This window comes from Beta vulgaris, chromosome 3 (genome assembly GCF_026745355.1).
Source record: "Beta vulgaris subsp. vulgaris cultivar EL10 chromosome 3, EL10.2, whole genome shotgun sequence".
Classification (NCBI taxonomy): Eukaryota; Viridiplantae; Streptophyta; class Magnoliopsida; order Caryophyllales; family Amaranthaceae; genus Beta; species Beta vulgaris.
The window spans coordinates 12584741-12656829 of NC_079204.1; the positions used below are offsets into that span (position 1 = coordinate 12584741).

The following is a 72089-nucleotide window of genomic DNA, read 5'->3' on the forward strand; positions in this document are numbered from 1 at the left end:
ACAGTAGATTAGTTTCATCTATAAATAAGATAATCTCACCCTTAATCTTTATAGAATAAGAGTATCTTAAATCAGGAGAGTGATATAAAAAGAAGATGGTGAGAGAGGCTCTTCGCAAGTGCTCTAATTGTGGTAATACTGGTCACAATTTAAGGACTTGTTTAGGTAACAACAACAATGAAGAGGGTTTTAAGTTGTTTGGGGTTCAAATTTTATTGAAGAAAGAACAAGAAAAGGTGATTAAGAAAAGTATTAGGGGTACAATAGATCTCAATGATACAACTAATAAACATGATCATAATTCCTGTGATGATTATCTGTCTAATGGCCTTCCTAATAGAAAAAAAGGTATGAGTTTATTTCCTACTTCTACATTGTTATTCTTTCTTACTCCCTGATAATTATAAAGAAATGCTCAATTAGCAACATGTAAATATGTAAGGGGCACTTGGAGCAGCAAGTGATAGCCTAATGATTCTAGGCATTTGGGATTGAATTTCATCTCTGGCTTAGAGGGATTTCAAATTCTCCTGACTTGTAAGGGACTTCAATTATCCCGAATTAAAAATAAATAAAATATAAGGTGGCGCCTGCATAGTAACGGACTAGCCTGAAAAGAGGCTGTCAATTCACACTTTAGTTTTAGAAATGAATTCTTTTAAAAAAACTACCTTTTACAACGAACTTTTTTTAAAAAATTACCTTTAAAAAAAATCATAAAACTACCTTTTATAGTAAATTCTTTTCAAAACACTACCACTTAGCGATTTTCGTTATGCTTCACTAGTAGAATAATTGCTTATTGCTGCGTGATATTGCCGCAGTATTACCAATACGCAACAATATATCACGTAAAAAGAAAAGAAAAAATATAAAATAACCATATATATTTGTTGAGCTTTTGGCCGAAAACCGCAGCAATATGGTTTCAACAAAAAATTTTGAAGTTTTTTTGACTATTGGACCCAACATATTGGTGCGGTTTCTGGCAAGAACCGCAACAATATATTAAAAGAATATTAAAAAATATATTATTTTAATCTATTATTGCGATTCCTTCTAGAAACAGCAGTAATAGGGTCATTAGGGTTTTATACTACTAAGGGCGCCGTTTCTTCACTATTTCCCCTCACTTTCACTTCATAGTATCTCCTTCCTCCTCTATCTCTCCTCACCCTCTCTAGATCTCCTTCCTCTCTCCTCACTTTCATATTATCTCCTTCCTTCTATATCTCTCCTCACCTTCTCTAGATCTCCTTCCTCTCTCACACTTCGCCATTTCTCCAGATCTCCTTGTCGTTCTTCGAGATTTCGTTGCTCGATTTCACGCCGACCAACACCACCACCATACCGGCCACAACAAACCCACCGGCGCTTCCTATTACGTCAACGCCATCGATTTTGTGCCATTAGCCTTTCATGCCATCAGCATTCCTCCACCGTCGAAATCTGGTGACCATCGGCGAGTTTATCTCTCTTTCTTTGAACGAAGAGTACCTCTTCGCAATATTGGCGCTCGTAGCTCTGATCCTCCGTCATTGCTTGCTTTCGCTGGTCGCCTCGAGTTTTTCGAGTTCTTGGCGATTCTTCGAGTTTGTTGTTGATTTTCAGTTTCTTATTTTTTGTTTTAAGATCTCTTTTTTTATTTTCATTTTCTTATTTTTTTAAATATATTTCTTGTTTTTTTTTAATTAGTCATTTAGTTGTAACTGTTTTTATTTTTTTTTGCATTTTCATTTTACTTTTTGATCTTTTGTATTGTTTATGTAACTAGCTTTTTTTTTTTATCTTTATATATATTAATGAGTTCATATGTCTTTTCATCTTCAGTTCATCTGCGAATTTGGTGGATAGTGGATGGGTTAGTTGCCTGGTTTTAATCTTTCAAATTTGATTGCAAAATGCAAAAAAAAAAATTAATTTACCTGTACCAGGATCTATTGCTACGGTTTTGGACAAAAACCGCGGTTCCTAGCCAAAGCCGCAGCAATACGTTGTACTTTTTTAATAAAAAATAAATCTATTGCCGCGGTTTTGGCTAGGAACCGCAACAATATCTCGGCCTATTATTGCGGTCAAAAACCGCAGCAGTAGGTTAATTACCTATTGCTGTGCCCTTAATTGCTGCGCGGCCAAAACCGCCGCAATCGGCCACTTAATGACCGCGACAATAAGCATTTATTCTACTAGTGCTTGATAGTGAAAACGAGGTCTGACAATCACGTGATATGCACGTAAGTAGTTACCAAACTCAAATGGATTACAATTGGGCTACAACAAGATCGTGGGTTATTGGGGAGGGAGGGGAATTGTGCTCCGACGAGGTCATGAGTCATTCGAGAGGGAGAGAAAGTTCTGGTAATATGCTCACATGAGTAGTACATAATGATAATTTTATCATGCACCCGGATGTACCATGCTCATTCGTATACCCAATAGCCTTGGATACATGTATAATGCATATGGTACACCCGAGTGTATGATGAATGTAGGTCAAATCTTATTTTAGCAGTCTCCCTTAACTAAAAATTGTTAAGTGGTAGTGTTTGAAAGGATTTTACAATAAAAAGTAGTTTTGTAAAATTTATTCTTTAAAAGTCAGTTTTTTAGGAAAAAAGTTTGTTATAAAAGGTAGTTTTTTAAGAATTTTCCTTTATAAATAATTATTTTTTTTATTTTGTTTTGTGACCTTTACATTCATGATGGTAACTCTAATTCAAACTTTTAACTTATTGGCTTATTGTGTGTGCATATCATGCGCCGGTGTTTTAACTATATATCACACATTGCCCTACATTTGCATGGTCCAATGTGCTCCTGCTTTAAGCAAGACTTGCATAGTTACAATGTCTGACAATGCAGGAAATCCATGGACCAAGGAAGAGCACCAATCATTCTTGATGGGATTGCAAGCGCTAGGAAAAGGGAAGTGGAAAGGGATTGCAAAAAAGTACGTGATTTCTAGATCGCCATCTCAAGTGGCTAGTCATGCACAAAAATATTTCATCCGACTTGCAGCTTCAGAGAAAAAGAAAATAAGACCTAGTGTATTTGATGCCAACCTTCAAGAACCTGTAAGTCTAAATTCATTCTTGTGTTTCTCTTCTCTTCAAAGAAAAAATTAAAAAACCTTATGTTATGGTCTTATGGACGTTATATCATATTATAGTATGTTTCCTTAAAACGATCCCCTTCAGTATATAAGGTAAAGGTTAACCCTAATTTGTGGCTCATTATATATTTTGTTTATATCTTATAACTTCCACCTTCATGAGATATGGTATTGATTTAATATGAGTTTTACATGTGTGAAAAAAATACATATTTTAAATTTAAATACTTAATTATAAAGCTATAACATTGATTTTTATGTTATTGTGTAGATAAGGGCATCAAATGAGACACTTAGTATTAAATATTAACGTGTTTGAACTAAGTTGGTAAGAATTATTAAGCTCAAGTATGATCGAGCCTTTCAATCTCTAGTCCAAGCTCATGAAACGTTTGGCTAGCTCGAGCTTGCTCGATCATTATTTGTGCTTCGAGTTTGAATCAAGCTCATTATATCAACCTTCTTGCTAAATACTCCCTCCACTTCTTATAAAGCATGCTCAATTTTCGAGATTGAACTTCATTCAAAGTACTCTTAATAGAATAGTATTGAACACTTCAATGTCTTATGATAAAAAACATATAGGAATAGTAAATTAAAAGGCATCTCTAAAACATCATATTCAAAACTTGAACGAGTTTTTACGAACATAAACGTGTTGATAGATGAGTAATGAACAAGTCACAAACACGTCAAACATGAAAACAAACCAACTCACGCAGCTCATTATCTTTAAGAGTTATATCTATAAGCTTTAGCTTAACTAGTTTGCAAATATATTGGTTCATTTGGAGCCTTTTCACAATTTCACTTGCCTTAGGATCCTTTTATGCCTTGTTTTCTTGAACATATTTTTTTAGAAGACTGATTTTATTTTATTTTTGATGTTTTTGGTGAATTTTCAGCAGGTTGATGTGGATGGAAATGGGCAGAAAAAGTTTGTTGTAGGAAGCTGCACCCCAATTATGTTATATTCATATGGACCGGTGACAGTTAACTTCTCACATGAGACTTACATGTATCTGCCTCAAGGCTCAAACCCATGATTCATGATTGAACTAGAAAAGTTTCAAATGTAATGCTCCACAAAATCACAAATCATCGAAAAAGAATGAAAAATAAAGGAATCACTTCAGCTTAAAGAAAGAAGTTTTGATTATATATACTTGAGAGTGATCGTTATATTCTGAAATTATAATGAGTATAGTCTAATCAATTACTCCATATGAAAGATGACAAACATTTCTTCGAAACAACCAAAAATAATGTTTTATTTGGATTGCAGTGGGGAGCCTACAATGGGTAAGAACTTAAGAAGTATCCATTGACACCCTAAATAAATTTTCTAAAAAGAAGATTTATCTATCTCCATTGGAGAGTGCGTTTATCATACAACAAGTGTACCATGTGCATGGTACACCCAATACTATTTTTTGCTCATTTTGGGTTCTACTTATTATGTGATTATGTTCATTTGGAGGTTTCAAGTGAGCAATGAGCAAAAAATATCCTTAAGTGTGATAAAAATTATACTCCGTTGGACTCTAATAAAATATAAAACGTTTGTATTCATTGTTGAAATAGTAACTTCAACTTATCAAACCTGGATCCTGTATCTAAAACCCCGAATCTAAAATTATGGTACGACACTACGGCTATGTTCAGTTCACCTTATTTTTGCTTATTTCAGATCTAATCAGATCATATCAGAAAAAATAAGTTCAGATTAGATCAGATCAGAAAAAATAAGTTCAGATCATATATATCATGCTTATATTTAAAAACTCATTATTACTATTAAATATCTTTCATTACATATTAGTAAAAAATTATACTAATTGAATATTAATAAAATACTCATTGAGACGAATCAAACAAGACCCCACATGACTATATTTTTTCTTATATATTGAGAAAAATCTAAAAGATTCTCTCTAATTGTGAATAGTGTCAAGATTCTAAGTGAGAAAGATAAAAAAAATACAAAGGGAGTATTATTATTTACTAGTACATTTGTTCAAAAGGATTATTATTGTTGTTGTTGTACTTATTAATTACTAGTTGCATATGCACGCGATGCGTGCGTGGACAATCTTATATAGTTATAGATAAATAGACATGTTTTTTTTATCTAAAATTATTTAGATAGTGATGTAAATTATTGAGGTTCTTCCATAGATCATGTTTTTATCTTTTTAAATTAAAGGTGAATGATTTTAATTGTTCAATACAGTCACTGTAAAATTTGATCGATAATTTAATAATTTTCTTTTCAGTGACTTTAGCATAGTTCTTTAACAATTATAAATGTTAATAAACCATATTGTTTGAACTTTGTAAATATAAAATATTATGTTATCACGATATATTGCTAACTTTTTTTTGGTGGAAAATTCTAATTGATTTCGGAATTGATTGTGTCAATCTAGTTTTTCAAATTATTAATGGTATTGCATATTCCATTTTTGACCTACTCATATGGCAAGTTTCATTGATTCCCATTTTTCAACTTTTCATAAAAATAAAAATATTATTTTAAATTATTAGAGGGTATTTTAGTCACTTCAAAAGAGGACACCACACCTCATCCCTTGACTTATATAATAGAGATTAATATTGGTAATTATTATTAATCTTGTTGTTACCATTATAAATGTCATTGTTATCATTATATTAAGTTATTTTGTTGTTATTAAATAATAGAAAATTAAAAGTCACGTGTTAAGAACATAAGATTTACGCAAAAGTAAGAAATATATATAGTATGATAGCTCAAATCCATGACAACGAAACTACTAAGTTCGGATTACATTTCAAAATAGCTAAGTGTGAAATACAAATTATAAATTTAGATTCGGACACCTCTTCCTACTGAATTCCAAATCTCTCTAGCTATTTGAAGTTGCACGCTAGTTATTTCTTTTATGCGCAAGTCATAGTTGTTTGTATATCTTATTATATTTTATATGAAAAAAAAAGTTGAGTCTGCCGACTTCTCAAGTGTGAAACATTTTTTTTAAGGGAAAGTGTGAAACATTGTATAAGTGCTCTTATAAATTAATGACTTGAGTTATATAATTATTTTTAGTAATAATAATTATTATTATGATAATAATTATTATTGTTGTTCTTATAATAATATAATTATTATTATTATTAATAATAAAAGTTGTATAAAAGTTGTAATAGAAATAAAATGATAATAATAGTAATACTATAAAGAAGATCTTATAATGTATTGCATAATAATGAATTACAAAGTAATAATATAATAGTAATAACATATTTTATAAAAGATAAGATCTTGTAAATCAGATCAGACCAGATCAGATCAGATCAGATCAGACCAGATCAGACCAGATCAGATCAGAAAAAATAAGTTCAGTTCAAATCAGAAAAAATAAGTTCAGATCAAATCAGATCAGATCAGATAAGTTCAGATCAGAAAATTTCAAGTGAACTAAACATAGCCTATATTGTGGTTGCTCTTGCAAAGTGAAATAATTTCTGAATAATTCTAACCAAAATCCTCAAAATCTATGAGGCAAATTGAAAACCTAAAGTACCAATGCAAGTTACATTGGAACGTATTTTTGTTGCCCAATTATAATAATATTGTTATCTTCGAGAAAGGAAAAAGACGGTGAAGAAAGTTAGTTGCACCATTCACATGCATACACAATTTAGCAGGTGGACTCAAGTGCATGGTGCACCCTGTTATTTGATCTTGAACTTTTTTTTTATCATATAGATTCTATACATTACGACCTATATATTCTTTGAACATGACTTAATACAAAAAAGAACATGAAGTTGTTTAGCAAGAAAATAATAACTACAGTTCAAAATCGGTGTATTTGTTTAATATAAAAGGTATGCTCTTTTCATTTTATACATACAAAAAGAACACAACTCAATATGAAAACAAACACAAAACTATACAAAAATATGTATAAATAAATATTGTTAAACTCATTATAAATATATATTGTTAAAAATCGTTATGATTTTTAAGATGAACTTTCTTTAATTTAATACATACAAAATGGACATAACTTGATATGAAAACAACATGAATTTGAATAGCAAGAGAATTATTCAAATTTTATAGCTCCTTACTTCAAATTTAAATTTGGAAAGTATATTCTTTCAACTTAAATTAAATATTTTTTAATTATATATTTTCACTATGGCCTATGTTTTTTGTATGAATGATAAAATAGACACGTTCTACAATTCTAAATTGTGTATTCTTTTACAAAGAAAAGGTGTTTAGGTTCTTTTAAATTAATGATTATTTTTTGACAGTAGCATTGTACACCTTGGTCAATCTTGAGAGGTTCACCTTAAAATAAAATAAAAAGATATTGAGGTCATAATTATCTCTTTCAAAAATAAAAGCTCTTTGCACAACTATATATTTCCTCTGTTTGAAAGGTTTATTATTGGTGGGGGGGTATCAGGAAGATGAGAGAGAAAGGTAGAGAGAGAATCTCTGACCCAAAGCCTCAGCCAAAAAGTCCTCAAAGAAACCCTAGCAATTCGAAAATCGCCCAAAAAACCCTAGAAAATCGTTTTCATCACAACTATTCCTCTAAGTTCCAAGTATTCGAAGTTATCTTTGTCTTGTGGTTCATTACTTCTATTCTAATTCTCTTTTCCCATCAGAGAGAGTTATTACGTGTAGTTGGATTCCATTCTAGCCCTAAGTTAATTAGGAATAGGTCTGCGCCTAAATTGGATTTGCAATCATGTAAATCTTGTAGTTGGCGTGTTATTCAGGCGGTAATTGAAGTAATTTGGGATTGTTTGCTTAAATCCCTATTAATTTGCCTTCTTTTTTGGCTGAGGTGGCGGAAAGGTAGGGGTTTCAAGTACAAATTAGGGTGTAGGCTTAGGGTCTGTCAGGTAAGTGAAGTGTTGGCGCTGTTCTCTGCTGCTGTATTGAATGCGTTTATTAATGGGTTTGGAGCTGTTTTCATCATTATTTGTGGGGTGTGGGAAGTTTTAGGGGTTTTTTCAGTAAGGTTGCCTGATTGTATTGGATTTTTATCCATTACTCTAGAATTTGCATTTAATGCGATTGGAAAAGTCACTGTTCAGGTAAGGCTTCTTAAACTAGTTTTTTGGTTTTCTGATAATTTTTGCTTATATAAAAGGCAAGTGTTGTGGTGGTTTCTGTCACAATTCTCTCAGTTTCTTCATGTTTTCTTTCGATTAACTTTTTTTTTTTTTTCTCAGTAATTTCTAAAGTGATAAGTAAGGTAACTCTTGTTTGCTGGTTTGTTAGTGAATATGCAATCTTTCAAGGATATCTTGCTGCAAGAGGAGCAAGGTCAGCTTCCGGATGGTGATGGTGGTGCTCAGACTCTCCCTCTCTCTCCGTCTCTTAGCAATCTTGCTAAGTTTGTAAGTGATCCCCCAGGTCCACCTTCTTTGTCTGAGTCCATTGTTCTTGATGATTTGTCCCAAGTTAAACAAGATATTGATGACCTAACTAAATCTTGTTTGGTTGGGAAAATGTTGGGTGCCACTGTTGACCTAAGAACTATCATGTTTAGAACTAAAGCTGACTGGCAGTTTTGTAAGGGTGATGTAGAGTACCTGGATATGGGGAATAACTGGGTTATGATTAAATTTGTGAATCCTGGTGATTTATATCTTGTATGGGCTGATAGACCTTGGCATGTTCAAGGGGAGCTCTTTGTGATCTACCCTTGGAAACCTCATTTTGATCCATATGTTGAGGAGATCAAATATGTGGATTTGTGGGTTAGAATACCTAGATTTCCTGTTGAGTTATTGAATTTTGATTCTGTAGCTAATTTGTTAGCTGCTAACAATATTGGATCACTGATTAGGCTGGATTCTCGTTCAATTCTTAAGCATAAGGTAAGATTTGCTCGTGCTTGCATTAGAGTGGATATTACTGAGCCTTTGCTGGAATACGCTGAGGTTACTAGAGCTGGTGGGGTTAAGTGTGGTTATGTTATTTGGTATGAGGATTTTTCAATTGGTTGCTCATTTTGTGGGTGTGATGATCATGTTATTGATAACTGTCTCATTTTATCTCCCTCCTAAAGAAATTAAAGTGATGTTGTTGAAACATCCAAAGAAACAGTGGCTAGCTGAGTTCTTACAAGGTGCTACTAGGCAAGCTAAGCCTCTTACCACTGCTGAGCAAGCTTTAGTGGTAGAGGCTAGGCCTAGACACATTGTGCGACCTCAATCTGTTGCTAATTTATCTTCTAAGAAAACTGCTGCTAAGAAAAAGTTCCCTGGAAAGTCTTTCACAGGTAAGAAACAAGAGGTTCATGCTGGTGCTGGTATTTCTATCAGAGAACCTGTGACTAAGCCTCATCCTCCTGTTGCTGCTCTCTCTTTACCCGGTTCTGGTGGAAAAGGTAAAGGGGTGATGATTGCTCACCCTGTGATTGATGTGGAGTCCTCTGATGATGATTGTGATATTGAGATGAATTCTGTTATCCCTCCTCCTCTTGTTCTTGTTGAGCATGGTAAAGCTAAGCCCATGATTGTAATGATTATGTGTCTCCTAGCTCTAAGCCCTCCTCCTCCCTCTGTCAGTGAGGAGGTTATTCAATCCCCGGTCCCTTTGAGAGTTATTTATCCAGCTGAGCTTTTGGAATGTGGATTCATTACTGAGGCTGATGAGTTTTTGGAAGATGATAATGATGTGTATGGTGAGAATGCTGTCCAGTCAGGTCTTGTTGATGATACCTATATATTAGAAGAAAATGTTCATGATGAAGTTATGGGAGATTATCTTTCCCATCCAGAGGGTTCCTTCCATTTCATGCACTCTGAGACCTCAATCATTAAACAGATTGAGGGGATGGGAGTTGAAGGGGCTAGGGCTAAGGCAATGCTTCTGCTTCCAGCTCCTCCAAGAGAAGGAAGATGGATTCTGATGAAGAATCATCTACTTCCAACCTGAAGAGGGGTAGGTCTTAGTCTTTGTTACTTTTATTTCCTGCCATTTTATGAATATAAGCTTTTGGAATGTAAGAGGGGGTAATAGACCTCAGTTAAAGGAGGAAGTTAAGTTCTTTTGTAAAAAAAATAATGTGCATGTCATGATGTTGTGTGAAACCAAATCCTCGTCTCCCCCGGTGGAGTCCATGGTTAGGTTTTGTGGGTTTCACCATCATGACTTCCTCCCTTCTTTTGGTTTGGCAGGAGGTATGTGGTTGTTTTGGAAGGATGTTGCTAGCAATCCTTTTTTTTTTTCAATCTCAGCTAAATATGATCGTTTTATAGTTTGTGATGTTAATATTTTAGCCTTGCCATGTTCATTTAAGCTAATTTTTATTTACGCCCCTCCCAACAATAATCTTAAAATCCAGTTTTGGGATGAGCTAATTAGTGTTATTAACCTAATCTCTGGACCGTATGTTGTATTAGGAGATTTCAATGAGTTAAGTAGTAGTAATGATAAGCTTGGTGGTGCAAATTTCTCATTTGCACGTTTGAATTTCATGAATAGATTATTCTCGGAGTCAGATTGTATTGAGCTCCCTTTCCAGGGTCACGCCTTCACTTGGAGGAAAAAACGAAGTGGCCCCGGAAATATAATGGAAAGAATTGATAAAGGTGTAGCTAATGTTGAGTTTCTCAATTTATTCCCTAATAAAGTTAAATCACCATATTTCACAACATCTGATCACTGTCAGGTTTCGCTTAATTTAGATACATTTCAAGGTAGGAAAGCCCCCCCGTTCAGGTTTGATAAGATCTGGACATCAAGAAAAGATTTCGAAATAATTATAAAGAAAGCTTGGTCTACAAGGTTTCATGGATCTTATATGTTTTGTTTAAGTAAAAATGTAAACTCCTTAAAGAAAAATCTAAGAATTGGGTTGCGACTAGATTTGGTAACATTTTTCGTCAACTCAATGTCATTGAAAAAAACTAAAGGCTATCCAAGATAAGTTAGTAGAGGATCCTAACTGCCCGTACCTAGCTGCAAAACAGAATAAGTTCTTATGTAAACAGCTAATCTTTTAGAGTTTCAAGAAGTATATTGGAAGACCAAAGCAAAATCTAATCATTTGAAATTGAGTGACTCTAATACTAAATATTATCATGCATGTGCGTCTATAAGGCGAAATAGAAATTTTATTGCCTCGATTGAGGATGAAAATGGGGCTATTGTTGTCGATCCCAAGCAAGTCGAAAATTGTTTTACTAGTACCTTTATTCAAAGATTCACATCTAATTCAATGTGTAACTTTGATGAAAGTGTAGACTTTAATCTCTTAGAGCCGATTATTTCTTGTGAGGACAACACCTTGCTATGTTCGGATGTTAGTTTTGAGGAGGTCAAAGTAGCTGTCTTTGACCTAGCTCCTGATAAAGCCCCAGGGCCGGACGGGTTTCCGCCTTTTTTCTTCCAAAAATATTGGTCTTTAGTAGGTAATTCAGTTTTCAATGCGGTTAGAGCTTTCTTCCATTCTGGAGTTCTTTTAAAAGAAATTAACCATACTTTTGTCACTTTAATTCCGAAAGTCTCTAGCCCTACTTCTCCAAATCAGTTCCGTCCTATTTGTTTATGCTCAACGATTTACAAGATCATCGCAAAAATTATGGCTGCTAGACTAAAGACTGTTCTCGGGAAAATTATCCATCCCCTCCAGGGTGCTTTTGTCCCTGAGAGATTGATTCAGGAAAGTTTTACTTGCTCACGAGGTTTTCCACTCTTTTAGAAAGAAGTCGGGTAGGCAAGGGTGGTTAGCTATCAAGTTAGATATGGAAAAAGCTTACGACAGGTTAGAGTGGAACTTTATATTTGTTGTTTTCCGAAAGCTAGGCTTTTGTGACCGTTGGATTGGTTGGCTAAAGGAATGTATTACTTCCGTATCTTTTTCGGTCCTTGTTAATGGCATCCCTGGAGATGTATTCATCCCATCTAGGGGAATTCGCCAGGGAGATCCGCTATCTCCGTATATTTTTATATTATGTGCAGAAATCTTAGCTAGACAGTTATATGCTGCTAGTATCTCGGGTGCAAAATTAGTAGGTGTTTCTTTAGGCCATTCTCGTGTCAAGATTCCTTTTTTAACCTTTGCGGATGACACAATGATCTTTGCTAAAGCCACTCCAAGTAGTTGCTCTGTGATAAGGGAAATTTTAGATAATTATTGCAGGATGTCGGGAATTAGTTAATTATAACAAATCGGCGTATCAGTGCTCTCCTAATACTGACCCAGCTCTCTCTACCTCCTTTGCGAACCTTCTCCAAATGGGAGAAGCTCGGTCTCTTGGTTCATATCTGGGGTGCCCTATTATTGATAGTAAGGTTACTAATAAAACATTTGGGGAAATTCAGGAAAAGGTGTGATCCCAACTTTCCAAATGGAAAGCCAATTCTCTTTCATTAGCAGGTCGGCCGATTTTAATTCAATCTAATCTCGCTACGAAGGCCAATTACCAAATGCATCTTTCTTTGCCTCTCATATTCTGGAATCCCTGGATAAGAGTTATAGGAATTTCTTTTGGAACAAACCGCCAGGATCTAAATCTCTTAATCTTATAGGTTGGGACAAAATCTGTAAACCAAAGAAGTATGGGGGGTTAGGGTTCAGAAAAGCGAAATGTATGAATGTAGCGCTCCAGTTTAAGTTACTTTGGAAGATTTGGTTTGCCCGGATAATTTATGGGTTCAATTAGTGCTAAGAAGTACTTAAAGGAGTCAAGTTTGTTTGAGTATAAAGTTAAAGCTAATCTGTCATGGCAATGGAGAAAGTAATGTTGTTGAGGAATTCGTTTAAGAAAGGGCTTAGATGGGTGGTGGGAAGGGGTGATAACATCTCGTTCTGGTATGATAATTGGGTGTTTCAGTATCCGATTAGTTCGGTGTGCCCAGTTATCGCGGGCACTGAGTCCCTAGTGGTGGCGCAGGTCATCAATCTTGATTCGCAGTGGGATTGTCTGCGGCTATATGAGCTTGTCTCAATCGAGATTGTCCAAGCGATTTCGAGCATTTTTATTCCTAAATATGGTCTAGAAGACAAACTGATTTGGGGTTTATCAGTAGATGGGTCTTATTCGGTAAAATCGGGGGTGGTTCTGCTTCAGGGTGTGGGGGCTCAGGAAGCCTCGTCCTCCCCTGAAGCCCCTTTTCAGTGGATTTGGAAGTTGTCTGTTCCTCCCAAGATCAAGTTCTTTATTTGGAAAATTTGCAATAATGGCCTTCCGACTAAAAAACGTCTTGAAATGAGTCACGTTTTCGTTCCTCTGGAGTGTGGTTTTTGTAATCACCACTCGGAGGATCTTCTTCATCTTTTCAGCAACTGCCCATTTTGTGTTGATGTTTTTGAGTTATTAGGGTCTAGATTTGGCTGGCCCACTATCCCTCTAATTATAGCAGGTGTTCCATTTGGTTCCTTTCTTAATGAATTGGTTAATCTCCGGTCGAAGGACGAAATAGCAAAGATTTTTATCGCTTGGTGGTTCATTTGGTATGCTAGGAATGGCATTTCTTTCAGGAATGGCATTTCTTTCAGGAATGAATCTTTTTCCCCTAGAAAATTGAGCATTATGATTTTTAATTACCATTCGAGACTTAAAGATGCTTCGCTTGTGTTGGATTCAGTTGGCTCGCCTGGAGAAGGTTATTTCCAGCCTAAACTTCCGCGGAAGAATATTAGTTGGACCCCCCCTCCTGTGGGCTTTTGCAAGCTTAACTTTGATGGGTCTAAATTAAAAGATGGGTCGGCGTCTTTTGGTTTTATTATTCGAGAGAGTTGGGGTCATCAAGCTTTGTGGTGCCAATTCATTGCCCCTCTCATTCTATCTGGTAGCTGAAGCTTGGGCTTTACGAGAAGGGATTAAGGGGGCCCGCATGTTGGGTCTAGATAATTATTATAGAAGGGGATAATCTTTGTGTTATCCAAGCTATTAAGCGTATTTGGAAGATTCCTTGGGCTATTTACTCCCTTATTTTGGATGCAGGGGAAGATCTCAAGCAGTTCTCTCAAGTTCGTATCAATCATGGTGTTAGGGAAGGGAATGCTGCAGCAGACTGGCTGGCGCATCGTGGTCATTCGTGTTCAAATTTGACTTACTGGTTCGAGTTGCCTGATCTCAATTTCTCTGTAATCATCCGAAAGGATGCTTTAGGGTGGCCCATTTCTTGGGATCCCCCCTAGTGTGTTATTTTCTGTTTAAAATATATATATATATATATATATTTCCTCTGTTTCGTTCTAAATGCAACAAATGAATATCTTATATCTCACAAATAATACCCTTTCCTTCTTCCATGAGATTCGTACTGCGCTGTTGTCATAACTGTTAAAGTCACATAAAAATAAAATTCACAGCTTTGTGAATTGATGCGGAACATAACACAAGTCTTTTTCTTTTTCTAGGGTCACAAGTCCAATAACAACTGAAATGTCTCAAAGACAACATGAAACTGTACAGCATAAGTGCACAAGCACAACATTAGCAAGCTTAGGTTAAAGAGCAATAGTGTAGTAGTAGCATGTACAGAGTAACTGAGACTTCACCCACCTCATCCTTGCTATATAATTACTGATGGATGAGATTACGAATTTCACTCATCGGAGAAATCACATGGTTTCATTGATCTTGCAACTACCATCAACCTGAAAGAGAGGAGGAAAAATATGTAAAACACTTTCTTCTTAAGTTTATTCATGGGTTCCAGTTCAGTGAAACTATATCAAGACATGCAATGATTTGACTCATACGGTCCGTTTGGTAGTTGGTCATAAATGGTGGTAATGAGAATGAATTAGTGTGTAAATTTGTGAAAAATATCATTGTCCATTCCAATGATAATGCTAATTTATCCTAAAGTGTCCACTTTCCTTCTTGAATTTTCATTCCCATCCAATACCACCTTGTAGGGTGGTAATGAGTAGTAATGAAAATTGCTTCCCCTTGGGACAAAAAACAGTTTAGGGGTGAGATAGCTTGCTCATGAAGAAAAAATGTCTCTCCATGGAAATTTTAAGGGTGCTTCCCTAATAAAATTACACTTAAAATTCATTCCCATTACCGCAATTTATTAACAACTACCAAACGGGCCGATAAGGTCATCTATAGTATATCAGTTTTATTCATGGGTTTCCCACTTAGCATGTTGAGTATAAAATGAAATATGTATATCACTATAATGTGCCCTTTGGTTAAGCAAAACAAGCCTTGCGATCTGGACACATACAATTCTAACCCAAATACGACATCATCAGACAACCACATTATTGTTTTCGACCTCCTTGTTTCTAGCTCAATATGAAAAGATGATGCATTTTCTGATAAGATTTAAAATCTTACAATCTTCTCATTTATCTATACAACAGATTGAATTCCTAATTTTAGGGCCTCATCAGTATAGCTGGCAGGTCTCAATCGTTATTTTGGATTCTAAGGTTTTCACATATGATATTGTATAATAAACTTAAAATTAGTCATACTTAAACTAATCACGTCTATCTTAAAACTGACAACGTTATCGTTTCTGATTTCAGTTTATCTGAAAACTAGAAACAGAAATGTGTGGTTCCACACTTCCACAACAAGTAGTTTCCAGTCTTTCCACTATTGTGTCGTTATTTCTCAAAAAGCATGAATTTGAAGTTTATCATACAATTTTTATCATGACTTCAAAAATCTTAGAACCGCAATTTGGGAAGTGGCAGTGATACGAATGACCCCTACTTTTTGCTTTTTCCATATTTCGGTTTTTAGATTTTTTTTTCTTGAAAAACAAAATTGAAGACAAGAGGAAATAACAAAGAAGCCTTTAGTTACTTGGGAGGTTAAGAGATTCCATGGAAGAAAAAGAAAGATTACTCTGCTAGCTGAACTACATGTATCCACCTGTGATCAACTGGTGCTTCCCATGTCGAAATCCATGGTGTAATCATATTCAATAGTTGGAATTATTGATGCCATAAATTTCAAAAATAAGAAGAGGTACCTGCATAAACCAGCAAGAGGTCAAATAAAGCTATTGAGATACAAAATCACTTACGAGCAAAGCACTGTCACATCGATATCAAGAAAACCGCAAAGCTATGCCATCTCTCTGAAGGGAAAAAAATCAGGTGTTTTGGGGGGGGGGGGGGGGAAGCAGAATTCTAAAAGAGTCTCTCAAGCGCATGATACAGCAACAGCAGCTGATTAAGGCCTCTACCCATTATTTTATATTAGAGGGTTTCTAGTAAGTCCGCACATCAAGACTGTTCATGTTCTAGTCACTCAGCTGCTGATGATGGCTCCTAAATCCTAATTATCACATTGGTAGCAGAAGACCTCTAATGTAGCTAGCCAATTCTCAGCATAATTTTATAGGAAATTATTTCGCAAAAAATGAAAATTACTTGTCAACTTCTGGCTCAACCCCACGTGACATCAGAACATCAATAATTTTCTTCATCACCGCACCGTGTTTGCATGGATGCACAGAAGCATGCTTTCCAGGCAAATGAGGATGATCTTCTATAGTTACCTACAAAAGTTAGAATTTCAAACAGTAAGGCCAGAGCAGAAAACAATCAAATGATCGTATCAGAATATAGAGTCTAGGTACCTTAAGTCATTTGATGCATAGGTCAACAGAATAGTAAAACCTTCAAAAATATAAGAGATGATAAACAACAAACAACTTAATTTGAATACCTCAAACCAAAAAGAACGTAAAAACCCGAAAGTATCGACCTTTGTTTTCACATGTCAAAGCTAGCACAAAACCACTGAGAACTAAAACTCCTGCTCAATTCCACACAAAGCATTGACCTTTGTGTTTACTTCTTTGATTGAATCAGAATGTAGTCAGCAATTGCTCTTTATTGATATGGAAAAGAGAGGTCTATTTCCTGTTTAAATTTCACAGAAAGGAGCTCACCATGAATCAGACATACATAAGTCTCTTACACTCTAGTTAGTACAGCTGGTCCATTACATAGGCTACACTAAAAGTTAGTAAACCAAATCTACTCCTACACGGCGCTAGGGAACGCTTACAGAGATCTCACAAATGACTGAAACAGAAAAACATTGTATCACAATCCACGGAACTAAAAACAAAATATAGATATCATAGTAAGACTCCAAATTGAGGCCTGGGCCTCGATTAAGCACTAAAAATGAAGGCTATAAAAATAAAAGTTTCCCATCATTCAAAAGATTCAAACAAGAGCAAGATAACTCACCGTTTTGCGAGCATGGTCTTGACTAACATCTTCAAGCACTAGCTCTGGTTGCAAGAGCATCCTTGACTGTATCAAAATGTAAAACATGCATCTGAGTGAGTAAAGCATGCATTAGAGTGAGCTCCATAAACAATAATGCAATATTTGTCAAAACAGACCTTTTATATATCATATTTTGTGAGAAACAACCTTTTAAAAATTTTCTAGCAACTTAAGATTTCAAATGTACAGTTTTTTTGTGAGAAAAAACCTTGATCTATTTTCCGACGTTGACCAGCCGGATTCCGGCGTTGACTCACTTAATTGAAGCACGTGACTCGTCTTTTACTTAATTTAAGCCATTTCCCTCCTCCCCTACTCACCTGAACCACCCTAGCCCCACCCCTCCCCAACACCAAAACCACCCCCACCACCTGAAACCACCCCAACCACTTGAACCACCACACACACAATCTCTTTTTCTCTTCACCAAACCCCAAACCCACCAAAGTCAACCACATCACCACCACCGAAATTGAAACCCATCAACTACAATCTCTCTCTTCACCAATCCTCAAACTAATCATCTTCAACCATAGCACCTCCACCAACATCAAAACCCAAACTCACTATTTCTCTCTTCCCCCCTCCCACTTTACAATCCTTTCACTTTGTGTTGGTGTATTTTGGGTGGTTTTGGTTCGAATTTGATGGTCGTGATTCGAATTATGGATTTGAATTTGATGGTGGTTGTGGTGTCGGTAGTTTTCTAGATTTGGGGGTTTTCTAGGTGGAGCGGTGGTTGTCGGTGGGACATGGCAAGGACTAGCGGCTGGTTTCACTGCGAGGGTTGCAGAAGATGAAGGGTGGTGGTGATGGAGGTTATGTTATGTTATGAAGGTTATGTGTTCATGTTCTTGAAAGAAATGCAACTATCAAAGCAGGAATATTCAGCAGAGGCAAAACTTGAAGAGCACCAAAGATCTCAACCCCAATTTCTTACATTGTGATTAAGAAGTTCATTTCATAACATCGGTTACATATTTACCAATTACCAATATTTCTAAATGAAATTGTTACTACGCAATGAAAACTTGAAATACGAAGTATAACAAAAGTATCACAATATCTCTCACTAGGAAGACTTAAATAAGACTGTCATGCTTCAAAGACTTAAATTCAATTCAATCTCTGACAGAAGAATGTGTCTTGCTTGCTGTGGGGACCCTTAGAAGGGTAATCTAATCCTCCTCGCCCAGTTTTCCATATTCTTCAGTGCGTATACTCCACAATCATATGTATTTTCTTGTTTTGGATTATCAAGTACACGAAAAACTTTCCAAGAGATCTCATCAGTGAACCGGAATTTCAAATGTTGTAACTGCAACATCAAAAACATTGTTTCAGATGTTGCTCAAGTTGTGTATGTACTTTGGAGGAACAGAAACGATGTGGTTTTTGGTATAGCAGCTAAAAATGCAGAAAAAACATTATTAATGATGTATTGTTTAGAGTACATTTTACCAAAATTATGGCTTGAAGATTCCCCCTTCTTTCTCTGCAGTTATTTGTTGGCTTTTTCCCCGAAATTTTGTCATGGTAGAAATCAGGTTGTCTTCTATCCCTTATGGGTCTCTAATCAGTATCATCATGAACATCAGTGTCTGTTACTCTATTAAGAAGGTTGAGAGTAGCTTGTTTTGTTTGCTTCTGATTTTTCTTTCCGCTAGACTTCTTATTTTGTTCCTGAAACATTACAAGTAACAATCAGGTGATCAGAACCGCTGCAACAAAATTTAAGCTCAAAACAAAGCTTAACTTTGACCACCTTATAGTGTTGTTCAAAAGGTTGGCCTTGGGTCTGGTTATCAACCGTGGTTGCTGTTGTAATCTCCTGGTTATCAACAGTGGGTGCCTCATCTTTCTTGGGGATCGGGGAAGTTAATGAAATCTCAGGGGCTGAAACATCATGCCCCTTCTTGGGGATTGGAGAAGTTAATGGAACCTCAACCAGCTTCAATAGCAAATCGGAATTTGAGACTTCACCTACGAAATAGTGCGCCTATAATTTTGTGATAAGATCAGACCTCGAGACATCCGGATGTTTTCTCAATGCATCATCAATGCATTCATGGAGAAAAGAAGTTGTCTCTCTTTCCTCGATTGCATGCGCAATTGATTCAGATAGTGACATATCCTTATCATCAATAGATATCATGGTATCCATCTCCCTTGAAGCAACCCCTTAAACAGACTGAGTTTTGTTTTGGACTAGCTTCTTGTTCTTGGACTAGCTTATTCTTCTTTTCTTTTTTTTTGCTAGTCCAAAACAAAACTCTGTTCAAGAGGTTGCTTCAAAGGAGATGGACACCATAATATATGTGTTACTATCTAAATCACTTGCGCATGCAATCGAGGAAAGAGAGACAACTTCTTTTCTCCATGAATGCATTGATGATGCATTGAGAAAACATCCGGATGTCTCGAGATCTGATCTTATCACAAAATTACAGGCACACTATTTCGTAGGTCAAGCCTCAAATTCTGATTTGCTATTGAAGCTGGTTGAGGTTCCATTAACTTTCCCAATCCCCGAGAAGGGGCATGATGTTTCATCCACTGAGATTTCATTAACTTCCCCAATCCCCAAGAAAGATGAGATTACAACAGCACCCACTGTTGATAACCAAGAGATTACAACAGCAGCCACGGTTGATAACCAGCACCAAGACCAGCCTTTTGAACAACACTATAAGGTGGTCAAAGTTAAGCTTTGTTTTGTGCTTAAATTTTGTTGCAGCGGTTCTGATCACCTGATTGTTACTTAGTAATGTTTCCGGAACAAAATAAGAAGTCCCAGCATAAGATGAATGAGTAATGGAGGGCGTTACCGTGTTTCCACCATTTCCATTGCTCGGAGAAACACGAGCTGCAACTGTAGTCCCACCATTCATCCCACCTCCATTAGACCTTCTAGCACCTTCAGTACCATTCCCATTCCCAATCCTATTTCCTCCTTCACTTGTACTATTTCCTTCGTTAGCATTCGATCAAGTCCTCTGGGTATTTATAATTTCATTATTATTGCTTTGATTGTTCATCGCATTTTGCCCCGAATTACCTCCACTAGATTGAGAGTTCGCCTGAGAGTCTACCTTCTTCCTCGCCATAGGAAATGGCAGAGACCGCGGAGAAGACCAATGGCCCGCCTCAGCCCGAAAAGGGTTTTCACAGCCCGATTGGGTTTCCGAGAGAGAGAAAGAAAAAGAAGTTTTGTTAGAGTTATTTTCTTTCTTTTCTTTCTGGTGCATTAAAACAATGTTTTTGATGTTGCAGTTACAACATTTGAAATCCCGGTTCATTGATGAGATCTCTTGGAAAGTTTTTCGTGTACTTAATAATCCAAAGCAAGAACATACATATGATTGTGGAATATACGCACCGAAGAATATGGAGTACTGGGCGAGGAGGATCATATTACCCTTCTCAGGGTCCGCACAACAAGCAAGGCACATTCTTCACATTCTTATTTAAGTCTTCCTAGTGAGAGATGTTGTGATACTTTTGTTAAACTTCGTATTTCAAGTTTTCATTGCTTAGTAACAATTTCATTTAGAAATATTGGTAATTGGTAATTATGTAACTGATGTTATGAAATGAACTTCTTAATTACGATGTAGGAAATTGGGGTTGAGATCTTTGGTGCTCTTCAAGTTCTGCCTGTGCTGGATCTGCTTTGATAGTTGCATTTCTTTCAAGAACATGAACATAGAACTTTCATAACATAACTTAGGGCCTGCTTTTTGTTTTTCTTGCTTGCCCATAATTTTGGTAAAATGTAAACTTGTGCAGCATAATAGATTGCATGTAAATGACAAGGATTGGTTGATTAGCTTAGTCAACTAGATTGAAAGGGTGGGTGTTAAATTGAGTTTTCCTTTGTTCCAAGCTCTATCTAGTAAATTTCATTCCCGGAAATTGGCGTAAACAAACTCTATCTAGTAAGTCCAGATAGGGCTCGTCCCATTCCAGTTTCCACATCCAGATAGGGCTCGTGGGACAAGAAAATATTTTTCTGGTTTAGATGTGGAAACCGGAATGGGACTGGCGTAGGGTGGATAACTGGCATAGGGTTTAAACTTGGTGTAGTGTTGAAAACTGGAGTGGGGTGGAAAAATGGCGTGGGGTGGGACCGTGGGAAACTGGCGTAGGGTCTAATGTTGGCCTAAGTTGCCCACTGACCAAAGAATTATTGATTTGTGCGCTTCCCGGGGTAACTGGGTTAGACTCTCCCATATGTACCCAAAGTAAGGTACATAGTCTAAAGGCACTCCAACTGAAGGGGAAAAAAATGGGCTATAAAGTAAAGATGTAGCTCCTTCCAAAGAGTTCCTACACCACTGAACACTGATAGACCAAGAAGTAAAGCTGTAAAATTGACTAGACACAGCACGAACCAGACATGAAATAAGCAGGTAAGCATTGAGTATTCTGAGTATCAGCTTTCAAAAGATGAGTATAGTTCGTGTTGCAACATCAACCAAAAACTGATACGTCTTTACCCATTTAGCTTGAACATATAGAAACTTTTAATATTTTAACACAACATGAAGGTAAAAGTTTGCCTAATCTGAATTCTGTTCTTCGAATTTGCAGCACAATTACACAATAAAGAACTAAGGTTAAATAAGCATGAATTGATACACTAGTACAGGCTGTACAGCACATTTATACTGGAGAATGTTACTTATCATAAAGAATTATTAATATTTCAACTTAAACTAGTTATATCGGTAAACACAACTAACCTAATTATACTGTCAGGTAAGCGTCAAGCGTCCTGACTCAATTAAATGAATCAAGTTAGTATCATAGGTTCTCAAACCATTTCTTTTTCTCATACAAACACATTTGACACGAGCTAATTGTCAGCTCTACGAAGAAGCTCCATTAAGAATCATAAATTAAGGTTCCGAAAACACAAAGATGTAAACAAGGCAATTGACTGACCTCGTCATATCCAGTAAGCCATATACGAGGAGTTTGATAATATTTGTCATACCTGAGAAAGAAAGTCCACTTTCTTAAGATTTGCTGGAAAAAAGGGCAAGAATTCAGCAAGAAAGAAACATAGAAAATTAAGTTCTGCATCAAAAGGAACACAAGCTATTAAAAGTTTAAGGTTTACATGAACATAAAAACTGCAATGCATGATCAGCAGTAAAATCACATGAATACAAGAGGAGGAAACCACTGCACGTATTTTCTCATCATTCAAAATACATGCATATGCAAAATTATGATTTGCATAGTCTTAGCTAGAAAGGAAGAGCAGCCTTTATCACAAGCGAAACTGAAGGTAGTGGAAGCTGCTTGACCATATGTCCAACTATTACCACTTACAAGGTCACCATTTTCTCTATAATAGAAGTTTTTCATTCTAAAAACCCTTTTGACATGAAGCTCCACTACCAAGAATAAATCACCAAAATCCTAGCTAATGAATTGGAGAAACAACGACAACAATGCCAAAGCCTTAATCCCAAAAGGCTGAGGTCATATGAGTCAAAATCGGATCTCCGATGGTGGTCGTCGTCGTCATCATCAACATTATGATTATGATTATTGTTGTTGATGTTGTAGTTCCAAATGCCCTCTCTAAGTCATTTCTTGCCCCCCCCCCCAACTTCTTTTAGATTCTCCAATATCCCAACTCTCCCCTACCCTAACCGGTGCCTAAACCATCGTAACCGGTTCTCTATAATCTTATCCTCAGCAACTGCAACCCTCCTCTGAATATATTCATCTGAAATTCATCTCTTAAAGTCAATCATATATTGTAAATGATTTTGAATCCAAAAATTGAAGCCAAATCACTTCATCACCACGATTCCTTGAGTTCAAAATGGATGCTAAGTCAAGCCTATGTGATGAAGTTGATTGCAAGCATAACCAATTAATTATATGGTGATCAACCTATCTGCTGAAAAGGTTACCCATGTATCAGGCATCAAACCAGAGATCCCCAAGTACACATCTTTCACAGTGCTGACTATAGGTCACATAACTCACAAATATTGATGCTCATAAGTCATAACCTTTAATTCTTTCTCCACAAAGAGGATTTTGTTAATGTCTCCCACATGTTAAGCCAAATCAGATTTTTGGCTGTTGCATAGAAAACCCTTCTTCCAAACCTACACTGATTTTCGATCTTATAGAGAGAGAAATAATGAGTGATCCCTAATTGGGATTTATCAATGAATCTTCAAACAACTGTTACTCAATGAGAACTTCAAAATGGTTCATATAACTAATTCGATATGAAAAATCCAATGAATAGCTCCCAGTACAAATTGCATCTTACGTAATGCTAACATCATATGTACGTGTTCGCAATATATTTTCTTCATCAGGTTCATGAGCAACTAGATATGTAGTCTGAAGAGTTGCCTGCATTAAGATATAAATGTAGCAAAATTAGAATTCTTCTACTCCATAGGCCCACAGGATTACAATAAGCAGTAGTTCTTTTATAAAAACACGGCAAATGTTGTGGCAGTGTGATGGAAATGACAGGAAGAAAGCAATTTTCCTCCTATAAAACTCCTTCATTCTCTTGACCAATGTCTTCTAATTTGAAAAAAAAAAAGTATTAATGGTATTTTATGACATAAAGACATGATATGTTCTATTGTGCAAGTACAGCCAGTAAAGTTTTCCCCATATTCTATCCCTAGTGTGCACTGGTGCAGTCAATCAAACGCCAATGTAAATCCAGACTCCCAAAACTAGCTCAATTACAATATCTTTACTATGCAATACAGACACAAGCAACTTACTGGATCTGCCTCAATGACATTGTCCTGCCCTTCATACTCTGCCATGTCAGGAATATCATCCTCTTCACCTCCAAAGTATGAGGAGATAGACTGTATTGGTTTACTCTCTGTGATCTCTAATGACTCCATTGAAGGCAAGTTTTCCTCCTCATCAGGCTTAGGTTCTGTACAAGGTAAGATGTATACAATGAGTTTAAACTAAGCACTACATGCACTAAGATAAAGATTGATTGGCAAACAACCTTTCGGTCTTCCATGAGTAGCCAACCAGCCATCATTATCCTCATTATCAAGTAGAATTTCACCCCCGGCAGCTTCATATTCTTCCTCCACTGATGCAGCCCTCCGGAGACAAGGAACTGGAAAAAAGACATTGTCACAATTATGATCGCATCTAAAAGATTAACGAGTAAGATGAGATTTAAGCAGGAAAAGAGTAATAAATCACATATCACAAGTTGTGAGTATTATCTATGTGGAACTTGAAAAATGTCAAAGATGCAGATTAATAAGAAGGATTAAGAACACGCTTCACCATTTCTTGTTATCAAGAATTGTTTTTCAGGTGGTAAGTAAGCTTTCCTTTTGCTCGGCTCACCAGATTCCCTGTCCAAAGAGTGAAAAGTTTAAAACAATTTCGAATATATATTCAGGTGGAAAGCTTGCAAAAGTCCCAGGTAGGAGTAACAACAATTTCTCAACATCAAAGCTATCTCTAAAAACATTTCCAGATGTATACAACCTTATCCTTAATCACTGAGCCTAGTAGAACGTTTAAATTCCGTTAAATTAGGTCACTTGTAACTAGCTCCCATCATATTACAATCAATCAAATGCAACAAGAACACGAACTCGCAATCAATCCAAAAATCAAAGTCTTCACTCTTTATGGTCCTACCTAAAACTATTTGAGGCCTCAGCATCACAATTACAACAGCTTAGGAAACGGCTATCTTTATCTCCCACCATTATAATCAAATCATGAAATCAAAAAACAAAATAAAAAACAGATTTTCTATCATCCATCACCACTTAACAAACTCATCATTTATCTTAAATCAATAAGTTTCCTGCTCAAAAACTTCCTCCGATTGAATAATCAATTAGCACCCAGAAACAAGAGTAGCACCAATACAGTTAAACTAGATAAAGATCAGAACTTTATATGAAAGTAAACAACAAAAACTATCTCCAATTAGCAACATAGCAAAAGTAATCAAATTCCTCAGATAAGATTATAATTAGGAAATATAGTGAAATATGTAAACATGAAATTGAAGTCAACTAGAGAAAATACCAGGACCAAGTAGGGCATTTAGAGACGAGATTATCGCCGGCAAGAATGAATTCGGAGACACTGAGAACACCTTTCTCCTTGAAAGCGGAAATAGTGCGGGGCCCAGTTATCCTTTCAACAGTTCCCTTGAATGCTTCGTGAATCTTCTGTGACAAAACCATGTCTTCTTTCTGTGCACGCCAGCAATCCAGCAATGGAATTGGAATTGGAATTGGAATTGAAATTGAAATTGAAATTGGAGGAGAGAGAAAAAGGGTCTTTCAGTCAAGCAACCTTTTTATCTTCCTTAATCTCAAGTTTTTAACCCCTAATTATTTATTGGGCTCGGGCTATATTTCGGGTAAGAAAATTTTCAATTATCAATATTTGTACTTTAAAATAATAACACTAAATACAAGTTACTTTAGCGGTTATAACTTTAATTAGTATGTGGACTTGAGGTTAGGAGATCAAAACTTATACCATGTAATTATTAGTTTTTTTTAGGAAAATTTGTCAGCTTTGACCGATCTTTCAAAAATAATCCCACCTTTAGAATATTTTGGAATAATCTTACAGTTGCTTACTAAATTGAGTTTTTGGTCTCAAGAACATAGTGACCGGTAACAACAGGTTACCCGCCCCCTTTCCCTGTTGCCCAACCCCACTCCCACCATCACCATCAACCTCAACAGCCACGACCCCCACCCCTACCCCAATTCCCTGCAGCCCCTCCCCTGTCGTCGCCCACCCTCCTCCTCCCCTGCCGCAGCCCCTACCCCCTCCCATTCGCATCATCTCACCATTCGCACCATCATCTCCACCATTTGCACCACCATGAAATCCGCAAAGAGGGGAAAGACAAGAGAAATAGAGTAGCGGCGACGGAGAGAAAGATGGGGAAGGGCTTGGTGGTTGGTGCGTGGTCTGGTGGCTGGAGCGGGGTCTAGGAGGGAAAACTTACCGATTAGCCAAGTTACAGGTTCTTGGGACCAAAAACTCAATTTAGTAAGCAAAGGTAGGATTATTCCAGAATAATCCAAAGATGGGATTATTTTTGGAAGATCGGCCAAAGGTGGAATTATTCCAGACAAATTTTCCTTTTTTTATTGTACAAAGATAGTGTAAGTGACACATTCCTTGTTTAGGAACACCTTTTAATATATTTACTAGTATTTGGGCCCGGACGTTGCTCCGGGTTGGTACTGTTTTCTGAACTTGATAAACATTTTTTCCATTCCCATTAAAATATAAGGAAAATTCAACATTTAAAAGGTACAAATATAATAATGTGAATACCGAAAACATGATTAAAAGTTGGTTGATATGATAATTGTGTCATCTATTATAACAAGAGGTCACGAGTTCAAATCTTGTTGCAAGCTAATTTTACTTTTGTTAATTGACATGACTTATGTACACATTGGACTAACAGGGGTGTCACATGGCGTGTATACATTCTCACGCACGACTTTTAATATAGTTGTATAGATATATACCTAAAACCTTTTTTTATATATATAAGAGTGAATTCATAAATAATAATCTAATTTAACTCATTTTTTTATATAAATAAGAAAATTCTTAAGATGGGTGAGTTATCTTTACCTTATTTTCCATCTTTATCATAAAAAAGTATAAGTTTAGATTTGTTAAAATATGAATTAATAAGGTATAATAAGTATTGACAAGTTCAATTCAGCAAAGATAAGATTTGACACTCTTTTAAAATAAGGTATAATAGGTTATGATAAGGTTGATCAGGACGAGCAATATCTAATAAGTTCGAAGTTTTTCTGTAGATATTACATAAGCAAGTTTTATTTCTTGTTTTGCGTCAAAGTTTATCTTATTTTCTTGCGTACGTCGCGTAGGACTGTACATGAGAAAAATTATTTTTTAAATTGTCGCCAATATAAACGTCTAATAGGAATAATGATTAACTTTAAACAAAACTGCAACTACCAATAGCGGCTAAACTGAGGAAACCGCTATTGGCATTATCGATCTACAAGCTATAATCGCTACTGAGATTAGCGGTTTAAAACTATAACATACTATATACTTATATTTTGCTCCTGGCTTTCATTTTTGCAATGTAGAAATCGCTATAGAGAATATATGGTCTACTCTCAAAGAGATAAAGAGGAAAGAGATACTTTGTGAAAATATGGAACAATTGAATAGGTACTCCGAGTAGCGGTTATCTTTAATAGCTAATGTAGTTCCTAAATCGCTAAGCTTAGTTCCCCTAGGTAAACCACTAAAGTAAACCAGTAATGGTTATAGCTGTTTTCTAAACAAAAAAAACTTTCTCGCGTGCAATATTACATGGACGGTATGTAAGGAAATAAGATGAACTTTGAGTCAAAAGTAGAAATAGAACTTGTTTTTGCAATATTTATGGAAAATAATCAATAAGTTTAAATAATTTCATATTAGTTGAGTTAAGTTCGGACAAGCAAAAAAAAAAAACTGAATAGAACATGCCCGAAATTCTAGACATTCGTCCAATTTTAGATATTTTTCATTTTTATTTACTGCTCACTTCGTTTATGATATCGTCCTTGTTTTTATTAGGCGTCTAAAAAAATTATATTTCAAATTATTCTACTCTAATTATTTACTTTATTGTAATCCTTTGGGTTATTATTGTTCTTTTAAGTTAATTGGTTGAAACGATGAGCATAATTTACCAAAAATCTTCTGATAATGTTATTTTGTTTACTTGAAAAGAAAATTTCATTTACTTTCCACTACAAATACAACATTAATAAATACAAACAACAATATTTCAACATTTCTCGTTTCTTGTGAAAAATGAAAACATAAACTATATTATACAACAAAGGGAGTGTTAAACTACTACACTAAAAGGTTTAATATTCTAATGATCTTATTTGATGTCATTATTTGTAACCCGATAAGTTACATATGACTATATGAGCATGTAGTGCATTTTCCAAATTGGTACTCCATATATAAATACATGAGAAAACCATGCATTACTAAATGTAATTGATATTTGATTTAGTAATTACTTATATGCAACCCTAATGATCAATACATATATCACCAATAACAATCTATAAAATAATTTAACTTGTGACTTGACTTTATATTCGATGATTAATCAACATTTACCTATTTGCATTCGAAATCACTGCACTAAAAACTTTTGTTAGATCCTACTACATTATTTGAAAAGTGATTTTGTTGGATATTCAACTTAAATAGACTAACTACATGTCATCAAAACAAAAAATAGATTGGCAAGGAAATAAACAAAAAAAAACTCGCTAGTGAATGACGTTCATGCAAATTGAATTAGTAATGTATGAGTTAGGAATTTTAGGCCATATACTAATATAAATGAAAAAAAGAACTTCTTAGCGTTTAGAACTCTCCAAGGCACTTGGAGGATTGGGGATTGGAAACTTATTACATCGCAATTTCACACTACTCTTCAAATGGTTTTGGAGGTTCTATTAAGAACCTTCCTCATTGTGGAGGCAGATAATATTTAAATATGGACTCAACTCGTCCACTATTTTTTCAGAAATCAAGATCCCTTCAAAAGGCGGGCCATGGAATTTTTTTTTGCAGTCGTGTCTTAATGCACCTAGAAGCCAAATTGTTTGCGAAAAACTTTGTCAGGAAACGAGTGGGTAACGGAGCTCAAACATCATTTGGGCATGAAATTTGGTTGGGTGATACTAATCTCAAAACGTGTTATCCAAGACTCTTCTCCATCTCAATTGAACCAAACACTTCCATTGCCTCCATGGGATTTTGGGACGGAATGATTTGGCAATGGACCTTTTCGTGGAGGCGAGCACTTAGACCCCGAGATATGGAGGAAAAAACCAGTTTGATGATACGATTATCGACGGTGACTTTAGATCTTCACGAAGAAGACTCATATATATGGACCCCCGATAAAGGGGGTGTTTTCTCAGTACAATCGACAACCTTTGAATTGGGAAATGCAAGACTCCCCTCCATCATGATGTTCTAAAAGGAATATGGAAAGGGCTTGTTTCATATATAATTGAAGTATTTGCTTGGCTAGCTATTCTGGGGAAAATCAACACTAAGGCCAAGCTAGGGCACCTCAGATTTATCCCCCTCTATGATTCAGTATGTGTGTTTTGCAAATCCCAAGTAGAAACCAGTGAACACCTCTGATCTTATTGCATTGCAATCTCTCATGGGAACTTTGGAGTTAGTGACTGAGACTATGGAAATTATCATGGTCATTTCCTCTATCTCTTAAAGACACATTTCGGCAATGGCAATGTTGGATAAATGGTTAGTTCTTCAAAAAAGTGTGGGTCACTATTTTCTTCATCATCATTTGGACGCTATGGAACGAAAGGAACGCTCGAATTTTTAATGACTCATCATCCTCTCTTGAAGAACCGCAAAACTTAGTGCTACTAAGGCTAAGCTGGTAGATAAAAGGGTGGAACTACAATTTTCCATACTCTTTGAATGATATCATGCGAGTGCCATCTTGTCTACTATGGAAGCCACCGCCAGTCATGTCGAGCTGCCCCAAAAACTCTGTGTCTCCCTCCCTATGGTACCCTTCACCGACAAGGACCTTGAAATGAAATGTTGATGCATCTTTTGAACCTAATCTATCTCATGCGGCAGTAGGAGGGGTACTCAGAAATGATAGAGGATGCTTCACATGTATCTTCTCTAACCCCATTCCATGTATGGAGATAAATTCAGCCGAAGTATTCGTCATTTTCCGAGCCTTGAAAATTTCAATAAACAGTGAGAGAGTTAAACACCACAAAATCATAATTGAATCAGACTAAATAAATGTTGTAAGATGGTGAAATGAACATAGAGGTGGACCATGAAACTTGAATTTCAATCTTAACTTCATTAGGAATGTAAGAAGATCATGGATGAACATTTCAATAACCCATAAAGGCCGTAACTCTAACACAATGGTGTATGTACTTGCCAAGCAGGGACTCAGAAGATGTGACGAGTTTCTTGCATGGTGTTAGTCCCCCCTCATGACTTTGGGTGGTTTCGATCCCAAGCTTCAACTAATACTTGTCCATAAAAAAATGTTTGTAGTAGTGGATGTAAGGCCCACGTGTTTGTGGCCAGTTGAATCTAGTTATCATAACCTCTTGTATGTATGAGAGACCAAAAGTGGTTGAGGCTAGTTGAGGCCTTCACCCAGCGAACTGCCCAATATTGTAACCTTGGCAATCTTTGGCCCAAAATGAAATGAAACTAAAACTAGATTATCAAAAAAAAAGAAGATGAAATTCATATGGAAAACCACTTGTTCTTCTTCTCTACTACTCACATCATTTGTATTTGAGTCTCTTAGGGCCTGTTCTCCCCAGCTTATTTTCAGTTCAGTTCAGTTCAATTCAGTTCAGTTCAATTCAATTCAGTTCAATTCAGATCAGTTCAGTTCAGTTCAGTTCAATTCAATTCAGTTCAGTTCAGTTCAATTCGGTTCAGTTCAGATCAGTTCAGTTCAGACCAGTTCAGTTCAGTTCAGCTCTTGACAATACTTTTACTCTCACATATCACTATTCATTTCAGTTCAGTTCAATTCAGTTCAGTTCAATTCAGTTCAGTTCAGATCAGTTCAGTTCAGATCAGATCAGTTCAGTTCAATTCAGTTCAGTTCAGTTCAGATCAGTTCAGTTCAGATCAGTTCAGTTCAGCTGTTTTATGCCGAAGAGAACAGGCCATTAGTCTAGTATATGGATGACCTATACTTCAGTCTAATTACATCAATATTTCCTTTTTTTATTATAAAATTGTCAATTATTTTTAGGAAAATAATATATGCAAGTCATTAAGGTTGTATATAAAAAGTTAAAAATAGAAACATAAAGCAATAACTAAGCTTTGAGGTCATCAATCGATGTGTGATTTTTGATGCTTACAACCCATAGACATGCATACATCAGAATCGTAACTTCTAATCCTCTTTAAGAAAATATATTTTAAACATAAAATAATTTACGTTTTAAATATAAATTATTGGTTATTTTGATATGCAGTTTAAATCATAAATCACATGCCACATTTTTTTTTGAGAAGAATAATAAACTGCATACCAATTAATGGCATGTTAGGTAAAAGTATTTGTTGCGGTAGCTGTTAGCACTAGAAATTGTTGTCAGTTGTTGTACTAGCTATTAGCTGTCAAATATTAACTATTAGAGTTTGACTGTGAAAATAAATTTTATTATGATAATTAGTGTTTGGTAAAACTATTAGTTGTTATAAGTAACAAAAATAAACTATACTCATTCTTCAAAAGCAACCTCCATCCCAAAAGCTAATATTTATAGCTTTTCTAAAACACTAATCCAAACACAAAAGCTATTCCAAATCAAACACAACTTTTCACCATTATTAAAGTTTTGACTTAGTCAAAACACTAATAACTACCTTAAACATAACTCCCTCCGTCCCATAATATAGTGTTTGCATTCCTCTTTGGGTGTTCCAAAATGTTGTGCCAATTTCTTTTTTATATATTTGTTTGGACTAAATTATCCTTCATTTCTACATAAAACTTTCCAAAATAACCCTACTTTCTTTTAAAATACGTGCCCCTATTTATTGTTTTACACCATTCCAAGGTATATTTATTGCTCTTTTAAAGGAAAAAGAAGAAAAAAACTAGTTCTAAGACAAATATACCCAATAAACATTTACTTAAATATATATTTTTGTGAAATCCTAAAACTCTTTCCATTTTCCTTAATTCTTGTAAAAAATGAGAAGTGAGCACTATATTATGAGACGGAGGGAGTATTACCGAACATGTCCTAATAGTATAGACCGTGGTGCAATTTGTTTTTCTTTTTTTGAAAACCAAACTCTATGTTTTAGTTATAGGAAAATGATATACATAGTCCTTAGGGCTACATATAAGAAGTTCAAAATAGAAATAAAAAGTTGAATCAAGCATTTATTACCTCAAATGATGTGTAACTTTGTCTTAAATTTTTAAACTGTTTCCATTTTAAGAAATATATTTAATGCTTATCCATAGCCCTAAGGACTACATATAACATTACCCTTAGTTATAATCTCATCCCAAACCGCAAATCAAAACCCAAAAAATTACCTCATCATAATCATGCTTGCGCAATTTGCTAAAGATATTCCATCACAAAAAGGTAGAGGTACATGAAACGTGGGTCATTGCATGGGCTTTTACATTAATACAAACAAATTACGAGGGTGACGATGAAACAGTAGTCATGGGCTACTGGCCCACAGAAAAAGATTGACACACAATATAAAAAGATTGGCCCACAACAGAAAAATATTGGGCCACATGTGTTTTCACAATAGAAGTCCGAGCCGAAAACAAAGGGACCATAACTTGTATGAATTGTATCATGATGGTAGTCAAATAGAGTGAAAAAAAGATGTATGTTAGGTATTCAAAATTCCTACTTTCATGGGTTTTTTTTTCACTTTGAGAAATGATCTTATTCTTCTCCAATCATGAAAAGTGAAAAGCTTCTATTTAAAGCTTTGAATATTCTTTGATAATCTAAACAAGCAAACCCCAATTGCAGTAAATTCAACCTTACAAAGTTTTAACTATTAAACCACCCCTAACCATCTTTTAGTAAATAAAACATTAACCTCCTTTAATTTAAGGATGATGGAGTTAGCTTAAATATCTATACAAATATAATAAAAGGCGTGCGAAAATAAGAAACTGTGCTACGTAGCGCTTTCTCTATGGAGTTTTAGTTCATGTAATCCATGTACAATGAAAAAATTAAGAAATTGCAGAATATAGTGTTTGATTTTGAGACCTCAAGTACATATACTAAAGTTTTAACCACTAGACTAAGTTGTATTTAGTGTTATCACCAGAAAGTATTATATTAATAAACGAATATTTTTCTTACCCGGGACATAACCCGGGCATAATAACTAATTTACCCCTTATATCATGAGCATTTACTATATGATGAGAAGGTAAAAATAATAATTGGAAATTACAAGGTGATGGCTTTAATCAAATTAAAGTTATATGCATGTAGAACATACTTGCTATAATATTCAATATGTAAATCAGATAAAAAGATACAAAATTGTAGATAGAGTTTGGGATTTTCGATTCTTTGTTTCGTTTTGTTATCAATATAATTTCGTATTTTCAACAATATGTAATTATAACAGCATACAAAGCAGTAAATGAAGAATGTGAATTTCAATGTAAGAAGTACAATGTTAAAATAGTTTGTTTAGACCGAATTAGTGAGAACAACGAACAATATTGTCAGTTATAGTATCGTTACAAGTACAAGCACTAAAATTAATTGGCAATAGTACGTACCCTTCGAAAATTCGATGATAAAGAATAATATGGTTGTAGATTGTAATATATGTTGGGGGGAATGAAGCCTGGTCCGAGATCCTTCAGAGCTGCAAAGTGCGAATGAATGATGAATGGTCTCGAACCAGACAGCATTCCCCTCAACAGTTAAGTGGCAACAGAGGGATGAGAGGAGGAGTTGGAAAGATGATGATGAAACTTGAAAGGACAAATACAATTACATGCAGATTCAATTATAAGTATAAGTAATGTTTTGAGTTCGTGGTTTTCTTTTGCCCTTTTTTACGTGTGATGTGTGAACATGTTGACCATTTTTCTTATCTAGTTGGGTCAAGAGACCATGGAAAACCACTTTTCTTCATACAAGACAACCCAAAGTTCCGCCTTTATTTTGTACTAGTATCTTTTTTAATCCTTATGCCTTGTTTCAATGTTTGTACTATAGCTCATTCTTGTTAAACTAACTCAGATAAAGATAATAATTAGGCTTAAGACAGTTCTTAACTAGTTCTTTTCATAATAAAACTTCATTGCGAATGCATAACATGGCACAACGATTAGAACCAATGAATTTGATATTAAATGATCAGTTCAATATGACAAAGTTTTGTAAAACAACGCCTAATTAATTACATAGGAATATATTATGATACTTCTTCTGCTCTTTAATAATCGCTATATTTCCCTTTTTTAGAAGTTTACTATTAATCAATACATGTTGTAGTAACTTTCCCCCTCTTGTATGTCTACTTTTTCACATTCTCGAGACCACTTATCTCTCACATGTCGCTACTTTTTCCGTATCCTTAATATATGTTCCCAAAAAGTTGACTTTTCATCCGCAGTTCACCTTCATTCGGTCATAAAGAATGACATTGCTCCACTCATGAATCATATGATCAACTCATGTTCTTGTTCGATTATCTCATAGCTTCACAAGTCCCATACATGTAAGGAGAAAGAAGTAAGAACTAAGAACATATGACTGAGTCAGACACTTAACCTCTGAGACTTGCTTGCACTTATGTTTTTCGATAGCCAATACTATGTTTCTCTAACCTAAAGATCTTGTCTCTTGGCTTATTGAGTAAAGCAGATAGCATCACTGCAGCTCTTTCGTCTTCCACGCCTGGGTACATTTGGATGGGTCAGCGGTCCCTGAAACCCGCATTGGAGAAAAAAGAACTCCCACGAGATAGTGTTTCTGTCTTTTATTCTACAAAGGATCTCCATTTCTTACTCGAACAGCTGTTTAGAACATTCAATTTGAGAATAACCACACAAGTTCTATAAGATGCCTTCTTCAGTTTAAGCTAATGAGGGGGTCCATCGTGATAGAACCTGGATATTGGGGCTTGAACATCTTGTTCTTTCTCAGGAGCCTAGCAAGATGTGAGAAAGATTCTCTACTGTAAATCCTTGCTTCACTTCGAAGTTTATCTGCCTCCAGCGCGCGCTCAAGGTTCTAATTTGGAATAACAATGAACATAAAAGATTGTTAAAAGTTGTACTCTATTATCTTCTAATGACACACATATCACTGATATCAGGAGATCTTTTTTTATGGATCATAAAACAAAGTGAAGTGAGTGAATTTAAGATGCTGCAATGAAGAACTGGATAAAATACTTGGAACTAACATAGGTTGTTACCTCAACTTTTGACTCTATTGATAAGAAATTTGAAGGAGCAATTGCCAAAAGCTATCCAATTCAATTTGGAACATTGTTGCATTATTTGAAATCAAGCTCAGCTTGTTGCATCTTCGTTTGGGTCATGAAGGTCTGAAAATGATTACTTTTCATTTCAACCCAGCTATTTGATCTTCAGCTTCTTCAAGCTCGTTTGTGATCTTCCTTCAATTAACAGTTTAACACCTCGAGATATGCTTTAAGCACCTTTTTTTTTGTTCTTCCAGATCCATCCTTTTTCTCACAAAGTTGAAACATGTTGGATCCCTGAAAATGTTGATATTATATTTCGGTCCAATCGATATGACCTCCTTTTACTTGAGAGAAGGCTTTGATATCCAAAACATTAAAATTAGCACCAGCAACCAATATTCAAGTCTCTAAAATCCTTTGTATTCTGTTATTTATATGGGACACACTCTTGGTGTCTAGCCAATGATACAACAATGCATTCCATGTCCCACTATCAGGTCTAATACCTTTGACAACCATTTGATGCAAAATCTTTAATGCTTTCTGCATGTCCCCGTTACAGCAATGAGTGAGAATCAAAGGGTTGTAAGTTCCTACGTCTAGCAAACAGCCTCTCTCATCCATCTCCTCCATAAGCTTTAAAGCACTCGCAGTTTTACCCTGACAGCAAAATCCATTAATAATAACATTATAGGTCGATGTAACAGGAAAGCAGCCATGTTCAACCATCTCATTCATCAGCTGAAATGCTTCCCGGACATGCTTATGTTCGCAGAAGCCCTGGATTAAGGTAGAGTAAACAAGAGCATTTGGAATTCCACCTTCATGAATCATCTGATTGTAGACTACTTTTGCACTTTCTAAGTTGCCCTCTTCACATAAGCCTAAAATCCTCAAGGTCCTGTCAATTGCCCTTGGAAACATTTTTTCCATCTTGTTTAGAAAGTCAAGGGCTTCATTCCAACGATTTTCACGGTATAGACCATATATGATACTGTTGTAAGGAGTAATGCGTCCCCCACTTCCGCCTTTTGACTCCTCCATGAGCTCCAAAACCTTAAATCCATCCTCTAGGTGCCCCTTAGAACATAACCCTCTAATCAAGGTGTCAAATGTGTCGTAATTACAACTTATTGCAGCCATTTTCATCTCATCAAACAAATCAAGGGCTAAATCAAACAAATTAATTTCACAAAAGCCAGCTATTAACACATTATATGTGTCTACATTTGGGAGAATACCTTTAATCTCCATGTGCTTCTTAAAATGCAGCCCAACTTTTGCCTTCCCTAGACTACAGAATCCTTTAATCAAAGTATTATACCCCACAACATCAACTATGCCCCCATTACTTTCAACCCTCTCCAAGACCTCAGCTGCTTCGTTTGCTCGACCAACGTTACAGAGCAATTCCATCACCTTGGTTGTTGTCACAACATCCGGAACATATCCTAATGCAAGGTTCTTCTCCAAAAGCACTAGTGCTTGAACAAGATTTTGTTCTTTGCAGTAGGCTGATATCATAAGATTATAGGTCACATCATTTGGTTGAACCATTTCACTCAACAAACTCCTGGCTCTACCAACCTTGCCATTCCTGCATAACGCGTGAAGCAATGTGTTATAAATAACCGTGTTCGGGGTAAAACCCCGAGTCTTGATGAGCTGCAAGAGCTTAAATCCATCCCCTATACGATTCGTCAAGCATAATCCTTTCATCAATGTCCCAAAAGTATAATCATCACCTTGAACACCACACTCCATCATCTTCTTCCTAAAGAATCCCCTAGCAATATCAATATCCACCTTAACCAAAACATCAAGTACAGAATTATATATCTTGAGGGATGGGACTATGCCAAAGGAATGCACCAAATCAAGCACTCTGATGACTTGTCGAACCTTTCGAGCCCGTCCCAAGCCTCGAACAAGCGTGACAAAGATATCTTCATCAGGTGGTGAACCAACAGAGCCGGGAATTTCTTGAAGAAGTTGGTCGATGATTTCAAAGCGATGAAAAACACAGAGTTTATGAATCAAAGCCCTGTAGGTAGATTGGTTATGGGTGAAATTGGAAAGTTTAGAAGCCCACCTGAAGGTTTTGAGGGCTTCAGAAGCTGATTTTTGTTCTAGAATTAGATGGGCAATTTGTTGATGATTTGGTGGAGATAATTGTGTTAGGGATGATAATGAGCATATGGGTTTTGATTGCAGAACAAAAGATATACACTTTCGATTGAAATTAACAGGAAATATACTAATTTTGAGGCATCCCATGATTACATACAATTCACACAATGCAAGATTTCAAGCAGAGACTACAAAGTACATAGCATTCAGAAGATGCAAAATTTCAGGCACAGAGCATTAAGAAACCAAGAAATTTACATTCAATTAAATAATAACAAAGAGCAAGTTGTTTTGAGTATGAATAATGGATTGTTATTGAGCAAAATGAAATAAAAGAATACCTACAAAGAAGAAGTCTTGTTCAATCTGGGGAAGGTTGAGTGTGTTGGTTGGGAATGAAGCTTTTAGCTTTGAGAGCGAGCCAACAATCAAACGATGTCAATGTCTGCTATTTGATTTTCTAATTCCATAGTCAATTTACAAGATTTTGGACCCCCATACAAAACTCAAATTGGGTCGAGTTCCCACTTTAGATTGGATCCAACTCGTGGAAACTACAAACTATAGTATATTCCTAGACTCACTTGGCATTTTTATACTCGTATGCTACATTTGGTAGGTGCCTAAGTGGGACTCATTGGGAGTACTAGTAGAGCTAGTAAACGGGTTTTGTCGTGTCAAATTCGTGTCGGATTCGTCGGTAAACGGGTTGAACACCCTCAACCTTAGCCCTACCTGTTTATTAAACGGATTACTCGATGTCTTGACCTATATTGACCCGTTTATCAAACGTGCATATCTACATAACCTAAATGTCTGGTTTAATTGGCAATAGTATCTAGTTTTAGGGTTAAAGTGGCAATAAACAAAATCCACGCAAAGAGTCAATTCATGTAAGTTGCAAATCTTGTGAAAGGATCACTTTTAGTAACACATGAAACTCTTAGTAACTCTTGGTAAAGACTGCAACAAGAGCATTTTCGTAATTTCACATGCTAGAGGTATCAACTTAGAATCAAGTTGATACCAAAATTTTCATCTTGGTACCAAGTCGAAAAGTTGGTACCCAAGTAAGAGTCATTGGTACAAAGCTAACTTGGTAGTTGGTATCAATTCACTTTTGATTTAGTACCAACTTACTATTGGAGTTTTTAAAAGACTCCAACAATGAGACGCTAAATAAAGCTCAATTCTTACTCGTCAGAAGGAAAGAAAGTCTTAGAACACACATTGTTGAAAGACTCCAACAAAGACAATTTTATCATTTTGTATGCTGAAGAATTTAAAAGATACCAAATTAGAATCAAGTTGTACCAAATCTTTGTCTTTGGTACCAAGTTATTATTTGATATCAAATTCTAAATTGTTTGGTACCAACTTGACTCTAATTTGTTACCAACTCAATTCTTCAACACGTGAAATGACAATATTACCCTTATTATAGTCTTTTATTAAATACTCCAACCATGAGAGGCTTATGAAAGTTATTAGAAGGATAGGAAACTTTCATTCAACCCAAAAAGATAGGTGATGCTATCATGCTAATAGTCTCTGATGAATAATTGATGTCAGCACAAGCACTCATTCAAATCAAATGCGAACTCTTCATTATAAATTACATAAGTTACCAAACATACACAATTTTCACCACACCAAGCACTTGAATGAGTCCTTACATGCAGTTAATAAACAGGTACATCTTGATAGAGAACTAAGGGCAAAAAAGCAACTTCAACAGGATATAAAACTCAACACTTTGATCCCGAGTTTTTAACATTAAGAGCTGAATTTTCGTCAGTGGCTGAGGATCCCCACACTATGCTCACCATTCATAGAGCATACTGGCACTCCATTCATGACTGACTCCTGTTCTTGTTTGAGCTCTTCATTGTCTTCACATGTCTCATTACCAGTAGAATCAATCTCTGAAATGGTAGGACTTATTTTCCGAATGCCAAGACTAAAACGATTTCCCTTGCCAGACATCTTTGCCTTGGTTTGAGATAAGCCAACAGCATCACCATAGCTCTTCCGTCTTCCAAGCTGGGGTGATTTTGGACGAGTTGAAGGTGCCTGAAACCAGCATAAGAGATCAAAAGTTCCAACAGCATGAAGTTACATTTTTTTTTTTGTTTGTAAGGGATTTCAGATTTTAACTTAACACTGTAGTCTGAAGTTTTCATATTGAGGATAATAGATAATCAGACATGTTCAACAAGATACCTTCTTTAGATCATGCTTAGGAGGCGGTCCTTCGTGATAGAAGTTTGGCATTGGGGTGGCCTTGAACATCAAGTTCCTTCTCAGTTGTTTAATAGTTGCTTCTATCTCTTCCTAAGAATTATAAGAGTAGAGAACATCAACAGAGGAAAATTAATAACACTAGCCAATGAGAAATGTGTAAAATTTATTGAATGAAGAGCAGAGGATACGACATTTATATGCAAACAGCATAGGTAGAAAGACACTGTACCTTTGTCCTTGCTTCACTTTGAAGTTTCTCTGCCTCCATTGCTTGATGTTTCTCCTCTAATTTGGAATAATACTGAACATGAAAGATAGTTAGAAGTTATACTCCTATTTCCCCTACCGTCACAGATATCAGAGGATATTTAGATCATATGACAAAAGACAAGTAAAGAGTACTTGAAGTACCTCCCTCCTCTTCTCTGCACGTTCAGTGGACCTAAATACTGGAGCTGATGCAACTTTTGTCTTAACCCTAGAAGGCAATACAGATGGTGCAATGCTGTTCATGGTTAAGGCAAACCTAAGTTTTCTCCTATGAGCCTATGAAATTAACTTAGATAGATTGCATAAATTGTTGAGCAAATAAATAGAACACAAAACTACAGATACACATATTATGAGGTGCTTGAAATTTTAGGATACTCAGAAACAGCAGAACTTGAATCTTCCTCATCAGTATGCTTTTTGTTGTCTTGTTGCAGCGGCTTCTTTAATGTAGATATTGACATGGGCTGCAAAAAGTTGATACCAGATTAAAAAGCAACAAAGGAATGAATTGTTACATGCTTCAGATGATGTTTGCGAACAGTCTTATCGCTATATCTCATTAATCTTAATTGTTTTAAAACATTCTCCTTGAAAAAGAAAGCTGACGTGAAACAGTAAATGAGCATGAGAACTTCCATTAGTCCCACCAGTAAGACTTAAGATGATTGTTTTATGTAGTTCACACTTATTGTAAAATTCATATACTGGGCTCCATTGAGAGAAATAAGGCAAACTAGTAAGAAGGCTGACAGCAAAGAGTAGAGGGAGAAAACCCAAACAGAGCAGACAAACTTCCATATCGTCCCTCTTACTTCTCTCTCAATTAAAAAAAGCCTGCGGAAAGCATGAAGAGCCACTAATGTTGTGGCGATAACGGTTTTTAGCATAGTAGCATAATACTTCCTACAAGGTAATCTGCTGTGTAAAATATATCCAATGGATCTAAGGTTTGGTTTAATTTGGTTAGTACTCCTACTGCAGTACAGCTAAAAGATCTGAACTTTCAGCTACAACATCTTAAAGACATGAGCATCGCAGTGACAGATTAGATATTCTGTCTACATATGGAACATGAATTGGCTAACCTATTGTCCTTAGCAATAGTGTCAAAAAAATGCCACCAATGAAGAAGCTGTACAAAGAGGAGAAAAAGAAAGACAAGAAGAAGCTGCATTTGAGATGTCACAAGAAGTCTAGAAGTACATGAGAATGGAGAAGGATGCATGTAATCAAACCACAAAGTTCGAAATGCCACATATGTTTCAATTCTGCTCAGTCATAGGAAAACATAGCAATTAGCAAGCCCTTCATCAAGGGGAAAAAAAAGAAGACATCAAGAAGATGGGGCAAAAGAAAGCAATGAGAGGAGAAGATGAAGGGTGAGAGATGTAGGATTATAAAAAAACACCTGATTTTTCTTGCCACTGCTGAAAGGCTGCGTAGTCTTAGATTTCAAGAACAATTTATTCACATCAGTTTCAGCCTCTAATGGGCGAGTTGATGCTCGTTTCTCTGTTGCTAAAGCAAATGGCTGCGGAACTGTGCAGTTTGCTCGACCATTTGTACTACATGGTTTTGATGCTATCTTTGGTGAGACTTTAGCCCTTAATTCACCCTTTGATTTCACGCTTTGAGCTCTGGACTTTTCCTGCAAATGGCCATTGTGAACCGTCATAGCCGGACAGTTATGCTCCTCAGCCTGACAAGCTTCAGAATTATCAGCTGAGTTGTCTGTGTTACATTCCTTTACATCACAGTCTTCATGCACGGGGAAGGACTTGGCAACCACATTATCATGCTCAACTGATTCCAGGTCATCATGATGAGTTGGTGCACTCTCATGACTTAAAATAGGGGAAGCCCCACTGGAATATTTTATGACACCATCAGGTTCTTTGTCGGTACATGAATCTCTTACTTCCATTCCCATTGTACTGCAGCACAAAAAAAAAAACATGGTATTATACTACAAATGAACTTTATTTAGACTCTGGACATTTTAGAGTAAGGTTCTAAACAAGATGAAATTTATCTACCAATTCCCCTTGCAAGATGAATTGTAATATGAATAGATTCGAACACCGTTTCAGTAGAAGAGAACCAATACAAAACAAATTCCAAAGCATCAACACAAAGGCAAAAACATGAAACAAACAACAATTGGGAACACCATCGTTAACAAGTAATTGCATGTATAATTGAGCACAACCCTTATGAATACACTTTACCACTGATAGCAAATAGCAGATACGGGCTCAAAGCCTCAAATATAAAAGCTCATACTGCTTCCATGGTTGGAAAGTCTTCTTGCCCTGGATGGTTATTGAGCGTTTGTGACAATTAAAATAAAACTCTACCTCAAAATGACACTCACTTCCTAGTTTGGATTTAAAAAACATATCTGTCCATTTACACATGATAGAGACACTTTACTCTACTTTCTCATAGCACAATTCTTGAAAGGCATTTCTTCAAAATGGTGACAGTAGATGTGACAGGATAACTTAGCAGGTGGAATATGTATCACTTTACCTACCAAATTTAGAACAAGATCATATACTATTTTTTTACGAAACTAAGTAGTTGAATTTGCTACCGTTCTTTAGATTCCAATCAGGTCTCATGGCCTGATTTCGTTCTGAGGGTACATGCTGTATAGAAATTGGGAAATAAAACCAAACATTTCTAGTCTATTTAATTATGTCTAGGTTTGACATCAAGTGAACTTCCAAAACATAACTGGAGCGACTGGAGACTGAAAATAATGTTTTACTCGTAAAGTTTCCTATACAACGGCTTACATGACATGGTAAGGTTACCCTCTCACAACACCGTAAAACAAAGAGTTGTTTTGGGGAACTGAGATAAATGATTAGGATTCTAAAATTGATTGATTGGCTAAGTAGGTGATTAATTGCACCATGTGGGATATACCGATATACCTATATACAACTGTTGCATAGAAAACAGTACGTGTTTTTTCTACTTAGCAAAAACCTATCTACCTCCAAATGCCTTGCTTCTCAATCAAAATTGGCCTTCACAAACTCACACCAACTATCTTACAGACTTACATAGGCTTGACTTTAACTACCCAATACAGGTATCTAGGGAGTTGAGAATTTGCCTTTCCTAAAATTGGTTTCTTCTTGGCCTGAAATGGAAAGTTCAAGTGTCGGTACATGATACTATTATCTGAGTATGCGATACGGGTACTTAAATGGATAAGCAACAAAAAGATGAGCAACTGTAAATGAAGGAGTAAATACAATATACTGTGACTGTCATTAAGCTCCAGTTGTAAAGTAAGATTCATCAAGTCCAGACCTAAAGACTGAAACTTGTATTTATTTTTAAACAGTTGTGCACCCAATCCAATTCCCTAAATAACTAAAAGAGTAAAGATCATCATACTTCCACCTCCACCCACCCACCTCAATAACTTACAACCAAAACCAATTATACTCCACATACCCAAAAAAAAAAGGTTAACACCCATTTAATTTACATAAAGATAAAAACTTTATATCATAACAATAACAGGAATTAATTAACTCCTACAATATTGTAAATAAGTGGGTGTCATCTTCAAAGCAAAAAACACTGACCTGAAACAATCCAACCAAATGAACAAATTCTACTACAATTAGCACAAGAAAACAAGCCAGCATTATAAATTCATTAAACTAAGACACCAATTAAGAAAACTAATCAATACCCAGAAAACCCAATATCCAAAAATGAGCACCAAAACAAAGATTATACAATTACATAAACAAAACTTCAAGGTAAAACAAAAAAAAAATCAAGGTAGAAAAAAAGAAAGCGAAAAAATGGCTTACATAAAATGGAGTCAGATCTGAGAGAGAAAAAGAGAGGCGGCAGACAGAGAAGATGAAGAAGATTTGGCGGTGGGGGGGAGAAATGGTGGTCTGACTTCAACCTGCGAAAATGTGAAAATGTGATACTATGCAATAATGTTTTTCTATGTTAAATGTTTTATGTATTCTTACACAATTGGAGTTCTTCTATGTTTATGTTATGTATGTGTGTGTTTTTGTCTGATAAAGCCTCAAGAAATGAAATGTTAACGACAGGTGAGTTTTTATATATATAAGCAGACTAATTTTTAGCGCCGTTACTTGACGGTCTACTTTATTTTATTTTCAAAATTTTAAATTCACCTCTCCCTCCTAAGTCCTACCCCACCTTTCTGTTGGACCCACATGACATTCCCACTACCTTGTGGAGTTGTGCTTGTGGTTACTGGTTAGTGTTAGTGGTTAGGTTCATATTGGATTCGGTTGGGTTCAGCCCGTTGAGGGTTAGTTTTGATTGACCTACCATTGTCATTAAAAAAGAATGATACTTTGAACCAAAGAAATGATATCTTGAATTTGTGAGAAAAATAAGTTTAGATAAAGATTAACAAGACATAATAAGTCCAATTTAGCAAAAATAATAACTTCCGGCGCACTTATAAAAGGTTTACGGAGTTCAGATTAGTTTAGATAAACAAAAATAAGTTGGAAAGAACGGATTCAAAAATAATTGAATTATTGAAGATTATGTGTTTACTTAGGGCCTGTTTTCCCCAGCTTATTTTCAGTTCAGTTCAGTTTAATTCATTTCAGTTCAATTCAGATCAGTTAGATCAGTTCAGTTCAGTTCAGCTCTTGACAATACTTTTACTCTCACATATCACTATTCATTTCAGTTCAGTTCGGTTCAGTTCAGTTCAATTCAGTTCAGTTCAGGTCAGATCAGTTCAGTTCAACTAGTTTATGCCGAAGAGAACAGTCCCTTAGAGAGTCAGTCATCATAGACTCGGATATACCATGTGCATGGTACACCCAAGACTGTTTTTTTGCTCATTTGCAACTCTCTTTTTTAGTACATTTTACACATTTAGAATATTTCAAATGAGCAAAAAAAACATAATTTTGAGTGTACCATGTTTATGATACACCCGAGTATATAATAATATTTGTAGTCTATAGATTAAGACATTGCTAATTGATATGTTACTAGTATTCACGTTTTAAAAAAGTTCTATTAGGCTGATAGAACACTATTATCACAAGTGTTGGACAATTTACAAAAAACAAATTTGGTTCAAACTGAAAGTAATTTATTGGCAATAGATAGTAAGAGTAAATCCAGTTAGAGTTTATAAGAAATCTATTTTCTTGAATTAGTACAAGCAAAAGAAAGAAACTGTATGGTTAATATGGCATCAAAGAAACAAATTACTTTTTCTGGTTTCCTGTTTTTGGTTTTTAGTTTTAAAAAAAACTGAAAACAAAAAACGATAACGAACGGATCCTTAACATGTAGTTTTTTCGTGAAATTTTAACAATATGCTACATACTCAAGTCATCAAGTGCCTTTTATTTTAATGAGATTTCAACATAGCCGTTATTTTTGCTCTTTTGACATTGTATGGTTAATATGGCATCAAAGAAACAAAGTAGTTCTTGACTCTTGAGATTATAGCAAAAGAGGGATAACTATTAACTAAGCATTTTTAATTTATTCAGCTAAGCCTTAGTTTTGTGGGCAGGAGGATTTTGCTATATAACTTTCAATAGCTTACTAGCTTTTTATGCACGCAATGCAGTGCGATGAAGGCCTTAGCAATTTTCATAATGCATAGGCCTTAGCAATTAACAAATGGACACCATTTGCGTATATGTATTGCGTTGAAGTTTAACTTCAGAAAAGTGCTTGTGGAAAATAATTGCTTGAATGTGGTTCATACAATCAACTGCAAAGAAGAAGGCCTTAGCAATTTTCATTTTATTATTGATTACATTTCATATCCTGTTAATAGTTTTTCTTCTATTTCTTAGTTTTTTATTGGTAGGAACAACAATAAGATGGCTCCTGCTCTACCTCACCTCCCTCCTAGGGATTTAGGTTCTTAGTAATATGGAACTCTAACTTTCCACCTTCTATTGTTTCTTTACCGGTCAATGGTTTGCAGGTGAATGATTAGTTACTATCTTGAAACTCCTCTTTCAAAAAAAGGCATGCTCTTTCTTTTGTGAACTCAACAGTGGAATGAAGTAGAGGTGATCATGGGCTGGGGCGAGCCAAAATTCGGGCCAAAATTTTACAGTGGCATGATGTAGAGGTTATCATGGGCCGAGCATTAAAAAATTGTCAATTGGTCGGACCGAGCCAAAATTTTGTGCCCCAAAGCCCGCTATTTCGATCCTAGCGGGTTTTTCGGACCAAAGTCGCACCGTGTCAAAAGTTAGACTAAAAAGTCATTTTGGCTTGCCCAAATCCCGTCCCGATGGAAAAAAAGGGGGCCGACCCTAGACCAAAAATTCTGTCCAAACCCACCAAAAATTTGGGCCAGGCCGGGCTGATTTGATCAACTCTAGCATGATTTCTTTTAAAAGTACTCGTAACCCAAGGGGTGGATAAACATTTGATAACTTTTACTATTAGTGTTGATTTCCTGTAAATTAAATTTCAAGCACATGATATTTGGAATCGATTTCCTGTAAATTAAATTTCAAGCACATGATATTTGGAATAAGAGCTAGTTTGATCCCATTATGCGACCAGAGCATGAGTTCTGTCAAGTATATTTGTTAAGGCTCTTTTTAATTTGAAAAAAAAAAAAACATTTTCAATAAAAAATATTCTAAAAGAGCAATTTATTGTAAAGATAGAAAAGTTGGACACAATGGAGAGCGAAAATTGATGGAGAAGAGAAACACTGAGAAAATAAGTAAAGAAGGAGCATATGACATTGTCTTTTTTGTTTTTTTTAAAAGAACTTTTTTCCGATCATAAATGGAAGAACTATTTTTCATCCTAACATAATAAAGAAAAATTAGAACTTCTATGTCAAAATATTTCCTAACATACACCAACTTAATAAGATATATCCACGAGTCTTATTTAAAATAAAAGGAAAACATTAATTTTTGTTTGACAATGTATTATCTCAAAGGGTGCTAAGTTGTGAGGATGTTTTTTTATAATGACTTGAAAATGTGAATAAATTCAACAAGTTATTTTTTATTTTGTTTCTCCCTATATATTTAATCGTGTATATTATGTATGAAAGTTGTGAACTATCCTGAAGTATCGCATTTGGAAGGATTCGACCTTGTGACCGGTTACAAGGTGAATCTCCAACCAATTACACCAAACAAGCTTGGTTAGTATACAAACTGTACATGTATCAAACATATCATTAGTGCATATCTCGTATATATGTTGTGTATTTTATTTTTTTTGGTTAATTGGGGCTATATATTAAAATTTAACTACTACACAAACAAGTTAACTAGCATAGGGATCTAATGTCCCCTCATTACAACAAAGGTATAAATGTTCAAAAGTAATGTCTTTTAGTTTAATGCCTAATTTCACCCACGAAACTATGCAAAATTGGCGAAATACATTACCCCCCCCTTTCCCCGACGAACTGCTATAGCCAAGGTGTTAGCCGCCTCGTGAACTTGATCATTTTCCACTTTCTACAACTGAATTTGGTCTTCCTTTCTTCACAACTCCCCGCACATAGTAGTATTAGTATAATTGTTATAGCGACCTCTGGTCCTTGTGCTTCCATTTATATTATCCACATCAATCAAGGAATCCAAAAAAACGAGGCAATTGGACCACTGCTTCGATTTTATCCACATCAAAAGTTTCAATAATTGCTAGTATCTCTGCAAGATTTCAATCGTTACTCACATTCCCACAGATCCCTTCCACCTAATGGCCTGTTTTACTCCTACATATAGCTCTCATACCTGCATGAAGGTTAGGAGTACAGAAGAAAGCATCCACTATAATAGTAAAATTATGGTTTTGGAAAATCTGGAGATGTTGCAGGGGTTTTTGGTTTAGAGATTTGCTAGGTCTGAGCAAGCATATTCAATGGCTAAGAAAACTGATTGGTGACAAAAATGATCGATTTTAAATCCTTACTATTGAAGACCCACTGGTTTCTTCTAATCCAGATTCTCCAATGAGAACAGGGTGGCCCAAGGAATGTTGTTATGATCCTTCAAGATTATCTGCGAATTAATGTTAGTACTTAGCCGGTTTTTAAAGTCCATAGTGAAGAAATCCTGAGAGAAAGTGCACCTCTACCAAATATCTCTTGCTCTTGTACAATCCCTAAGGGCATGTTCACAAGACTCAATGATAGTTTGGCCGAAGGGATAATTAGGGTTCCCAGTAATCTGTCTAGCATAGAGGGAGGCTTTTGTTGGGATACCATTCTATAGGCAGGCCCATAGAAAGTTTTTGATTTTTGGGTGGCAGGGTGCTAGCCATACTATTCCAGTCCCAATCTGTATTGCAAGAAGAAGAGCACTGGCCTCATTCCTCCTTATAAATTAACTTAGAGTTGAAGAAGTTTCCCTCAGCTACCAAACAAACAAGGGTGTCCTCTTTGTCCTGACTATCTCTAGTCCTATGATAATTCATAATCCACTGGGATATATGGTGAGGTAGAGCTAATAAGGTTACATCCTGAAGGTTCCATCTCCTTTGTTAAGGATACTCTCGACTTTACGCCTATCTTCATCACATGTAATTGGGCGAACAATCATTTTCCTCAAAGGACCAAACGGGGTCCAAATATCATGCGGCCAGAATGAGACAGTCCCCTTTCTCAATATATACACCAACCAGAGTACTTAGAGAAAATTCCCCACCCTTTATCCATGTCTTGCCATATATGTGATCGGGATTTAAAGGGCTTGGGTAGGTTCTTTCCCCTACAATTTTTTTGGAAGATAACTTTGACTAGCCAGGTTGTCCATGAAATTCATATTCCAACACAAATTAACTAAGATAATCTTATTTTATAATATCTTTATTATTATATGTTTTTCTTTAATGTCATAGTAAATAGGATTTATCTGTTGTAATTAGTTTGAGAGTTCGATTAGATTTTCAAAGATATACCTAACAATATATATATGATGGGGTATAGACTTTTACAAGAAAACAAGGTTAACGGCCCTCAAAAAATCAACAGGATAAGAGTGACTATATTCTTCATTAAACTATGAACATGATTTATTAATTAAGTGATTTTGGCACCTTGCTCTCACCTACTACAGGGGTTGCAACACCATCCTAATATGTCCTTTATGGCGTAACATCACTATTGGACGACAATGTTGATGCCTTCATGCTCACAAGATTATATAAATAGATAAACAAATAAAAAATGAACGTTGGTGAACTAAATTAAAGATGCTATGGGAAAAGATGAACAATGAAAGTTATACTCCATTATCTTAATTAAATTAAGTAAAGAGAAAGAGAAGATGTCACTATCATTGTTTTTTTAGGTTCATCATTGATTATTCCTGCTACCCTATATGATAAAGCCGTAACACCCTTTAATTACTTTACTTAAGCCATTATCCTCTTATAATAATCAAACCAAATGATTTCCGTCAAATTGTTAATTTGTGTCCCTTTGAAGTAACACAAACTTCTGCATGTAATGCTAAAATATTGATGGTAAATTGATATTGTTTAGCTAAGTCATCATTTTAAAGTATACATGCAATGTATTGAATACACTATGCTACTAATCTCTCTTTTAGTGATAATCGAACTATAATTTCCTACATATGTACACTTGATAAGTAATCAGTTTTCTATAAAAAAAATGAAAAGAAAAGGATAAGCATAATGTTAACCATAATCTAAACTTTACATTAGGCGTAATTATCATTTGAATATTATACCAGCCTTATGTATACATAGTGAGATTCAAACTATATGCGTAAAGAGATGTAGGATTATAAGTACTATAAGCGGGATTTCATGATAAGAAATGTTTTTAAACACAAGAGGGATCAAAGTATTTTAAAGTTGTTGGAAATTTATTAGAATATTGATTGGTGGTTATGCTGATATTTGGTAGGCCGAAAAATCTCTTCAGGTGACTTTAAAATCTTGTTAAGGCGGTCTCACATTTTGTCTACACAAGATACGTACATACCTGACCTATGTGTGGGTTGGATTAGTATCATGTCATAAGGATGAGATTTATATAGTATCATGTATAGGGAACTATTTATAGTTCATATGTGATTTATATTCAAATGAAATTGCATTTTTTATGCCATTGTGCGTAGCATGTTGATTATGATGAATATATTATGTTTGTATGGATGATTGATGCAATCATATGAGATTGGAAACTTTATTTTATTCATTCACACGAAGGATTAATAATTATGTTGTTATTGGATCATGAATTGGATCACGTTGTTCCCTTTGGATTATTTAATTACTTTATGAGGACCGATGGCCTAATTTGGTAAGTTGGTTATTCACCTATGAAAGGTTGGTTGTTTGTTGACTTGGATCAACAAATAAATAATGGTTATGCAATTAATATTGAAATAATTCTTGGGTTATTAAGTTGATGATCACCTTATCTAATCCTAAGATAAAAATGGAAGTCCTATGTATCCTTGGTGATTATATTATTTGTCTTACTTTTGTGAGTCCTAACAAGTACATATTTTATAAATCACTTAAAATGGAAAGTGAATAGCAATAGCTTTAGACTTGTGCACGTCTGAAGTATTGGACTAGTATGAGTTGGAGTACATGGTAGTAGCCCATGACTTTTCTTGGGACCGAATTGATCACCGTGTCCTATTTTTTAATTAAAAAGTTCCTCGATATCATAGGTCAGGGTAGTACCGAGTCGCGCCTGTACTTCATCTTCTAAATTGAAGACTGGTTTGGTTTGGATAACTCTTTCTATTGTCTATTCCATCTAAACTAATTAACTTAGTAGTTGTGGAGTCAAGTTTAGTAAAAGTAGTCTGCTATATTATTATATTATTATTTATCCTTGCTGAATGTTTATTAGTATAATGTTAGGTTTTATATTTTACTAGAACTCAGCTTTGTTGATTACGTGTTTAGTGTATGTATGTTGAGCATGGCTATGCCTTATTGATCCTGTGATGACCCATTTGGCGAGCATTCTCTCATGATCAATAGAGCATCGTCCATTTCGGGTTTGAAGATGATGCATCATAGGTTCGGGACTTCACGGAGAGCTTGTGTTGACTTTATTATATCATGGTTGACTTTTACTTTTATAGTTGAATTTTGACTTTATGTTGGTTTGACTTTTGGAGTTGACTAAATCTAATTTTCAAAGTTATTTATTATTATTTCCGCTACAAAATTTTGAATAAGCCGAAACGTTACTACACGGGCAATAATGTTGTGATAATTCTCAAAATATTATATTGAAAAGATATTTGGAAAATAAAAAATTATCGAGGTGTTACAAATTTAATTATGACTATCATTATACAAAATATTAAGAACAATTGTAATTACAGATAAATAAGCTGAATGACCCAATTGGACTTGATCTGTCGCAAATTCCCCAATCCAGGTTTTAATGAGCCCAATCTCTTGCGGATAGGGGTAAGCAAAAATAGCATGTCATGAAACACAAACCCTTTTCAAATTACGACTAGACCATATATACTTAATTCGGCTATGTTATATTAATAGCTTGTAGAGCTGGTCATTTTGGTTCGGCCCGCTTTTTGAGCAGGTTTTGGGCAGAATTTTTTGGCCTGATTTTTTTTTTTTTTTTTTTGGCTTTGGGCAAGCCGAAAATGATTTTTTAGTCTATTTTTTGGCCCGACCTGATTTTGACCCGAAAAACTCGCTCATTTTGGCCCGACCCATGATCACCTCTAATAGCTTGGTAACCAAGTAGCAACTCAGAAAGGATTGCGTTATATTTTCGACCTGGCCATTCGATTTATGGTCTATCAAGGTTGTGGGATCGATTCTCCCTAGGGTAACTCTTGTTATTAAAAACTTTAATTTTTTATACATGGTGCTATGTATGATGAAAAAAATTAAATTACTATGTTAATTTTAATCTAAAATTGAAGTTTTTTTATAGGTTTGTATAATTATATATAAATAGATATTATTTCGAGGTATAATTCGAGAACTCTGCGGTTAGAAGTGTTAACGAGTCAAGCCGGCTCATGATTATTCGAGTTCCGCTCGGTCAAGGGTCGATCAAAGCTTGACCCGATGTAGATTGGGTCGAGCCCGAGTTCAGCTCGATATACTAAAGAGCCAAGCCTGAGCTAGCCTTAGGCTCGGCTCAAAAGCTCATGAACAGGCTCAAAAATTCTTTAAATAATATTTTTTATGTAAAATATGAAGTGTCCCACATCGATTTTTAGTGTAAATAACTAGTTATTTGGCCCGGGCTATGCTTCGGGTAAGAAAAACTTCATTTATTAATATTGTACTTTGATATGATAGCACTAAATACAACTTGGTCTAGTGGTGAAAACTTTAGTACATGAACTTGAGGTCACGGGATCAAAACCTATACTATGCAAGAGAGCGCCACGTGGCACCGTTCCTGATTTACGCACGCTTTTTAATATATTAGTATAGATAGCCTTTTTTTTCTTCATAAAATGTTACTCCCCAATTTATACTTATGGTTTGATCTTGTCCCACATTAGTTGAGAGCATAATATGTTTTATGGAATTCCCTCATTGGACGGGATACAAAATGTAATGTAAACCTTTGTTTTATATAATTCACTACAAGAAAATTGATCTTTAGCAACGATAAAGTCGTTTCCAAAAATACCTTTTGCAACGAAACTAGAGTTTTAGCAACAACTTCTGTTACCAAAAGTGACTCTGTTTCGTTGCAGAAAATATGTTTTCCGCAACAATCTCTTTGTTGCAGAAGATATGTCGTTGCCATATTTTCAGGTGGGGATGAATAAGAATTCTATCATTGGCAACAACTATAATTGCTACGAAAAATGTGATTTTAGCTACAAGCATAATGTAGTTAAAGCAACGAGAATATTTATAGTACACCTAGGTGTACCATGCTCATGGTACACCCAAGACTATTTTCTCCAAATGAGCAAAATGAGCGAATGAGTAAATGAGCAAAATGAACAGATAAGTAAATGAGCAAACATTTCTACTCATTTAAGAAAATGAGCCAACACTTTTATTACAAAATGAGCAAAATGAGCAAATGAATAAATGAGTAAAATGCCTATATGAGCAAATTTGGTGTCAAATGTTACATGAAGTTCTAATTTATTACAAAAATACCTCTGGGTGTACCATGTTCATGGTACACCCGGGTGTACCATGCTCATGGTATACCCGGGTGTACCATGAGTGAACTCTAAAGCAACCTTTATGTTTAAATGTTTGTCGAGTGAACTCTTGGTATCAACCTCAGTCGTTCCCTAGATCCAATATACAGGTAAAGAACAAGTGCAGTTAGAGCTCAATGTTTTCACCTTGTTACTTTCAGAAAAATCAATAGTGACAGTATATGAAGTTACTCCTAGTTCCTACAGTAATTTGGTTCGATGTGCAATTGAGGTTCAATTATAGTAAAGAGCCAGACATTGCCAAGTAAGAAAAACATCAAAAATAATTCATTAGGCAATCATATTATATGTAACCACTTCGCTTACTCGAAGCACTTTAATCTTCTTTTTCATAATGTTTGATCTCATGGTTTACATTATGGGTCTCTTTGTTATGACATAGCTTTCCATTGAACAAGTTATTAATGCTTCGAAACAGGATACATATGTAAAATAAACCACTGAAGCTTTGTAGCAAAAGTAATATACTCCCGACTCCTAAGATTTGGTGAGTCAAGAAACCCCCCCCCCCCCCCCCACCTACACACACCTCACATGCAATGTTGTTAGGATCGGGATCCGACTTTGGATCGGTAAGGGGGGTAAGATCGAATCGTTAGAATCAAATCATAAGATCGTAAGATCCTACCAAATTGCAAAAAAAGAATAACAAAAATGCTTCCAAATGAATAAATACATTCAAAAAATATGGATGTTATTTTCTCAGATAATGTTGATATGTCAAAATTAATATGGCTTCGCAAGAGTCATAAAAGATTAGAGAAGATAAATATTTGCATGTATGAAGTTGGGTTATCATTTATTTGGCTTAAAGGAAAAGTTAGTGGCTTTAGGAATCATTTTAATAAGTAAAGAAGTAAAATCTTCCCATTCTGATCGATCCTAACCGATCCTGACCGATCGATCCTGATCGATCCTGCAACAATCTAAGTGAAAAACAAGATCGTCTAATCCTACTCCAATCCTACCGATCCTATACGATCCTGACCAATCCTGCTACGATTTTACCAGCCTTGAGATTCTGCTTAATGTGGATCGTTTTGCTAAAATCGGATCGTAGGATCGTACGATCCTACGATCCGAATCGCGATTCTAATAACAATGCTCCTAGGATCTCTTCACTGCCTTCTAAACCCCATACCTTAAAGGCTTGAGGTATAGGTTCATAATTATAAATATTCCAAGGCCATACCTTTAAGTTTCATGAATCAAACGCCTCCAAAAGATTGTGAGGGAATTTAGAGCCAAACTTTATATACGCAAGGTCGCAAAGGCTAATTCATAATGTCCCACATTGGTGGGAGAATGAGATATGATGTTTTTCTTCTCTATAAAAGCTACTCCAACCACGTAACTCAAGGTATACGGAGTGGCTCGATCTTGAGTTGAGTCGAGCTTGTATTTGGTGATCTTGAGCACAAGTCGGCCTCGAGCCGAGCTCACACTCAAATATTTCGAACTTGAGCCGAGTCGACATTTTCAAGCTTGAGTCGAGCGGGGATTTGCCAAAGAGACTGCTCAAGTTTGACCTCTTTTTGACTCATTAACACTCCTATCTGCGGTGATATCGGTGATATAAGAATTATTATATTTTGAGTTATGCAGCAAATGCTATATCTAATTTATATATAGTATAGTATTTTTAGGTTTCATTATCCTAACACTCTCTCGGTATTATCTTTTTGTAACTATAGAAGTCTACTTTTTTAAAATTTTACTTTTCAAAATCATGAAATGACAATAGCACTAGTATACATATTTAGATTAGATTAAATTAGTAGCATGATAAGAAAGAAAGTTTATTTTTCCTTGGGCAAGAGATGTAACTATTTTGGTCCAAATATCAACTCGTTAGAACAGTTCCTGCGCATCTTATCGGCTAATTTCCAGACACTAGCTGCTTTTATTCACTATAACATGAAACTTTGAACAGAGAGAGTTACTATAAAAAGAAAATAACTTTATGGAAAGATTAAACTAAAAGAGCCGAATAGCCGATTTAATAAGAAAGGGGACATTAGCCTTTACCATTAATTTGTAGGATTTTAAGAAGGTCCTTAAAATTTATGGATGAGTAATAATTACGTTTACTATAAATAGGAAATTGAACTTTTTTTAGAGGTGAAAAAAAAGGAAACTAATCTGTAGAAACTAGAAAGTGAATTACTTTACCAAAAGATACAAATAGCCTACTTGAGAAAGGTAACTTATTTTTTAAAAAACAGAAAAGATAGAGAACATATAAACATGTATTTTTAAAAAAGGATAGATTTCACATTTGAACACCATAGTGCTCTTGAGATTACCTAGAGCTAAGTACTCCTTGTCTCCCACTCACCTCTATTGCGCAATTTATATTTGCACATTTTACATTTTGCTCATTTGACAAAAGTATATGACAAATGTGTAAAAAAAAGTGATTGGGATTTGAGAGCACATATTCTACGTACTCCTGAAAGCACCTAAAATTGTACACTTTAAATTGATCAATTTTGTAACCGCAAATTTGAAAAGTTGTTGCCAAATGCCCAACTAGTTAGAACAAATCGAAAGCATTAACAACTTTCTAATAAAGACACTAAAGTTTTACATCCAAAAAATAAAATAAAGACATTAGCGTTACACTAACACCGATCTCACATCTTTTTTTGAAGTGAAAGTCATTTGTTGATATGAAGTCACACAACATCTACATTACAAGTCAAGAACTAATAACAAATATATGATTGAAAGAAACATAGCAAAACTGCGATCGTTGAGCAGAAATACACCATCTAAATACCCTCTATTTCTGTGCAATATGATGTAGCCTTTTACGAGGAAAACAAACTATTTGATGTAGTTTTAGAGGAGAATTGGATGTAATTTAACTGATTATTGTAACTTGAGATCCGACATATGTTGCGATCCTACATAAACTCCAACCAATGGACCCAAACCCATCTAACACACAAAGAAATTGAACCAACAAACCACCATATGAAGAGGTGATTACTAATTACAAAATCTATATAGAGAAAAATAGCCATCACACAGATGGAACTTATTGAAAACGATAAAACTAGGGAAACAAAAAACAATAAGGGGAAGGGCCCGACGACCTCCAGTGACTGGCGGCGACCGAGCCCCCTTCACCTTCTAAGCATCGCTTGCTATCTGTTGGGGAAGATGTATGGAAGATTCCCTGTCGAGAGAAGAAAGGTTTTTAGAAAGAGTTTAACTAATTGTGAACTTAACCTAACTTATTGATCCCACATCTTATTGTATATTTAAGGTATGTTATATAAAACTAAATTTGACTTAATTAAATTTATGTGGGTTAATTGAAACTAATCTAAATTTATTGAAAATTATTTAGTTGAGCTAAAACTTAAGAAAAAAAATTTATTTATCATTTCTTTGAAGAAGTGAAAGCAAGTTGAGCCTTGTCAAGAGGAAATTCACTTCTTAGTTTGTCCCATATGGAAAGAGGAAAGAGGAAAGAGGAAAGAAACAGAAGATGACTAGGATAAAAGTCTAGTTGGTAAATCCCTCCTTTATTGCTTCATAGATGAAAATTACTCGCTTTTAAGTGGCCATATTCTCTTTTAGGGAAAAAATTTATACTCCCTCCGTTTTTTTAGATGTAACATATTGATTTTGGGCACTATTCATCCAATACATTTTGACCACTAATTGTTATTTATACATAAGAAAAAATATAGTCATGTGGGATCTTGTTTGATTCGTCACGGTATACACTTTTCAAATATATATTTTTTTATAATTTTTACTTTTATACAATTGGAGATATTATCAGTCAAAGTTGTGTCTCGGCAAATGTGAAAAGTCAAATGTTACATCTAAAAAAACGGAGGGAGTACTTCATAAAAGTGGGATATCTTATATCTTTACTTTAGTCTCCAGCTACTTCAAGATGCATTTTAAACATTATTCAGATACAAAAGCTTAGCATCTCATGATTCTCATCCAAGCAAGAAAAATCAAATAATGGGCTAATGGCTACTCCCTCGGTATGTTTTTCACAATTTAGCAACCATGTTTTCTTTATCTTTCCTACTATATATAACGGTATGCGTTTTCCACAATACAATTTTTAAACCTTAAATACATTTAATTACATAATAATAAAAAATTATAATAATAAATTATTAATAAAACTCATCATTAAGACGAATCAAACAAGACTGTATATGATTTTATATATATATATTATATATATATATATATATATATATATATATATGAAAAAGAGTTTAAATTTTTTTTCTCCAATTATGAACAATATCAAAATTTCCCTTGAAAAAGACAAAAGAATATAAAAAGAGTAGTACTCCCTCCGTTCCAAAATATAGTTCCCATTTCCATTTTGGGTGTCCCAAAATATAGTTCCCATTTCCATATTTAGTTCCATATTTTCCCGTAATTTGTCTAGAAAAACCGTGTCCCATCATTTATTTTCTTCTTGAATTTTGTTTTTCCTTTGTTTATTCAACCAAAATGTTACAATTAATGCTCTTTCACCAATTATTTTCCATTCTCTCTCCTAAAATTATCTTTTCCCATACAATATTTATTTAAATAAACAAAAAATCTTTATTATGCCTCTTATATTCTACTTGCATAAATTACCGTGAAAAAAAGGAAATGGGAACTATATTTTGGGACGGAGGGAGTGCCTTTTAAAAATTACTCCCTCCGTCTCATAATATAGTACCTGCATTCCTCTTTGGGTGTCCCAAAATATTGTGCCTATTTCTTTTTTATCAATTTATTTGGATTAAATTATCCTTCATTTCTACATAAAACTTTCCAAAATACCCCTACTTTCTTTTAAAATATGTGCCCTTATTTATTGTTTTACACCATTCCAAGGTATATTTATTGCTCTTTCATTTTATTTTAAAGGAAAAAAAAGAAAAAAACTAGTTCCAAGACAAAAATACCCAATAAACATTTACTTAAATATATATTTTTGTGAAATTCTAAAACTCTTTCCATTTTCCTTAATTCTTGTGAAAAATGAGAAGTGAGCACTATATTATGAGATGGAATGAATAAGATAGATCACATAATTACATTACCAAACTACTCCCTAGTTACTACCAATAAAATGTTACCTTGAGGGAGAATAAAGAAACAAAAAACTGGTGTAACCGTGTAAGATGCTCATAAATCACAATGCAAGTCACAACTCACAAGTCACTAAGACACTAACTCCCAACACACGTAGAAGGGGGTAAGGCAACTTTAAAAATGAGCTGTTAACTTTGATTGTTGTGAGTGGAGTGCAAGAACAGAAACGATGCATGATAAGTTGATAACACTGAGCAAGAGAGAGAGAAGGGAGGGCAGGGCACAAATAAGTCTACTTCTCTCTCTATTAGATTATGCATGGTATCCAACATCAATGGTCAATTACTCAATTCCCTTTATTTCGAGGACAACTTGTTAATTTTATAAGGCTTCATTTTGTTGGACGAAAAATATTTTACATGAAAAATAACTCTTTTTTAAAAAAGAAAATGTAATTTTTTTTATTATTATTTGGTTCCTTAAATGAAAAGTTGGTAAAAAAAAGGAAAGAACGTAACAGAATAAGAGAGGATAGATGGGATAAAGCCATAAAGGTGAAAAGTAAAGAGGAGAGTATGTTCTCGGTTCTCCCTTCCTTGAGATAAAAAATAGTTTTCATTATTGGGAAAAATATTTTCTACCAATTGAACAACTGTTTTGCCACTTGCAACTCAAACAATGAAAAATGAGAAAAACGCTTTTTGTTAAGAAAATGTTTTAAACCCATCCAAACACAATCTAAATTTAAGGGAAAGATCATGGGTCCTTTAATTAGAGAAATGCTAAACATCTACTTCCTCAAATTTCCAAAACCCTACACACTCGGGCTTTTTGTTTTCGACTTATTTTTCAAATTTTCCAATTTTATTCAATTTGACTTAGTTTAGTTAGTTTTTTCTCCTAACATAATTTCAGTGTAATTCAACAAATTTTTCGTCGAGAAGAACAAAACCTTACTAGAACTCCAATAACCAAGACATTAAACGTAGAAAAGATGGAAATCCCAAATAACCTTTTCATTTCTTTTAAGGACAAAATAGTGGAAGTGAGCATGTTTTGGAGTAATGGAAGAAAAAGTTTGCCAAATAAGAAAAAAAAATGTGGGTAGAACTTAAAATGAAAAGAAGGATATAAATGGAGAGTGAATAGAAGGAAAACTAAAAAGGAGTAAATTGTAATCTAAATATGAAATACAGAAAAATGGTAAATTTCATATTCAATGCATTTATAAAAATAATGCTTCCTCTGTTTCGAATTAAATGCAACAAATTCACTTTTTCACTATTCACACTTTTTACTTTGACTAAGATTTGTGATTTATACATAATGTGATCTTGTTAGATTCGTCTTGTGACGTACTTTTATAAATGTATTTTTTATAATTTTTACTTATATGTAATTATAAATATTTATAGTCAAAATAATATCTCGAAATGCGTAAAACTAGATTTGTTGCATTTAATTCGGAACGATGAAGTATGTAGATTCATCACAAAATTAGATGTCCAAAAATTTATGATCACTACACAAAACACAATTAAGACTATATTTGCCATATTTATTTGTTCCCGTGAAAATGACATCAAAATCTAGGTCTTAGACATTAATGGAACTCCGTTCCAAAGAAAAGGAGACTAAGATCTATCAACACAAAAATAAATGGTTTGATTTGTGAGTCACATAATTAGTATATGAAAGTATTGCAATTAAAAAAATATATAATCTTCACATACTAACATATTTCGCGGGTAACTTACATCTAGACCCTCATTAAAGTCGTTTTCACATGATTGGATCAATTTTTTTCTTTGTAATTGCTTGGGCTATATAAGGAGGAAACTTTAATGAAACTTTCAAGTTAAATGGTTACCAAAAATCTTTATGTTATGAGGGTCATTTTAAAATTTATTTTAAGTAGTTTAAGGTCAATTGAGTTCATTTTTTCTTTCCGTTGTAAAAAGTTCCTTGAAAGATTTGTTGACTTAATAGCCTAGATAATAACTACTTTTATAAAGTTAATAGCCTAGATGTTGGAAAGGTTTATGTAGAAAAAGCTGTGAAGATATCCCTCGAATGTAGAATAAAAAAATCTAGTTTATAAACAATCTAGAATAATCTTAGTCTACAAAAATCTTAACTAAGAAAAAGAAAAATCTAGAAGAATATCTATGTATTGTGTAAGTAGATAAAAACAACCGACATTTACCTAGTATAATGTGCATTGTATTATATTATTGAGAGTAGTAAGAGAAAATATTTGTCAACAAAAAAATTCAAGTCAACATTTTCCTACTCTCCCACTATCATTATCAAATCAAAGAAGTATGGTTTATGCCAAAACATTTAGACCATCAAACTTTCGCATACAAATTGCATCAGTGGTATCAGAGCTAAAATTTCCAAAGCCTCACTAGTTAAGCTAAAACACATTTAATCCCAACACAATATAAATTATAATGGCACTTAACAACCTAATTTTCAATTTCAATTTTTGGAGGAGAAAATTATAATTTATGGAAAATTAAAATAAAGAAGTTAATTAATGAAAGATTATTTTTCAAAAATAGAAATAGTGAACCAAATGAAATCATATGGAGAAGAAATTTCAGATGAAAAAAATTGGGAAGAAGGTTGTATTAAGTTTAACAAAAAAATATGATAACATTGTTACTATTATTGAAGATATAAAAGATATATTAAAAATTACAGTGCTGCAACTTATGGGATCTTTGGAGTACCATGAACAAAGGAAAAATCGGCATATCAATGAAGAAATAGTTTAGACTGCTCTTACATCAAAATTTAAGAAAATGTCCAAGAAAAATGTTGAGGATGAAGACGAAGAGAAATCATCCAAAGATATGAATCAAAAAGTTTCCTGCAATATTTGCAAAAAGACTAACCATGATACTTTAGACTGTTGGCATAAAGGGAAGTCACAGTGTAGGCAGTGTAAGAGGTTTGGTCATGTAGGGAAGAATTGCAGGACCAAGAAAAACAATGAATGAATTTTGGCGAAGAAAATCAAGAAGACACTTTATTGTGAAGTTTGCTAATGACAAGAGCATTAGCGGAGTGGATTGGTGACATAAGCATCAACAACAAAAGAAAATTTGGAGAAAAAAATATTTTGGGCTGGTGGTGACACGAGCATGAGGAAGATAGTTGGTAACATGTGTACCAACGAGAAGATCAAAAAAAATTGAGAAGTCATATTGGCAAGATGGAGGTTGGTAACATTAGTGCCAACATGGGAACTCAATATACATTTCTTGTGACAGTTGGTGTGCATCAACAAGATTTTCCTTTGAAAAAATTTGGAGTTCAGATTTTTCAGATAAAAGAGGAGCGTTGGAAAGGTTTATCTAGAAAAATCTAGGAAGAAATCCCTAGAATGTAGCATAAAAAAACGGATTTTTCACGAGGTACCCCTGAGGTTTCTTAATATTCACCAGGTACCCTCGCGTTTTCCAATATTCACCAGGTACCCTTGAGGTTTGGTAAAAATTCCTGAAATGCCCCTGCCGTTAAGTTTCCGTCAACTTCACTAGGTTTCCGTCCAAATCATTCATATTAACCCAAATTAACTCTAACTAATCATAATTAAACTCTAATTAATCTTAATTAACTCTAATTAATCCTAAAATCCTAACCAAACCCACCAGCTCCCTCTAACCCCAACCCCACCTGCCCCCCACCCAACCCAGCGCAGTCCCCCTCCCTTTCCCCCTCCGTTGCGTAGCCCCCCTCCTTCCTCTCCCCCTCCGTCGTGCATCCCTCTTGAAAATTCTCAATGTTTACCGCATTTAAAGGCCTTGGAAACACTGATTTCGGTGGTTGAGTTAGAGATTTTGTGGTTTTCTGAAGGTGAGAAAGTCATTAATGAGATTGAAAATGGAGGTTGGTGAATATTGAGGGAGGGGGGTTGCGTGGGTTCTACTAGGGAGGGGGCATGTGTGGCTACTGCAGGGGAGGGGGAGTGGTTGCGCGGCGGGTGAAGGTGGGGGGAGAGGCTGCGCGGGGGGTGGGCCTGCTGGTGGGAGGGTGGGTGGGGGAGGGGGTGATGGGAGGGTTAAGGGTTAGGAATTAGGGTTAATTAAGTTTTTTAAGAGTCATATTTGACGGAAAGATGACGATAAGGTCACATCTGAATTCAAAACCACTGGGGTACTTGGTGAATATTGGAAAACGCGAGGGTACCAGATGAATATTAAGAAACCTCAGGGGTACCTGGTGAAAAAACCGTAAAAAAAATCTAGTTTACAAAACAATCTAGAATAATCTCAGTCTACAAAAAATCTCATGTAAAAATAAGAAAAATCTAGAAGAACATTTGTGTATTGTGTAAGTCGGTGAAAACAACCGCTATTTGCCTAGTATAGATATGTGCATTATATTGTAATATGAAGAGTAGTAATCAGAGAAAATATTTGTCAACAAAAAAAAAATAAATCTAGTCAACCTTTTCCTACTCTCCCACTATCATTATCAAATAAAAGAAGTATAGTTTATTACAAAAAACTTAAACCATCAAACTTGTGCATACAAATTCCATCAGTAGATGAGTATTTTCTTCGTATTTAGCTCGCAACGTTTCCTTTTACACAAGGATTGAGGAAAGAAGAAAGATGGAATGATATAAAAAAAACCCTATATTCTACGAGAGAGAAAGAGAATATATATTGTCAAAGATAGAAACGTCACTGAAATTAGAGAATTGCCAAAAAATTTAAAAAACATTGCGAATAAAAAAAAATCCAACTCAGGTTTGTTGTTAATTCAGTGTTTTTGAGGAGCTAATTGAACAAATTAAGCTAAGCTCGATCGATCCAAAAAGTTCATGAGCATGCTAAAACATATTGAATCGAACAAATTAGACAATATTCAAACTGGTTATGACTCGAACAAATTTATGTATCAGAAATATAGTTTTTTTTCTTAAATGTATCATAAATATAGTTATGCTAACCAAGGTTTCGATATAGCAAAGTAGGAAAAGATAGAAGTGTTGCAAATCGAAAACTTGAGCTCGACTACTTATAAGTTTAACATGCTCCTAATCTTTCCATTTTAGTTGATTAAGATATCAATTAAAGTATATTTGATTGTGTGATTACCAAACTGTGTGTCATAATGTTCTGACACATTCAGGAAGGAGAAGGCAGAAAAGGGACTCTGCATTCAATCATTAGCACAATTTCACTTTCTACTTTGGGCATCAATTTATTATTATTTGTCTTTGAGTAAGTATTATTTTATTTATTTATATCATAATTGCCAACCAACGGTCCAGGACCAATATTTCTTACTACTCAGGCACTCACTAATAGTTTGAACTTAAAGAGGCCAATCACTAATTTGAACTTTTATTTAGATGGCATAATAAGTTCAAAGTCTATTATATTTAAATTGGGAAAGGCCAATGATTGAATCAATTTATTATTAATTTATTCATCAACGGAACTTATTACTTTTGGACTTGAAGAGCATTAGCTGATTAGCATAACAAAACAACTTGAACCTTGATCTATTAATATCTTTTATGATGTTAGAGTTATATAAGTATTAATTATAAAAATGTTGATGAATGAGAATACAAGTACTAACTTGTCGTCCACTGTACCACTTTGATCTATAATATTTTTAATTATGTATAGCAAAAAATTACAAAAAATTCATATTATGCTTTTTTATACTCCTATGCATTAAAATGAATCAAACATGATCTCATTTGACTATGTTATTTCTATTTTTTTGGGTCCTCTTTCGGAAACCCGTGGTAAGATGAATTTCCTCATGGCTTCCCTCACACAGGTTCACTCACCCAGAGGCCCAACAAGCCCAAACTCCCCTCCCCCGACAATATTAAAATTTTGCTTCCACCACGATTTGAACCTTGGTCTCCCATGTGGCAGATAGAAAGTCATACCATTAGACCCAAGAATCCTTGATAACTTTTATACAAAAGGAATAACAAATCGAATAAGGTTAGTTGGTGAATAATAATTACTCCCACCGTCCCAAAATATAGTTTTCATTTCTCTTTTTTCACGGTAATTTATGCAAGTAGGATATGAGAGGGATAATGAAGATTTTTTGTTTATTTAAATAAATGTTGTATGGGAAAAGATGATTTTAGGAGAAAGAGTGGAGAATAATTGGTGAAAGAGCATTAATTGTAACATTTTGGTTGAATAAATAAAGGAAAAAACAAAATTCAAGAAGCAAATAAATGATGTGACACGGTTTTTCTAGACAAATTACGAAATGTGGAACTAAATATGAAAATGGGAACTATATTTTGGGACACCCAAAATAGAAATGGAAACTATATTTTGGGACGGAGGAAGTACTATATTTGTAAGGTTAGAAAAACCCTTAAAAAAACATAAATGCATTATTCATAACTCTTATTTTTAAGCAATTTTATATATGCATTAAATATAACCTCATTACCATCTTCATAATACATGTCAGTCACTCCATTTAGCATAATTGGGAATCCAAATCTTATCAGATGTGTTTTGCACATAAAACTTTGTTAGTATAATAAATTAAAGGCAACAAATTAGCTCCACCTTTTGCACGACTGATAAATTAATTTGGTGGCCGTATGGGGATGTACTTATACAAATAATCACCATATCTTTAACTCAATTAATGATGCAAAAGAATATGAATTGCCTTGTTAGGTAGGATGCTAAATTGCTGATTAAGCTACCTTGTAAATTGTAATCCAATGCTTTCTGTCGGGGGTTAGAGACTAAGGACAATTTGCACCAAAAAAAAAGAGCTAGAGTGCTTGGACAATGGAATAAAAAGACAATTTCAACCAAAATAAAGCAACTACAAAGAAATCTGAGATTCTCTATCTACCTAGTTCATTTTCAATTTTTTTAGAGAGAAATTTCATTAATTGAAGGCAAAACGGCATCTATAATAGGTATTAAAGTAAAACAAGATACAATTAAATAGGACTAAATCAAATTTGTCTTCGAAGAAACTACAATGAACCAGATCGAACAATACAACGCAGCCCCCTTGTATTTGCTGAATCAAACAGCTATTGATGAGGAAGTCTATCATTCTGATATAGTTTGGAAAGAACATTCTTGATCGAGTCAGGTTGATCGCATCCGAGATTCCAATACCTTCATGTTGAGTCTCGAAATTCAACCAATGAGAATAATTTCTCATACTTAAAAACAAAAGAATCATACTCACAACTCCCATGGGGGAGAAGGAGATTTCCAAAACAGAAACTAAAAACCCCATAACAGGGTTTGAGAAAATCTCATAAAGAGATACTAATTTATTGAACAAAACAAGAAAATGAACTAAAAATTGAAAATAAAAGGGGAAAAGGGTTCATCCATGGCAGCCCCTAATTGATGAAAAAGGGGTAGGGGAGGCTAGGGTTTGAGAGAGAAAAAGAGAAGGGAGGCTAGGGTTTCCCCATAAAATAGCCATTACTTTATTTAATTAATTCATTTTCAATTAATACAATAACTTGGTATAAGAAACTGATAAAGTCTGTTTTTTGATTGCATTTCTTTCCTTATTTTTGCATTTCTTTTTTGTATTTTTACTTTATAAGAATTGAGTAACGTTATTTGGTTGAGCATATAAGAAGTTGGAATATTTGGAGAGTTCTACTTATTTAGGAGAAGTTAGATAAATAACTTCCGTCATTTTAAGGGAAGTAGAATTTCTTAGAAAGTTCCCTTCTTGTGCTCCTGATTTGCGTTTTGATTACAATCCTTGTTCTCTTGACACCATAGAGGCTTTTTTGTTAGCTTCGTCAATATTAATGGTCTCTTGCTTGTTGCTTACAAAGTTGGGCCAAAATACAATCAAGTTCTCTAAAAATTTCTTCATTTCGAAAATCACCAAAGAGCTTATGCAACGCTAGATAGCTCTGGCGTGTGGACAATCGCAAGGCATAAGCCATTGATCTTACAAGTGTGCGAGTTGTTTGCTTGCCATTGAACATATCAATGTAGAATCTACCATGAACATATTTGGATGGAAGGACCCTAAACTAAAGAGGATCAGGTAGGGGTATAAGCAGACTGCAAAAAGTTCAAAGTCCAATCCAGTTCAGTTCGATAAGTCAGTTCAGTCCAAACTTGTCGGACTGGACTGCACTGAAAATCTTTTGGACTGGACTCGAACTCAAATTTTCCAGTCCAAAAATTTTCATACTGGATTTGGAGTCACCCCTTTGGAGTCCAATCCAGTCCAAAAAATATGTATATATATATATATATATATATATATATAATATATATTTATATTATATATATATATATTATATTAATATATATATATATATTATATATATATATATATATATATATATAGAGGCAAGATCACATGAGAATGTGCATTCTCATGTGAACTCACTTCTATATATATATATATAAAAGAATAAAAGATGTATGTGACTTATTGTACGGAATGGATATAATGAGCTTAAATTTTCAAATTCAATTATGAGAAAACGTTGTGAATCATTGAACCTAAATCCAGGAGGGGGGATAATATAATAATCGGACTGGATTTGGACTCAAGAAAAAATTATCGAACTGGACTGAACTAGAAAATATTTGGATCGGACTTGGACTCAATTTCTCGAGTCCGAAAAACTTTGGACTGGATTTAAATTTGGCAAAATTCAATCTAGTCCAATCCACTTACACCCCTAGCGTCAGATTCTCAAGTTCCCTAAGGACCCTCCATCTAAGTTTGGCAAGGACAAAGAATTCACATTTGGATATGCTGCATGAGCCACGAGGTTGGCGTAATTTTCTAATACAATGATGTAAAAATACCAGAAGTATAAGAATTGAGGAAATGTACTAAGAATTGTACTTTCATGGATGATTTATGTCTTGTGAGTTGTGACCATACCCGATTACCCGGTTTCATTGATTAATGTTAGCTTAGATAGGAGACATGTTCTCTAGGTTTACTGGTTTATATGAGTGTTTTGAGTTTATACACATTCTATGCTATCCATTTTAGTCTATAGAAGACTAACAAATAAAAAGAGAAAGAAGGACAAGCAAATGTTTCCTTCCAATGAGAAGCCAAATTTTGAGTACATACGCCTCCTTGTCATAAGTGTTAAATCCGCATTTTCATCACAAGCTGAGAATTCAGCCCTCACTTGTTGAGAGGGAGACTTTTTATACACAAGTATACATATACCTTCAACATTAGCTACAAAATCTGCAAGGCTGCAATTAATACATTTGTATCCTAATTAGTCGTTTCTGAGTATAATCGTAGTCAAAATCTAAAATACAAGTAAAATCCTAGTAACATGATGAAAATCTCATGTAGAAAATAGCTTCTGTTCTGAATTGAACTATCCTAACAGGCAGACACCTTCAATCACTATCCTGCTTGTTTGTCTTTGGCCTATACTCCCCATGGCTGTAATTTAGCAAACCATTTCTGGGAAGGAAGATGCTGTTTTCTGAAGACGTCTTTTCACCAGAAACACGCACGGACCTTCTTATGTTAAGCACCAAAAGTGTACATGAACATCAGGTAGTGCAAATACAGACATGTTAATAATCTAGCACAATGCTATCTGAGACCCCGAACAAGAAAACCCTAAAAGGCTAAAACACCACTTGGTGGCATTCACAAGTACAACCTCAAACATTCAACAATACTATGAACTGCTTCAGTAGAAGTCCATGTCTGCTAATTTCACAAATCACTAAAATACTTTCTTCAAATCATCCACCCAAATAAGTTTTTCCAAAGTGCTTTAGCACAAACTTATTACTCCCTATTAACATAAAAATATAGACTTTAGGGCATGGACATAACTGCAAGTCACGAAAATAAAGCATCACAAATAAAATGGAGCAGAAAATTCACGCAAGGAATATATCCATCCAAGGAAATCTTCTTAAAGCAGCCGAACTACTCTCAACTAAAGCAACTACATTTACTGAATTACATATGGAATACCAATCAAAAGCAAATTAAAATTTGAATTTAGCATGTATGACATAATGAACAGATTAAGAAAGGAAACTTCAGAACAAATTTGGTCAAATCCTACAATAGGTGGATTGGGACTAGAGCTAGTATAACATTTTTATGATGCTCTAGTCATGCTTCCTGAAATGTTGGACTTAGAAAAGCTTAAGATTAAGCAATCCTCTCAGAGACCCATTAGTTAAAACACCAATTAAACTCACCAATGTACTATTATAGCCAGTTTTCCCCGAATGAGCAGATAGTGTGTTATCAAACTTGCTATTCAACAGAGGAAATAAATTCTAGACTCACAAATGTAGGAAATTGAAAATTCAGATGCTGCTCAAGTTGAAAGCAGAATATGTAATGCAGCAAAAAGTTTGATCCATGGTCTAATTGTCTAAGGCACTGAGGCACATACCTTACATAGCATCTGTCATCAATCCAACCAGTGACATACAGAATCAAAACATCCAATCGTGTCAAAATGACTTCATGCTCTTAGCCTTGGTGCTCAAGTGTGTCTGCAATAACACTCCGAGCTTGATTGCACAATACTTGTGCATCATTTCCTACCAGACATGGGTGTATAACAACTTTAACAGACCCTGGATTCAGCAAACTCTCCTGGCCAGCAGGCATGATACTGCCAGTTCCAATGATAGTCATGGGCACAACTGGAACTTGAGTTTTTGCTGCAACACTGAATGCGCCTTTCTACAAAGAGAAGAATAAAAAGTTGTTTTAAACCATAAGGGAAGCAATCAGATTGCAGATGGTTTTTCTTTTCATTCTTTCATGGCAAACACTACATCATGCTTATAATAAGTGCCTATGAGAGCGACACAAACTGCAATTGAGATGCTTCCAATGACCGATAAAACACCAATGCTACATATTAGGTCAGCAACAATTTCTAGCAGCTGAAACTTTGGGTATTTTTCAGTCACCAAAATCAGGACAGAGTTCCTCATACAGATCTCACCTTGAAAACACCTAACTTCCCATCTTTACTTCGTGTTCCTTCTGGAAAGAAGAACACAGATGCACCTCTCCGGATAAGATCCATACACCGCTTAAGACAGTCCTACATTCAAATAACAAAATCAATTTTTATAGAAGAATAAGTGAACTAACGTGTGCATGACTCCAACTAATGACTAATAATATTAATTTCTATCTCAATATTCAAAACTGAACCTCCTGCCTACAAAATCCAAATGCAATGACTCTCCTGTGTAGTGAACTCAAAGCTAAAGCGATCTTTATGTATAGAGATGCATGAACACCAGTTCTAAGTGCATACAACTTTTAATAAACATGCAAACAATGAAACGTAAACATCCTTCCATCTCATCACAACTGAACTACTGAAGTAACTCGCACTTGTCACATATACTCACAGAATTTCCTCTTCTGCAACAGCTACTAAATAGGGAACAAAGGCGATAAAGGGGAAGAAAATTCCACACACATGGCAATGACTAATCAGCTTGCTAATAGTTACATATCAACTTTACAGTAGTGCACAATTCCTAATAGATAATTCCTTCTAAAATATATTCCTTCTGTTTGACATTATAAGGCATATTAACCACTTTTTAAAAATAGATTTAAATAACTTTAGTTAATATAGCATTAATATAAGTCGACATAGAAGCTTGTGTTGACAATATAGCATTGGTAATATAAGTCTTACATTAATATTGTAAAGATTGCATTGGTGTAGACATTGCTATGAACTGACATAACTAGATCAGAATTGACATGATGCATAAGGACTTGACAAATGAACTTGTATTGATTAAATGAAAAATACATCAGGTAAAGATAATTCACAATCATTTCAGAGTTCGAATCTCTCCCAAAGAAAACTAATATCTTTCACAGTTTTCAGCGTCTATTTATATAATTTCTTCCCCAACTTATTTCTCAAGCTATGCATAACTAACTTATAAAATTAGTGCCCTAAAGTACCCTCCCCCCAAAATATTAGTTCCTAGAAGACATAATAGTGATATATATTAATTTTTTCGGCTAACATGCCTTATATTGGGAATTGGAGAGTATACAACATGAAGAAAGCATGAAGACTGTCTTCTACCCTTAACTCTGATGTTAGTAATGTATAGTGCATCCTCAAATAACCATGAACCAAAGAGCATAGCTGATACGTCTACTGGACAAAAACCTTATTGACCAACTTGCTGATGACAGATAATCTATCTAAAAGACTTGAAATCCAACATGAAGTTGTCTCCTGTGAATACTTATCCAAAATCAAAAGAAAATTTGGAATAGTGGAATACGCCTCAAATTTCCCACGTTACTCAAATGAGTCATATCATCCATGAAATCAACTCACAATGTCATCCGCAAATGAAACACCACATTCTTCAGGCTACTTAACTTTTTAAAGTTGTTTAAGTTTAAGATCAACAGCTCACTGAAAAAATCTGCCATGGAACTTGGAGAATGAATTAAAATTCACCTCATGCAATTTCTCTACTTAAGATACAAGACCTCAGACTCTACATTAATTTAACCTACACGTTATGATATTGGCATGAGTAAACTAGCCTTTCAAAGATCAATGAAGACGAATTGAATGCTTTAGAGGCCACGTTACAGAATACAAATTAACATACATTCTGCTAGGGCTCTGGTCCTCAAATTCATATTCCTTGAATTTGTATCCAGTATATTTGCACTAAACTCCAGCACCCAGATTAATCCCTTCTAGAATAAAACACACAATCAGCATGTTGTGGTGGCGAACATTGCAGCTTTCCCCATCAAAAATACTATATTATAAAAAAAATTGCAGCTTTCATGCCATATGAATGGCTAACTACATCCAGCCTGCCAATAATTAGCATTTTACAGATCTTATTAGATCTTTCAACTGAAATTTCCACCTAACTCAACCCCAATCCCCATTCATAATAATAGCACTAAACATGCTCCAGATCCAATATAAACCAACCTCTGCAAACACTTTCTTTATAAAGCAATCTCATACCCCTAAAGCTCAGTAATTGAACAGAAACACCCCAGCCTCTGTGGCTCCCACACCAACAGAAAAGGGCGCTGGCAAAAATTATATTGGAGACAAGAAAACTACATATACTCGTCCTCAAGCAAGATAAGAACTAAAATATCGATCTTACTAGATCTTTCAAATGAAAGCTTCCACCTGACTCAACTCCAATCTCCATTCATAATAATAGCACTGAACATGCTCCAAATCCAATATAAACCAACCTCTGCAAACACTCTCTTTATAAAACAACCTCATACCCCTAAAGCTCGGTAATTGATAAGAAACACTCCAGCCTTTGCGGCTCCTGCCAGTGCCCACACCAACAGAAAACAAGGCAAGCAAAAATTATATTGGAGACAAGAAAATTACAGATACTCATCCTCAAGCAAGATAATCACTAAAATATGGATCAGCCAATTTGCATCATTGATGAAGCTAATTTGTCAAGATTTCTGGCTTTCCGACTAAATAAACCTATCACTTCCGATTGAATCTCCCTTCTCTTTAACAAACCCCACAACCATCCTCAAATAAAGTATTGTCTGCGGAGACTTTCTAAGCAGTACCCAATATCAAATTCATCCAAGATCATTAGCTAGAGTGCATCATGATGCCCTATGCCTAGGGATGGCAATGGGGCGGGTCTGGGTCGGGTCCAGCTGGAC

The 72089-nt window shown here is 35.0% G+C and overlaps 6 protein-coding genes across 16 annotated transcripts in view; 2 read left to right on the forward strand and 4 right to left on the reverse strand.

The window, feature by feature from the left end:
* Positions 1–816: 816 nt before the first annotated feature.
* LOC104888923 (probable transcription factor At5g61620) lies at positions 817–4304 on the forward strand. Of its 2 annotated transcripts, XM_048640650.2 has the most exons (3): positions 817–1861; positions 2863–3074; positions 4018–4304. In XM_048640650.2, the coding sequence occupies exons 1-3, from the start codon at positions 1858–1860 to the stop codon at positions 4156–4158; spliced, it is 357 nt and encodes a 118-aa protein (XP_048496607.1). In that variant the 5' UTR covers positions 817–1857; the 3' UTR covers positions 4159–4304. The 2 variants fall into 2 exon arrangements, with proteins under 2 accessions (XP_048496607.1, XP_010672339.2); XM_010674037.3 differs by having other exon boundaries at positions 821–3074.
* A 4103-nt stretch (positions 4305–8407) lies between these two features.
* LOC130590760 (uncharacterized) lies at positions 8408–9193 on the forward strand. Its single transcript, XM_057393302.1, has one exon. It carries the CDS (start codon positions 8408–8410, stop codon positions 9191–9193), a length of 786 nt encoding a protein of 261 aa, XP_057249285.1.
* A 5201-nt stretch (positions 9194–14394) lies between these two features.
* Positions 14395–25685, reverse strand: LOC104888747 (autophagy-related protein 3). Of its 3 annotated transcripts, none has more exons than XR_007272482.2 (10): positions 25435–25685; positions 24673–24743; positions 24380–24496; positions 24138–24301; positions 23663–23748; positions 22306–22357; positions 17317–17382; positions 16486–16613; positions 15914–16082; positions 14395–14742 (listed from the first exon to the last, which is right to left on the reverse strand). XR_007272482.2 is itself a non-coding variant. In XM_010673798.4 (10 exons), the coding sequence occupies exons 1-9, from the start codon at positions 25593–25595 to the stop codon at positions 15989–15991; spliced, it is 939 nt and encodes a 312-aa protein (XP_010672100.1). In that variant the 5' UTR covers positions 25596–25685; the 3' UTR covers positions 14395–14742; positions 15983–15988. The 3 variants fall into 3 exon arrangements, 2 of the variants coding, with proteins under 2 accessions (XP_010672100.1, XP_010672099.1); XM_010673798.4 differs by having other exon boundaries at positions 15983–16082; XM_010673797.4 differs by having other exon boundaries at positions 15956–16082.
* Positions 25686–34330: 8645 nt separating this feature from the next.
* LOC104888748 (pentatricopeptide repeat-containing protein At2g17525, mitochondrial) lies at positions 34331–38160 on the reverse strand. Of its 2 annotated transcripts, XM_010673800.4 has the most exons (3): positions 35428–38160; positions 35117–35240; positions 34331–35023 (listed from the first exon to the last, which is right to left on the reverse strand). In XM_010673800.4, exon 1 carries the CDS (start codon positions 37714–37716, stop codon positions 35839–35841), a length of 1878 nt encoding a protein of 625 aa, XP_010672102.1. In that variant the 5' UTR covers positions 37717–38160; the 3' UTR covers positions 34331–35023; positions 35117–35240; positions 35428–35838. The 2 variants fall into 2 exon arrangements, with proteins under 2 accessions (XP_010672102.1, XP_010672101.1); XM_010673799.4 differs by having other exon boundaries at positions 34331–35240.
* Positions 38161–39153: 993 nt separating this feature from the next.
* LOC104888749 (protein WVD2-like 3) lies at positions 39154–44022 on the reverse strand. The gene is made up of 8 exons (XM_057393601.1): positions 43929–44022; positions 43161–43240; positions 41495–42020; positions 40462–40550; positions 40225–40318; positions 40043–40114; positions 39793–39903; positions 39154–39642 (listed from the first exon to the last, which is right to left on the reverse strand). Exons 3-8 carry the CDS (start codon positions 42014–42016, stop codon positions 39364–39366), a joined length of 1167 nt encoding a protein of 388 aa, XP_057249584.1. The 5' UTR covers positions 42017–42020; positions 43161–43240; positions 43929–44022; the 3' UTR covers positions 39154–39363.
* Positions 44023–67464: 23442 nt separating this feature from the next.
* The window catches only part of LOC104888751 (1-acyl-sn-glycerol-3-phosphate acyltransferase LPAT1, chloroplastic), an 8342-nt gene continuing 3717 nt past the window's right edge, over positions 67465–72089 (reverse strand). For 3 of the 7 annotated variants that reach the window (XM_057393603.1, XM_010673805.4, XM_057393604.1), the window contains 3 exons: positions 69367–69468; positions 68803–69098; positions 67465–68184 (listed from right to left, as the gene is read on the reverse strand). In XM_057393603.1, coding sequence (XP_057249586.1) covers positions 68883–69098; positions 69367–69468 — 318 coding nt within the window. In that variant the 3' untranslated portion in view covers positions 67465–68184; positions 68803–68882. Of the gene's footprint in view, positions 68185–68800; positions 69099–69366; positions 69469–72089 lie in introns of all 7 variants that reach the window. The other 4 variants (XM_010673809.4, XM_010673804.4, XM_010673806.4 and 1 more) reach the window with 4 other exon arrangements.

What these genes read in the sequence shown, in the direction of transcription:
- LOC104888923 (XM_010674037.3), top strand. Translation starts at nt 2,700, where the DNA reads ATGATGGTAACTCTAATTCAAACTTTTAACTTATTGGCTTATTGTGTG. An exon ending in ATGCCAACCTTCAAGAACCT is followed by an intron (nt 3,075 to 4,017) that starts GTAAGTCTAAAT and finishes GTGAATTTTCAG; the next exon opens with CAGGTTGATGTGGATGGAAA.
- LOC130590760 (XM_057393302.1), top strand. Translation starts at nt 8,408, where the DNA reads ATGCAATCTTTCAAGGATATCTTGCTGCAAGAGGAGCAAGGTCAGCTT.
- LOC104888747 (XM_010673798.4), bottom strand. Translation starts at nt 25,595, where the DNA reads ATGGTTTTGTCACAGAAGATTCACGAAGCATTCAAGGGAACTGTTGAA. An exon ending in AAATGCCCTACTTGGTCCTG is followed by an intron (nt 24,744 to 25,434) that starts GTATTTTCTCTA and finishes CTCTTTGGACAG; the next exon opens with GGAATCTGGTGAGCCGAGCA. An exon ending in ACATATGATGTTAGCATTAC is followed by an intron (nt 22,358 to 23,662) that starts GTAAGATGCAAT and finishes TTTCTTTCTCAG; the next exon opens with GTATGACAAATATTATCAAA.
- LOC104888748 (XM_010673800.4), bottom strand. Translation starts at nt 37,716, where the DNA reads ATGGGATGCCTCAAAATTAGTATATTTCCTGTTAATTTCAATCGAAAG.
- LOC104888749 (XM_057393601.1), bottom strand. Translation starts at nt 42,016, where the DNA reads ATGGGAATGGAAGTAAGAGATTCATGTACCGACAAAGAACCTGATGGT. An exon ending in GCAGTGGCAAGAAAAATCAG is followed by an intron (nt 40,551 to 41,494) that starts GTGTTTTTTTAT and finishes AACTTTTTGCAG; the next exon opens with CCCATGTCAATATCTACATT. An exon ending in AAAGTGAAGCAAGGACAAAG is followed by an intron (nt 39,904 to 40,042) that starts GTACAGTGTCTT and finishes TATAATTCTTAG; the next exon opens with GAAGAGATAGAAGCAACTAT.